Raw genomic sequence first — 72,089 nt, 5'->3', positions numbered from 1 at the left:
ACCTTCCCTGGGTGTTGGGGATTGAGTGAGATAAAGCCGATGAAGAGGAGGCCTCCCTGCACAGTAAATGATCATCATGTTTTCACCTGATCTTCATTATAGCCCTGGGGGCTGGATCAGCAGGTTAGTTCTAGGCCCACTTTATAGGAAATGGAGGCTCCTTGCAGAAAGTTACTGGCTATTAGTGACCAATGGTAAGATGATTCTCTGCTCCTCCCAGCCCGTTCTCCATGTTTCCCTGCCCTTCTCTGTGACCAGGAGGCCAATACTACTGGACTTCATCCTCCAGGCCCCTCAACCTCTGGCTTCCAAGTGGGGTCAGCCAAAATAAGGCATGGGCAGCAAGAGAGAAAAGGGGGGGTTGTGAGGCCCCCCTCTCTCCGAGGGGCTATAATTTTAGCAGTGACTGCATTCCTCTACCTGAGCCACAGCTCCTATCTGACCACTTTAATTTTTAAAAAACACTTGGATTTTCCCAGGTTTTATTAGAAATCTAGGATCCTGAGAAAGAGGGGAGGAAATGACAGATGTCTGCTAAGACCCCAGGACACTTTCCAAGGGCTAGTTTGCCCTGACCCTGTATCATGGCTACAGCTCTCATGCCCTTGACTTGCCCTTCAGCAAATGTTATGGCTTCTGGCTCTTGCTGATCCCAGGGTGTTTCTCATCCCCTACCCACACCTCCATAAATCTATAGATAATCCTTTCATGACACCCTCTCCAATTAACCCCTTTGAGGTACCATTCTCTTCCTTTCTGGGACTCGGACCTGAAGGGCTTAGCAACCAATAAGAGGGGGAGAAAATATAATCCTTATGGAGCAAATACCATTTTCCAGGCCCAGGACAAAGCTCTTTTCATTCATGACACTCAACGGGAAGGTTGTGAGGTGGGTATAATTATGAGTCCCATTTCACAGATTAACAAACTGAGGCTCCGTCATGATACATGGACCAAAATCCTTGTCAGTTAGAATTGACAGTCCCCATTCTCTCCCCTTCCCCACAAAGACTACACTGTCCTCTAGCCTGACTTGCCTTTATTGTAAATAACTGTTGGGACCACAGCCATCCAGCCTTGACCTGGGCATGTCAGGAAACCCGAAACACCCTGCCTGTGGCTAGGGTGTAGCATCTTTGTGGCCAATGAGCATTCCATGAATGGAAACAGCCTTTCCCTTCTGTGAGGAAAGGCAGGATTTCATATGAATGTGTGATGGCTGGCAGGGGGCCAAGAATAAGAGCAGGAAATGGGAGCCCGAGTGAGATAACTGCCATGAACATTAAGGGGAGGGGGCAGAAAAAACAGAGGACTTTCAATTTTGCAAAGCATTGGAGAGCTCGTTGGATTAAGGAATGGCCCTTGGAGAGAACTGGGGGATATTAGGAAAAGGGGGAGACAGCCTTGGCAGGCAGCAGAGACTAAGTGCTGGTGGAGCAATTAAAGGGTGGGGCGAGTGACTGGGAAACCACAGAATAATGCAAAACCCAAAAGCAGGCATCTGAAATGTGCAAAAGAAAAAAATAAATTATAAGGCAAAACATAACCGACCAGAGTTTGTGCTTAGTAGCCGAAAATACTCAAAACAACATCTTGGAATGAGAAACACATGGATTAAGAAGCAACTGTCATTCGATTTAGCAGCTTGAGAAATGTGACTGGTCCCCGTGGGGGTTTGGAGGAGGAACTAGTCAGAAAGAAAGAGTTCAGAATTCTAAATAAAGTTGCGGGGCTGAATGGGCCCACAGGGGTTGCCCCAGTACTTGACAATTACAAATAAAATCCAAAATACCAGATTTCACAAAGTCCTTTAGAATATACAAATTTTCTTCTCCCTACTCTACATCAATCTACAACTTACCCATTATAAAATACTGTCTAGCTATTTAGCACCTACATTCCAGACACTTTACATATATTATCCCTGATTCTCCCAACAACCCTACAAGTAGTAGTATTGTCCTCTTACACAGATTTGGAAACTGAGGCACAGAGTGTTTGAACAACTGGGCCCAGGTCACACAAGAGGTTGGTGAGAGGTTGAAGAAGGAAGGAAACCCAGATCACTCTTTCTCCCGGCACATTCCATCACCCCATGGAGAGTCTCAAAACCTAGGCTTTCTAGATGGCCCAAACCTCTGTTTTCAGAAGGAAAAATCAAGGAATGGAGAGGGGATAGAGGTGCCTATGGAAGTGGTGGCCCTAGAATCTGAGTGAAGATCTATGGGGTCTGGGGAGAGAAACCTTGAGATCACTGAACCCAACTCCTCTATTTTATGCCGACTTGATCCCTCCAAGATCTCGAAGCTGCGGCAGCAGGGAAGCACGTTTGTCAAGCACGGTAGCACATCCTCCCACTATTCATGTATTAATTCGTTCATTCAACAAACATTTTTAAGTGCCAAGAGCTATGTACTATGAAAATATTTTTCCAATAAGCAACTGGAAGGTGTTCGATTTGCATTTTCTTTTGATTTGATCTTTCTTTTTCACTTTAGCACATTTCCACTGAATTCACTGCATCAGGTCCTCAAATGCTACTCCAAAAAACTTTGTGCAATGAATAATCAGCAGACTGCTATCTTTAGAACATTTATGATCAAATAGCAGTCCCTGGTTTTTTCCAGTCGTGATTGTGTTTTCTGTTCAGTAACACTGACAGCTCTGAAAGCATGCATTTTTCTTTAGCAAATATGAATGGTAAAGGCCTCTTATATTCCCTTTTCTGAGCTGAGGAGGGTAATTGAAAGGGTGCTTTGTAAAAACTCTGAAAAACACACGAGTTTACCTAGAGTTTTATTAGAAATCTAGAAACTTGGGAAGGGGAAATAAAACCATGTGTGTTTGCCAAATCCCAAAACATTTTCCCCATTTGGTCAGATCAAGTGCCAAGTTCATGCTGGTCTACTCAGTAAAATGTTGCTGTGTAACAAATTACCCCTAAAACTTAGTGACTGAAAGCAATAAACACTTATCATTTTCCCTGATCCTGTGGGTCTGCTAGGTGGTTCACCTGGGCCTCTGGCCTGGCCTTGGATGAGCTAGGTTGCCACACTCACGTGTCTGGGACTTACCTGGGTTGAGTGGGGCCTCTCTCCTCTCAGGGGGCTGGCCTGGACTTCTCCACATACCAGTGAAAGTGCTCTCAACAGCAAGAGAAGGGCAAGGCTCAGTGGACAAGCACTTTTCAAGACTCTCGTATCACGTGTGTTCCTTGTTCCATTGGCCAAAGCCTGTCGTGAGGCCAAGCCAAATTCAAGGGGTGGAAAAACAGACTCCACTTCTTAAGTGGGTGGATCTATAAAAATACTATGGCCATTTTTTTTCATATTCCCTCAGCTGCTGGGAGTTTTGCTGGCTGAGGTCCCTCAACTATCAGTCCTCTCAGAAACAGCTCATGTTTTCCTGAAGAAAGCCACCTCACTCAAGGACGATCATCCTTCCCAGGGGCAGCAGCCTGCAGTGGTAACTGATCACTACAGGGATATAAAGTCTTAGCCCCTTGCCCAAACTTGAGACAGTCTGATGGGTCATCCCAGCTTCACAGCTTCCCCAGTGGTCAGCTGAGGCCTTTACTGAACCTGAATTTCAGTCGAACTCCTCTGTCTGGCCAGTCCTGCTGACTTCCCTTCCACCACGGGTGTCCATCCTGATCACATCCCCCAGAAGACCTATCAGAATCTAATCTCTGTCCCACTGGCTGCTCCTTGGGGACCCCAACCTGACAGATGATGCCAGGAGTAGTCTGAAAAAGCAGATGCTAAAATGGACTCTGAGGCTGTATCACCTGCCAGCCGACAGGCAATGAAAACCCGTTACTGTTGATACGCAGAACTAATTTAGCCCCTGACACAGATGGCAATGAAACTGGTAAAACTTCCACCAGTGGTGAAATGGAATGGGATACTGGTGGAAGAAACGGTCCTAGAGGGTGTGACATATCAGGCTTTTGCAAAAGATGGAGGAAATAGTCATTATAAGGGCAATAGAATTGAATGGCCATCACTGGAGAACAATGTATGCTTTGGAAAAAAGATAACAAAAGATTGTGAATGACTAACAGTAAATAAAATTTTAAAAATAAGCACAAAAGCACAAAGCCCTCCTTAGCCTCATATAAAGAAAATTCTTATCTCCTGCAACCAAAGACTAAATTCTCAACCAAAAAATGGAAGGAGTTGGGTTCCTGCTGCCTTTGTGAAGCAGAGCCACTGTTGTCAGCTCAGATGTTTACATGAGAGAGAAATCAATTTCTACCTAATTGAATATATCATTATTTGGGGTCTATTTCATATCTAGTCTAGGTTATACCCTGCTAAAGGCTGAATATTTATCCCCCAAAATTCATATGTTGAAGCCCAATCCCCAATGTGATGGTATTAGAAGGTGGGACTTTGGAGAGGTGGTTAGGCCATGAGGATGGAGGCCTCAGGAATGGGATTAGTGCCCTATAATAGAGGCCCCAGAGAGCTCCCTTCTTCCTTCCACCACATGAGGACACAATGAGAAGTCGGCAGCCTGCAACCCTCATTCTTAATGTTCCATCAGCAAGTACCAACTGGGAAGCTCTCCAGAACAAACATCCCAGTTTCTTTAAGAAATAAAGGGGAAAATAGAGATAGAGACAAAAATCTAGAGATTTTATCAACAAATCATAATATGGGACCTTATTTGGTTGCTGACTCAAAAACTGTTAATAAAAAACCTTTCAAATGTGTGAGACAACTGGAAATATAAACATTGGCTGGATTATTTGGTGATATTAAGAAATCATTGCTAATATATGTAGGTGAGTTAATAGGCTTGTGATTATGTTAAAAACAAACTTCTAATATTTCAGAGATGTACACCGAACTACTTACAGATGCAACGGTATGATCTGAAATTTGCTACAAAATAATACTGTGGGAGATTAGGTGGAAGTATAGATAAAACAAGTTTGGCCATGATTTAATCACCATTGAAGCCAGGTGACGGGTACATGAAGATTTATCATATGAGGCTGTATATTTTTGTGAATGTTTGAAATTTTCTACAATAAAAGTTAAAAGAAAAACATGTAGAGGGAACTGATTGGATGGGTGGGTGATAGCAGAGGGAGTTGATGATTCAGAGCCTTACGTTTAAATTAGGACAGGACCTCACGTAGTGGTTGGGGGCCCAGGAAGTAGGGAGGAAGTGGTAAAATAATCTGGGTTATTGAAGTACCATCCCAAGAACAAGGTGGGAATGTCATCAGAAAGACCTAGCAAGAGGTGGGGGGAAACCAGCATGGTAAACACATAGACACTTGCTGCTTATGACTGCCAGACTAATTTCCAGATCCCACCCACTGGCAGACACAGGGCACTCAATGTACTGCCAACACTGTGTAGATGGATTCCAGAACTGGGCAGGACTGAGCTTGCCAGTGAAGGTCCCCCATGCCTACAGCCAAGCTCGGCAGAAGGAAGGCAGACAGTAATACCTGCAGTGGCTTAAGCCTCTGGAGGGAACACTGAGACAATTTTAGGATTGAAATGGGAGTGCATAATAGAAAGGTTTGATTGCCTACCTTCCCTTTCTGGGAAAAGTTCTCAGCATCTATGTGGTTTAGGCTACCATGTTGGAACCACATGACCCGACCCCTCTGGTCACAGCTGACCGATCCAAGAATGAACACTTAACCCAAGGGGGAAAATAGCCATAGACTGAGCTTAGTCCATCATATTTCTCCTCAAGAATGCAAACTAGTAATCCAAGAAACCAAGATTGAGAACTGCAGGCCACACCATCCGATAGTAGAGGCATTGGATTTAGAAGGTCATTGCTGTGAACTGAATTTTTGCATTTCCCGCCCCCCCCAAAAAAAATTCATATGTTGAAACCTAATCCCCAATGTGATGGTGTTTGGAGGTGGGGCCTTTGGGAGGTGATTGGGTCATGAGGGTGGAGCCCTCATGAATGGGATTAGTGCCTGATAAAAGTAACCCCAGAGAGCTCCCTCACCTCCTTCCTCCATATGAGGAATCAGTGATGAGTTGGCAGTCTGCAATCTGGAAGAGGACTCTCACGGGAACCCAACCATGCTGGCGCCCTGATCTCAGACTTTCATCCTCCAAAACTGTGAGAAATAAACTCCTGTTGTTTATAAGCCACCCGGTCAGTGGTAATTTGATATAGCAGCCCCAACAGACTAAGTCATGTGTTCCCAAAATATGCATGTGGGTTTGGCTCCTACTTACCTGTGTGACTTGGGGTGAGTTGCCTGTTCTCAAACCTCAGTTCCCTCATGGATAATGGGGGGATAATAAAGGTAACTGTTTCAATGCGATTTTCAGGTTAAAATGAAAATACTTATGAAATACTTATACAGCAAAAGTTTAATAACTATGAGCTATTGTGATTCATACTAGCAGGGTTAATGCTACCCTAGGCTGTGGCTCTGTTTGTCCACGTGAGAGCAAAGGAAGCCAGTCACAAGAGACAACCACACTAACCTATGCTGAGCACTGCCCGACACCAGGTACTGTGCTAAGTACTTGACAAGCGATAACCTACTGAAACCTCTCAGCCACCAAGAGTCTGACAACGCTCACTTCACCAGCGAGGAAACAGGCACACACCGATTTGCCAAAAGTTTAGGAAGTGGCAATGGCGGGGATGAACATCCAGCTTCTGCTTCCTGAGCCTATGCCCTCAACCACTCTGAGACTCTTATGCAGATGAGGAAATGGGGCTCAAAGGAGATTATGCAGCCCCAAGAAACTGGAGGAGAAGGGAACCCCTGCACTGAGTGAAAGCCAGAGAGTGTGACTTGTGGCCTGAAAGTCTGGACCCGGGTCCTCTGAGGCCCAAGCACCTTAGTTTTCCAATGAAATAATGGTCATAGCCCTTGAGTGAGCCCCCCTCATTTTTTTTAAACTAAAGTCTACACTTTATTCAAATTTCCTTTGTTTTTAGGTAATGCCCTTTTTCTACTCCTGGATCCCATCCAGAATACCACATACTTTTAGTTGTCATGTGTCCTTAAGGCTCCTCTTGGCTGTGACAGTTTCTCAGACTTCTACTGATTTTGATGATTTTACAATTATGAGTACTAGCCAGGTATTTGTAGAATGCCCGTCCATTGGGATTTGTGTGGTGTGTTTCTCTTGGTTAAACTGCGCTTATTGGTGTGGGGAGGAAGATCACGGGATAAAGTGCTATTTCGTCACATCATATCAAGGCTACATGCTATCGGTGTGATTTATGACCATTGATGTTGACCTTGACATGGTGCTTTTTATTTATTATTTAATGCTGTTCTAAGTAAAGGAAAGTTGAAATTTTTAACTGTTAGCATAAATTATAGTCCATCTTTATATTGTACAAAGATGTACAATATAAAGAGCAAATATAAGAGCACTTCACTCATGCAGAATTACTAAAATTGCATAACTCAAATTGTGTAGCTCATACATGCACGTGTATTTATTTTTTCCCAGAACAGTGGAAATGCTGCACAAAGCTGACTCAACTGTTTTTATTTTACTTCTTGGTACGTGCACATGTGCACATTCTGCACATGTAGAATGGAACTGGAACTGTGGGGTTGTTCTATCTTTCCTTCTTTGTCATCATTTTCAACATAAGTGGTTGGCAACTACAAGGAAGTAACACATATCAGAAAGGATATGATTGGGTTTCTTGGTCATTTGTGTTTCTTGGAATGTGCCTATGGGTTGGAAGTTCCAAGTGGAACAAAAAGGGTGGCCTCTCCTGAGCCCCCGCTCATTTGAGTGAAGTGTTCTGTTCTTCGTTCTGACTAAAACAACAGGAATCTTGATGTGCTTCAGTCACCCACAGGAGAATCCTCTGTACTAATCTGCTGCTTAAGGGGTCCTGGTGCCAGGAAAAACATCGTGTCATGGGTTTAATCACTCAAATGTCTGGCTCTTCTAAGGGAAGTTCATTCCATCCCTACCCCATCTAACGGTTGCTCCTATATGGCATCCCGTTCACCAGAGTGAACCCTCCGCTCCCCGCACAGAGAGGGCCTTGACTGAGAGACAGGGGGAAGTACATGGCCAGAACAAGATGTAGTGTGGGGCCTTCTCTTTTGAGAACATATCCCCTCAGGCACGAGTCACAAAATAAACGGAGACAGGGCAAAACCACTAACAAGAGAAAAATTGGAAAGCCAAAACGTTGAAGAGAGTGCAAAAAGAGCTTTTTAAATGAGACCAGACTCAAAACTAAAGACTTTCTCCTCTACCCTGCCTGTTTTTCCACCCATCACCTCCAACCCTCAAATTCTGTAAAAAGCCATTTAAAAAAACTATAAATTTTTCCATCTGAGGCAAAAGTTGTTAAATGGAAAGAGAAAATGTGGCAGAGAATACCAGCTGTCAAACATCTGAAGCTGACGGGTAGACCTTGGCCATCTCCAATTTCATCAGAAGAGAAACTGCCAGCGCCACAGCCAGACCCGAGAATCAACAACTGGGAAACTATATAATTGCCCATAAAACTTGAAAAGCCAACAGGGACTTTAAAAGACAAAAGAAAAGTGGATGATCCTCTTTAAATAAGGCAATAGCTAAGAGTAATGAAGGCATGCTGGTTGCGTGTGGAGAGACAAACACAGCAACTCCAGAATCAGAGTGCTCTGGGGCCATATCTGGACACCGCCACCAAGCAGCTAGTGACCTTGAGCAAATCCTTAGCTTCTCAATGCCTCGGCCTCTTCATCTGCATAAGGAGGGTGATAAAGATAGATCCTGCCTCAAGGGGCTGTTGTGAAGATTCATGCACGGCGCCATAGTGGACACATGCCATAGGTGCCTATTACTCTTTATAATAAATGTAATTATAAAAAGAATGAAATAATGCCATCTGCAGCAACATGGGTGGACCTAGAGATTAGCATACTAAGTGAAGTAAGTCAGACAGAAAAAGACAAATATCATATGATATCACTTATATGTGGCATCTAAAAAAATGATACAAATGAACTTATTTACAAAACAGAAATAGACTCACAGACATAGAAAACAAACTTGTGGTTACCAAAGGAGGGAGGGATACATTAGGAGCTTGGGATTAACAGATACACACTACTATATATAAAATAGATAAACAACAAGGACCTATTATATAGCACAGGGAACTACAGTCAATATCTTGTAATAATCTATAAGGGAAAAGAATCTGAAAAAGAATATATATATATATATATAGAGAGAGAGAGAGAGAGAGAGAGTTTTTTATACATATATCTGAATCACTTTGCTATACACCTAAAACTAACACAACACTGTAAATCAACTATACTTCAATTTTAAAAAACGTAATTATACAATTTTTTGCAATTATTATGACATAAATATAAGTAAGGAAAACCAAAGTTGTCCCCAAAGCTTATGCAGCATATGTGACCATGGGAAACCTGAAAACAAAATGAGGGTAATTCCCAGGTCCCCAGTTTCCAGAATCATGGGCATCATGAAGGGGAAGGAGTGGGACTTCTGCTACAGCTCCCTTGGGTGCTGTGAGGCGCACCCCACAGCAAGGGTGCTGAATAGATGAAGAAAAGTGAAGGGGAATTAGGGCAGAGGGCAAGCGTTAGACCTGGTGGAGCACTGCCTCGGTGCCAGGCTCTGGACTGAGCGATACACACACACACACACACACAACCTCAATTAATCCTCGTGACTCCACGAGGAGTCAGGCACGACTGTCATTCCCATTTCACAGGAGACAAAGTCGAGAGTTAGAGACACCCCGTGATTTACTCAGGGTCACAGAGTGAGTACGTGAAGGAACCCGGATTTGAACCTGAGTCGGCTTCCTGACCAGCCTGCACTGTCTTCCTGTAACACACAGCCCCCTCCCTTCTCCTGGCCTCGGTTTTCCCCCCTCTGTAAAATGGACTTTGAACTGCAGGCCTTTGTAGCACTCACATTCCATGGTTCTCAAGATGGTGAAAATCTCTTTCAGCCAGGATCACCATTTTCCAGCCAAGGGAAAGAGGAGGTGGGCCCTTTCACAAGCACAACCTTGTCTCTCAGGTCATTACAAGTGAAACTGCATGGAGGATGATAATGTCGCCGGCACAGCACAGGGGCCTCACGAGGGGTCATGTCGATGTCACACACTCATCTCCGAGGCCTGGAGCTGAATGGGGAGGATGGGGGGGTCTCACCAGGAGGATGATGGCCTGTGTTGAGCGCACTGAGTCCTCAGTGCTGAGTCAGACCCTGAAACCCGTGAAGGAAGAGGAGAAAACCAAAATGGGAAGCGCCTGTGAAACAGCACGTAAAACACTGACCAGCTAAAATGAGTTTTGCCTCCTTAAATAGGATGATTGATTAGTCAAACTTTGAGTTATTTTTACCGAGACAGGACTGGCATGTGCAAGACAGGAGGCCGGGTCTCCAGGACGACCTGGGAATCTTCAGTCTACGGAGCTCAAAGAATAGAAATGCTGCCACCAGAGCCTTTTACGAAGCAAGAAGTGCTTCAATAAGGAAAACCTGGCCTCCAGCAGCCCGAGTAGCTAATACAGACGGGTTGGAGACTAGCCAATCAGCCTCCACGTTTGAAATTCCCCTGATCCTGTGAATTTCTCCCTGGACCCTGGATCCGGGAGGTAGATCGGTGAGCCTTGCCTCCTGTCTCTTCATCAGTCGATCTCACAACACAACTCCTTTTCTCAAAAGCTGGCTCTGTCATGTTGGCTTCTCTGAGTGTCAGGCAGTGAGCCCTTGCTGGGTAACACCTGGGTTCACCTGAAGCCGCAGCCTGTCCACAGTCAATGAGAACTGAGAGCCCCGAGGACCCCGAGCTGCTGGAACATGTTCCTACTGACTTCAAGATATGATAGTGATAAAGAAATTATGATGTTTGAATGAAGGAAAACATGAAAAGGCCTCCGTTTCCTAGATGGTGCTATCTACTAGCGCTTACGTACATCATCTCAGTTACTCTTCCCTGCTAGCCACGGGATGGGTACCATGATCTCTACTTCACAGATAGGGAAGCTAAAGCTCAGAGGGGTTAACCAACGTGCCTGAGGACACACAGGGAGCAGGGAGTCAAGCCAGGAAAGCAACCATGGCAGCCTGATCCATAGACCCTTGCTGTGCACCACACCAACTGGAAGAGGGGCATTCACGCTCTCAAAAGGCTGGGTAATGGCTAGAGGAGCTCAGCAGAGACACAGATAGGTGGGGTGCCCCTCAAAGCTTTAAAGGAGAATGCCCTGTGCTGCAGAGTGAGTGAAGGTATTGGCCACATCCAGTGGGAGTGGCTGGCATACCCAGGATGCAGAGCGCTACTGCAGGTGGAAATGATGGTATCCGGGATGTGCCAGGGACAGGGCTGGGACAGAGGAGAGCTGGCTGGGATATGTGAGACAAGGCCTCATATATGCACCTTCACACTCAGACACACACACACACACACACACACACACACACACACACACCCCAAGATGACGCAGCACATCAATGCTCCTCGATATGGACTTTCCCGAAGGAAGATAGAATTTGCTAAAAGACCTTTGCTGTTGTCATTGCAGTCATGCGTGTACTGATCAGTTTTTAAGTTCTTCCAGGTGGGACAACAATGCTTGGTGTCGGGTAACCTGCTAAACCCCCTGGGTGAGGGTTTGGGCCAGCAGGTAGCCTCTGCTGTGTTCCCCTCAGCTTTTCCAGATGCCATCCAGGCAGAAGGCTTCCTGGCATAGCAGGGGTGGCCTCCTGGTGCTGTGTCAAACAAACCAGCTTTAGGATCCCACTGGCCTGGGGTCAGTTCTCTTCCCTTGCACTGACTACATGACCTCAGACAAATCACTTCACCTGTCAGTGTCAGCTGCCCCGTCTACAGCACAGCAGTGGTGGTCCTCACCACACAGTTTTTTTTCTTTTTTGCGGTACGTGGTCCTCTCACTGTTGTGGCCTCACCCGTTACGGAGCACAGGCTCTGGATGCACAGGCTCAGCGGCCAAGGCTCACGGGCCCAGCCGCTCTGCGGCATGTGGGATCTTCCTGGACCAGGGCACGAACCCGTGTCCCCTGCATCGGCAGGTGGACTCTCAACCACTGCGCCACCAGGGAAGCCCCAAAGTTGCATAAACCATACAACATACGTTAAAAAGCAAAATGGTGGTGACCCCCCCTTTGCTACATGGTAGGATATGATACATTTGAGTCTTACTGTTCTTTTTAATCAATTTTATTGAGGGATAGTTAACATGCAATAAAATGAACCCATTTCAAGAGTATATTTCAGGGCTTCCCTGGTGGCGCAGTGGTTGAGAAACTGCCTGCCAGTGCAGGAGACACGGGTTCGAGCCCTGGTCTGGGAAGATCCCGCGTGCTGTGGAGCGACTGGCCCCGTGAGCCACAATTACTGAGCCTGCGCGTCTGGAGCCTGTGCTCCGCAACAAGAGAGGCCACAATAGTGAGAGGCCCGCACACCGTGATGAGGAGTGGCCCCCACTTGCCGCAACTGGAGAAACCCCTCGCACAGAAACGAAGACCCAACACAGCACAATTAATTAATTAATTAATTAATTAATTTAAAAAAAATTAAAAAAAAGAGTATATTTCAATGAGTTTCCTAGATAATTAAAATTAACTTTAATAATGGTGTTCTAGATTATAATCTTTAGCATTTACATGAGATCTAAACTTTCCCATCTTAAAAATAAGATCCCTGGGATTAACATGACCAGATATTTTTAAATATCATAAAGCTATAATAATCAAAACAGTCTGAGACATTGAAGCACTGTATTAGCTTGCTAGGGCTGCTATAACAAAGTACCACAAACGGGGAGAAATGTATTGTCTCACAGTCCTGGAAGCTAGAAGTCCAAAATCAAGGTGTTGGCAGGGCCATGCTCCCTCTGAGACATTCTGGGGAAGGATCCTCCCCTCTTACTGACTTCTGGTGGTTCACAGGTACTCTTTGGCATTCCTTGGCTTATAGGTACATCAAGCCAGTTCTTCTTCTTCGTATGACTGCCTTCCCTCTGTGAAGGGAGACATCTATCTCTGTGTCCAAACGTCCCCTTTTTATAAGGACGGAAATTATATTGGATTAAGGTCCACCCTAATGAACTCATGTTAACTTGATTACCTATGTAAAGACCCACTTTCCAAATAAGGCCACATTCTGAGGTCCTGGGGGTTAGGACTTCCACATGTCTCTTTCGTGGGATACAGTTCCACCCATAATAACCAGTAATAGCAGATGAAGTAGAACTTTACCAGAATTGACCCAAACACCAAAAAATTAGAATGTGATAAAGGTGCCATTTCAAACCTGTTGAGAAGATGGATTATTCAATACATGATGCTTGAACAACCAGGCATTCGTCCAGTTGTACCAACAACTAAGTTGTATACTTTGTACTGTGTACCTGATCACTTCCCAGTTCCTGGTTCTAGTCCCTGGGGAAGCCTCACTGGCCTTGGGTTCTAGGAAATACTCCATTATTCCTCCAGACAAATTCATGTTTTTACAAGGACTGGTTTGAGTTGGTTTCTGTAGCTTGCACACATTTCAGAGGCTGACGGCCTCCTAACTGGGCCTTCCTTCTCACAATGAAAAGTTTATGTCCTTCATTAAAACAAAAAACAAAAAACAAAAAAAAAACCTTTCCTCTCTGTCACCCTGCCTCCTTCCCAATTCCATCTGGCTTCTCGCCTCCACCTGGAAGTAGGCTATTTGAAGTCAGTTGGTTCCTTCTGCATCTTCCATCATTCCAGGCCTCCCAGGAGAAGTGGTCAGTCCGAGCAGAAGCTGTCCTTTGAGGGCCACTAGGAAGTCTGCAAAGCCAGCTAAGATCGCAACTATTTTAAAACCCAGACATCAAAGTATTTAGATGGGATCCAGAGTTTCCTGCCTCCCCAAGACCTCCTTCCAGAAGAGAATCAAACTGTCGAGGAGGAGGAAAAAACCACCTTAATTGGACCTCTGATTCCCAAAACTGCTATTGGACTTCTTACTACAGAAAGGAGCTCCTTGGTAGCTGGCTTATTAAAATATTTTTCTGAAAATAGGTGAGATGGAGGGCAGCCCTAAAACCAGACAAAGCACACTTCACGCCAGAGGCTTTCTCTCTGTGAGGTTTCCTCTTACAATGTCCGGTTTTGCTTTTCAAACAGCAGCAAGAGCCTCCATCTATTGAGCACTTACGATGTGTCTGGCATGTGTAAGACTCACATGATTATATTCTTGAATCCTCTCCATGGCCGCATAAGGTAGGTTCTATTTTTATTCCCACTTTACATATGAGGAAACTGAGGCTCAAGGAGGTGAAGTAAATTGCCCAAGCCCACATATTTAGGAAGTAAGGAGCACAAATTTGAACCCAGGGTTTGTCTGACTTGAGTCTGCTTTCAACCACTAATCTGAGAATCCTAAACCAAAACGTCTAAAGGCGCCAAGTGGGAGCAGAGAGGATGGTGTGGACCAGGGGTAAGACACGGGGAGTGGCAGGCAGAATGGGGAGCCAGAGGGCCCCCATCTGAGGAAGGCACCAACTGGCGGCAGCAGCCAGTCCTAGCCCTGTGGGAAAGTGGCCCAGTGTAGCCAGATTTTCCATTTTCCAAGAGAAGCTTGAAATCTGGATTTTATATGAAATCTCCCAACTTTTATGGGAACTGATTCAAATACTTTTAGAAAAAACATGGTGCAGCCTGGAAAACTGGCATCCGCAGTCCACTGTTAGGCAGCAACTCTTATTCCCCACTCCTCGTGTTTCCTGTGGGAAGAACTCTACCTGGACAACCCCCAATCCCCATCCTTCCCCTCTGATTGGTCAGCTTCCAGGAAGGAACTGGGCTTGCTCAGCTAATCTCCATCCTCCTCCTGAGCCAGCCTGCCCTGGGGTAAAGCTTCAAAGAAAGGCTGGGTGGGAAAGTCCATCTATTGAGGGATGCGGCACTCACAAACCCATTTCCTTGTGAGCAGAAAGTCATGTTCTCCAAACTGCTTTTGTGGTGTTTTAATTTCCTGTGGATGCCATAATGAAGTACTACAGGCTGGTACTTAACAGAAATGTAGTCTCTCACAGTTCTGGAGGCCAGAAATCCAAAACTAAGGTGTCAGCAGGGCCATACTTCCTCTGAAGATTTTAGGGAAGAATCTTTTCTTGCCCCTGCTAGCTTCTGGTGCCTCCTGGCAATCCTTGGCATTCTGTGGCTTACAACTGCATCACTCCCACCTCTGCCTTAGTCTTCATATGACATGCTCCCTTTGTGTCTTTGTTTTTCCTTCTTGTAAGACACCAGACGTGTTGAATTTAAGGCCCATTTAATCCAGTATGACCTCATCTTAACTAATTACATCTGCAAGGACCCTATTTCCAAATCAGGTCACATTCTGAGGTGCTGAGTGGACATGAATTTTGGAGGGGCATGCTATTCAACTCAACAGATTTTTTTTTAAGAGTGATATTTTAATCTCCACCTGTCTGATTCCTGTGTCTATCTCTACACTGGTTCCAACTGGGAGAGGAAGAAAAGACTGTTTTTTCTTTATCTCCTAAAAGTCCAGCTGTCGTATCTAACACAAATGTTGCCTATTTGCAATCTCTAAACCAGTGGTCCCCAACCTTTTTGGCACCAGGGACCGGTTTCGTGGAAGACAATTTTTCCACGCAATGGGGGGGGATGGGGGGATGGCTCAGGCGGTAATGTGAGCGATGGGGAGCGGCTGATGAAGCTTCGGCTGCTGCTCACCTCCTGCTGTGTGGCCCGGTTCCTAACAGGCCGCGGATCGGTACCAGTCCGTGGCCTGGGGGTTGGGGACCCCTGCTCTAAACCACACAGTAATGAGGTCATCTCTCCCCTGCATACTTCTTTCTTTTCTTCTCTGTTGTTTCCTTTTATCTCTTTCTTTATGCTTTTTAACCACTCTTTTGTTAGTTAAGTCTGTGACAAATATTACTATGCTGTAGTAGAAAGTCTTTGAGGTTGTACAAACCTAGACTCAAGCCCCACCTTGCCATCTACCAGCCCTTCGGGCCTGACTCCTTGTGGAGTCAGGGAAGGCTTCCTGGAAGAGGCGGCTGAAGACAGGCAGCAGTGGCAGGCCTTCTGGTATCCAGTCTCAACAGCATGAGCGTCCAGTTCCATGACCATCAGTGTGTGCACTGAGCGGCAGCTGCAGCGGTGGAATCTTCACTGGGGCAGCCCCCATGGGATGGCCTGGGTGTTGCTTCTGGCTGAAATAGCCTCAGAGCCTGACACTCTCTGCCTTCCTTCTTCTCCCTCATGCCAGATTCTTGCACTTCTAATATCCTTTCATTAATTCATTTTATGCTAAAATTAGTTAAGGCAGACTCTGCTGTTTCAACAAAAGCCCTGCCTGTTATAGTAAATAGTGTCAGGGGTTGTCACCAGCAGCGGACACTCGAGGACAAGGGCATTGAGGATGGATTTCTGGCTCGACTGGCTCTGAAGTTGGGAGATTACAGCTAAAACTGTAAGATGGGACTCTAGTAGTGCATGGCATTTCATGGGTAAATCCAGCAATTAAATTATCACCTGTGATCTCTGGAAACAAAATGTCCTTGAAAAGTGAAGCTTAAGCAGGGGGCCGGGGGTCACATGGCCACTATCCTGAGCAGTGCGATGGGCTTAAGGGATTCAAGGACTGTGGGTGGTAGAATGGATCATGGTCTGCACTTCTGCGTTCCTGTCTAAAAGGATTCCCCATCCTGGCAACAATAAGAAAGAAAGGATGGAGGGATGGAGGGCGGGAGGGAGGGAGGAAGGAAGAAAGGAAGGAAGGAAGGAGGAAAGAAAGAAAGGAAGGAGGAAAGAAAGGGGGAGAGAGAAAGAGAGAGAGAAAGAAAGGAAGGGGGGAGGGAGGAAAGGAGCGGGGAGTGAGGGAGAGGGAGAAGAAGGAAGGAAAGAAGGAAGGGACTTAGATTCTAAAGTCTTCAGGCTAAGTTGAAAGACCACGGATGAGACTTCACTCTATGCTGGGTAGAAAGCTGGACAGATTCAGTATGTACTTGCACAGCAACAGTGTTGGTAAGAACTGGCAGTTTTAGGTAACAGGCATTGCAGGGCAGCTGCCTGTTTCCCATGAAGCAGCCATGCTGTCATTATACCACTCATATTCAAAGTGAAATGGGCACCAAGCCCATCTTTCCCTGGAACGTCCTATGTGCTGGTCATTCCCTAGCACATTCTCTTAATACTCCCTCAGCTTTCTATGTGCTGTCCTCTAGTGCTCTATTTGTTTTAAAAAATATCAAGTTCCAAAATGTACTTCCTCCCACCTTCAATTATCTGCCTTCATTAATATTGGACTTGATTATTTAAATTGTCAGAAGTTCAATTTTTAAGTTTGCATGAGCAGCCCTTTGATCAAGAATCAAATGTGGGACTTCCCTGGTGGTCCATTGGCTAAGACTCCACGCTCCCAATGCCGGGGGCCCAGGTTTGATCCCTGGTCAGGGAACTAGATCCCACATGCCACAACTAAAGATCCCTCATGCTGCAACTAAAAAGATCCCGCAAGTGGCAGCAAAGATCCCACATGCCACAACTAAGACCTGGTGCAGCCAAATAAATAAATAAAATATTTTTTAAAAAAGAATCAAATGTAATGTCAGTTGTTGAATGTTCAAATGTTCACAGTACATATATTGAATTTCTTTACACAATACCTATTTTTTCTTTTTAAGATGCAATGTAAAAAAATTTGTCTGGAACTTCCCTGGTGGTGCAGTGGTTAAGAATCCACCTGCCAATGCAGAGGGCACGGGTTTGATCCCTGGTCCTGGAAGATCCCACATGCCACGGAGCAACTAAGCCTATCAGCCCGTGTGCCACAACTGCTGAGCCTGCGCTCTAGAGCCTGTGAGCCACAACTATTGAGCCCACACGCCACAACTACTGAAGCCCGAGCGCCCTAGGGCCCCTGTGCCACAACTACTGAGCCCACATGCTGTGACTACTGAAGGCCACGTACCTAGAGCCCGTGCTCCACAACAAGAGAAGCCACTGCAATGAGAAGCCCGCGCACCGTATATATACAAATAAATAAAACTTAAAAAAAATTTGTCTATGAGAAAATCCATATATTAGCTGTGTTCTCAACTTGATCTGTGTCCCCAGTTCTTTAATTTCTGTTGGTATTAGCAGCATGATGAATTTCGTAAAGGAGAATTGAGGGAGAGGCCAGTGCTTAGAATAATACGAGACATGAGGGGACTCAGTACATGTATTTTGAGTAGATGAATAAAGCGATGGGCAGCATAATGAGCTACATGAACAGCTTTGGGCACCATCCTGGTTCCCTCATTCACACTCCCCATTCTCAGACCTGGGAAAATATGTGGAGATCCCACTTACCTGCAGACAATCACAAACTAATATAAATACTACATCTGCCCTTTTATCCTTTCTTCCCCTCCCCTGAATTTCCCAGGGCAGTCAGCAGTGAAATAGGCTGACCTCACATCAGCCCCTGGAGAAATGAGAAGGAATTATGTCCTGACTTAAGAAAAGTGTCTAGAAGAATACGTATAAATAAACACAGTTTACTCTTTGATATAGTGTATGTTTCATTATGCAAGTAACTGGCATGTGTTACAAATGGGAGTAATCCAAACATAAATAACGACCCATGTGGTCCATGGCAAATGTCTTTGGCACAGATCCAGTCTTGTAATCCTCATAATGTTGATGACGTGACTGAACACTTACTCCAGTCAGGCCATCTTCAAATCACTTTACATATATTAACTCACTTGATTCTCACACCTCTGAGAAGTAGAAACTATTTTTCTCTGGGCCTTTGGTTTCCTTGTTTTGTAAAATGGAAATAACATTTGTTCCTATTATGATAGGATTATTGTGGAAATTCAATGAGTTAATGCATGGCATGTAGGAAACACTTGATACCTATTGCTTTTTGATATTTTATCGTAGTTACTTGTCTCCATTTTACAGATTAGGAAACTGAGACACAGAGAAGTTAAGTAAATTGCCCAAGATACATAGCTAGTAAGTGGCAAAGCCAGGATATAAACTCTTGGCCATTATGAAGAAACTGATGAATCCTCGTATCCATGAATATATTAAGGAAAGTAAGATAAGGATTACTTCCCACCAGCAATAAAGGGGAAAAAATTAAGCTGCTATTAGAAGTTGATTCCACCAGAGGGCAGTAAATGTATGCATTACATAGGCATGACCCTAGCCCATGGAGTTTGTCTTCTTTTTAAGACGTTAAACTCTGAAAGTTATTGCAGATTTTATGCCGATTGTTAAGGAAGAAGTCAATTCAAACTATTTTCCTATCACCTTAAAGTGTAGAAGATTGCTGTGAGGGTTAAATATAATATAGTTAAAAATGTCTTATAAACTGTCAAGATCTGGTAAACTGATGAAAGGACTTCATCCATCAATATTCACTTCATTTTTTATTCACGCCTGTGAGCCTAACACTGCACCAGTGCTAGGGGTCAGGGTGTACCAGGCATGAAGGTCACTGAACAGTGAGAGTCAAGGACCCTCCCCACCACTGCACTACCCCCCACTCACCCTTATTCTGTGTACACACACACACACACACACACACACACACACACACAGGATAATTCTGTATATAATTTTTATCTCTGCTTTCTGAAATATACTATGCATATTTCCCATTGAATTACATATTCTTCAAAAGCATGATTTTTCTGACTATGTAATAGTCCTGTGTAGCTGACTTATAATTTTTTTTTCTTTTTTTTTTTTGCAGTACGCGGGTCTCTCACTGTTGTGGCCTCTCCCATTTCGGAGCACAGGCTCCGGATGCGCAGGCTCAGCGGCCATGGCTCATGGGCCCACCCACTCCGTGGCATGTGGGATCTTCCCGGACCGGGGCACGAACCCGTGTCCCCTGCATCAGCAGGCTGACTCTCAACCACTGCGCCACCAGGAAAGCCCCAGCTGACTCATAATTTTTAAGTATTCCTTTATTGTTGAACACAGCAAAGGAAACAATCAAGTGAAGAGAAACTTATGAAATGGGTGAAAATATTTGCGAACCATATATCTTTCTGATAAGGGGTTAATATCCAAAAAATATAAACTCAACTCAAGAGCAAGAAAACAAATAACCCAATTAAAAAATGGGCAAAGAACCTGAATAGACATTTCTCAAAAGGAGACATACAAACAGCCAAGTACATGAAAAGTGTTCAACATGACTCATCATCAGGAAAATGTAAATCAAAACCACAATGAAGTATCACCTCACACCTCTTAGAATGGCCATCATCAAAAAGACAAACAGTAAGTCCTGGAGAGGATGTGGGGAAAAGGAAATCCTTGTACTCTGTTGATGGGAATGTAAATTGGTGCAGTCACTATGGAAAACAGTAAAGAGGTTCCTCAAAAAATTAAAAATAGAACTACCATAGGATCTAGCAATTCTCCTTCTGGGTATATAGCTGAAAGAAATGAAATCACTATCTCAAAGAGGTATCTGCACCCCCATAGTTACTGCAGTATTATTCACAATAGTCAAGACATGGAAACAATCTCGGTGTCTGTTGATGGAGGAATGAATAAAGAAATGTGGTGTACATATACAATACTACTCAGCCATAAAAAAGAAGGAAAGCCTGCCATTTGCAACAACATAGATGAACCTGGAGGACATTATGCTAAGTAAAATAAACCAAAGAGAAATACTGTCTGATCTCACTTGTAAGTGGAGTCTTACCAAAAAAAAAAATGAACTAATAAAAACAGAGAGTAGGGCTTCCCTGATGGCGCAGTGGTTGAGAATCCGCCTGTCAATGCAGGGGACACGGGTTCGAGCCCTGGTCTGGGAAGATCCCACATGCCGCAGAGCAACTAGGCCCGTGAGCCACAACTACTGAGCCTCCACGTCTGGAGCTTGTGCTCTGCAACAAGAGAGGCCGCAACAGTGAGAGGCCCATGCACCGCGATGAAGAGTGGCCCCCGCTCGCCACAACTCGAGAGAGCCCTCGCACAGAAACGAAGCCCCAACACAGCCAAAAATAAATATAAATAAATAAATAAAAATTAAAAAAAAAAACAGAGAGTAGAACAGTGGGTACCAGGGTCTGGGAGAGTGGGGGAAATGGGGCGATGTTGGTTAAAGGGTAAAAAGTTGCCATTAGGGAGGATGAATAAGTCTAGACATCTCATGTACAGCATGATGACTATAGTTAATAATACTGTATTGAATACCTGAAATACGTTACAAACGTAGATTTCAAGTGATCTCATAACACACAAAAAAATGTATGGGAGATAATGTGTTAGTTTGACAGTAGTAATCATTTCACTATGTATATCAAATCATGTTGAACACCATAAATATATCCAAATTTTATTTTAAAATACATTTTAAAAAATTAAAAAGCAAATTGTCTGTAATAGTCCTGATCTTCCTCCAAAATCCCCCTGCCCAACAGCCCTCTAACCTCTACTATGACTCTCCCATTTGCCATCTTCTTCCAGCCACACTGAGTTCTTTACTCTTCTTCAAATATTCCAGGCACACTTTTGCATGGGGCATTTTAACTTGCCAATTCTCCTTAAAATGTTCTTCTGCTGGAACCCACACGGGTAGTTACTTCTCCGTCAGTTCTTTGCCTTCAAATGTCATCTTTTTGGTGAGTAATCCCCTGATTGTCCTATTTAAGATTAAAATTGCAATACCCACCTTCCCAACTAGCTCCTTATTCCCCCTTCTCTGGTTTAGTTTTCCCCGTAGAACTTATTACTCTGACAACTACATATATAATATTTATTCACTTAGTGCACCTCCCCTCTGTAAAACCTAAAACACATGATATAAGGGACCTTTGTCTGATTTGTTCACCACTGCATCTCCAATACCTAAAACAATGCCAGGCCTAGAGTAGACACTCATAAAATAATAGTTTGATGAATGAATCAATGAGTGAATGAATTCTGTTAATAATCCTAGAGGAAAATTAGAATAGATTTTGTCCCAATCATTGAAAATTTCCAAGGCACAGAAAAGCCAAATGATTTAACAAAGGCCTTAAATCTGTTCCAAAGACACTACTGCTCTAGAGAAGACACCACAGTCTGTCCCTGTCTGAGAGTCACAAATTATCTTGCTTTCACACCAACCCAAGGCCATTTCTTCATAATATGTTCCTGGGACCCAATTCTAAGAAGAATGGAAAAGAATATACAAGGCACCTGCATTCTAGGGAGTCTGCAGTACTTTGCTATTAAATATTTAGAGGATAAGCAAAATAGGTAATCGAGTGCTAAATTATCTAAGTGTTACAGACTCTACTGGTGGAGAAAGAAGTTTGTCTTCATTTAAGGGATTGCTTTAGTGGAGAGAGAAGTGGGAGAGCAATGTGAAGCAATAGGATGGCTTCAACATTATCAAAAACCCAATTACTAAGCACCTGGTTATACCTGCTGCTAGGATAGGCATGGCCCTGCCCTATGGAATGTTTCTGACCTTCCTAACGGAATGTTTTGTTTGGAATATACACTTCTGTTTCTTCATTTTCCTTGACTCCCTGTGTTGGTTTCTATGCATTAGATTAAACAGCCAGCCACCTCTCCAGTCTGGAAGGAGTGTCTCATATAGGAGATGGACCTTATTGTTTGTCTAACAAACGTTTCTATAAATTGCACTGTGTCTGAAAACTCCAAGTCTTTTGTATTATGGATTAAATGGGAAAGGCCCACCTTCACAAAACACAACTGCAAGTATTGATCATGCTTCCTACACAGAGAGACTCACAAACCAGGAGTTGGAAGAGACCATAAGACAAAGCCTTCTGATGGCCCCCAGGTGACAGGTGAATGGGGAGACCCAGCGGGTAAACCTCACAATTGCTTCTCTCCACAGTGGTTTCGCACAGGCTTCAGGAGAAGCTCCAGCGCGGCCCATGATGCTCCCCGCAGCTCACCTTGCCCACCTCTGCGACCCCATTCCCACCTCCTCCCACCCACCCAGGATGAACTCCAAGCAGTTCCCAGACCACGCTGAGGGTCCTCAGGGCTCTGCGCCTTTGCACCTATGGTTCTCTGCCCAAACTTTTCTTCTTTTCCTGCCTATAGTTGGCTACCTGGTGCTCTCCCTTGTGGCTCTGCAGGGGACTGCTCTCTGGGGAGTCTCCTAAGCCATGAGTCTGACATGGGTGCCCCTACGCTGTGCTCTCAAAGTCATCATGGTCCCCTGGGCGTTGCTCTGTGTTTACTACAGGTTAACCAGTGTAACCCCACTATTCTAAAGAGCCCTGAATGCAGGGGGTGGGTCTTCCAGCAGTACCCTTGGTAACTAGTGTGCCCCAAGTGGGGCACAGCAAGAACTCAAGTGGTGACGATTGATAAACAACTAAAAATCAGAATGGGGTATCAGAACCCAATCTATGGAAAAGCACATCATTTTGTACTGCTGGGATTTATCATGTGCATTAAGTAAAAGTAATGGAAAGAAAATGTAAAATGAAATGTAAGAAAATGTAAACTATCTTCCTGGGAATGAGTTCCTTACATAGCTTTTCCCTCCTGAAATTCTTCACAACTTCAGGCATAGATATAACATGACTACATAAAGCTCTCATTTGCAAAACGGAACCTGTTTTCTCCTCCTCTTCAAGCTCTTCTCAATTCAAAAGCCCAGAGAGATAACTTCCCAATTGTACTAACGTAGCCCCTTCTATCATCCTGTTCCTCTCCCCAAAGCCTAGTCCAGATCACTTTTGAGAACTCAGTTCATCAAGCAGCCACTTTTCCATAAAATCCCAGAAGTTAGCTGTACTTGCCAAACCAGATTTCTACATTCCAGAGACTGAAACAGTTCTTCCAAAACTAAATTCTAGCAGTCTCCTTTAACCAAGTCTAGGAATAAATATCTCCTGACTTAGAAGGTTTCTTAAGAAAACCTTTTCTAATCAAAACAAACAATTTTATTAATCGGAAATTCTCTGAAACTCATCTCTCCAGTACACATACATTTCAATAACAATCTTACAAAGAACCAGAATATAGTTTGAAAAGCTATTAACTCTTAAATTTCAGGCATTTTAAAGGCTTCTCCAATCTCTCACTTTTCTTTTGAAAGCTCCTAATGTTAGTAATTATTCTTCTCTAAGACTTTCACTCAAGATCTTTGCAATACTTAATAAAAATTATAATCATTAACCTTAAGACCTAGGTAAGTGGGTGGTAGGTATTATTAACTGGTAAGAATCACAAGGTTCTAAATTTAAATAATGTCTAGTTGAAGGAAAATGGTAAGACTTGTCATAATATGGAAAACACTATTCATTTATAATTAAATTTGATGAAGTTTTAGGAATGTGTTTTAACTAACTTTTGAGTTGGATTTTTATTCTGCTTGCTATTAAAAGTCAACCTAAGAAGAAAAAAAAGGATGGGGTTTGTCAAGAACCAACATGAAAAAACTACCAATGGGCAAAGCTTGAACAATTTGAGCAATAAAATAATGACTATAGTGTTGGATTATAATCTAAAGAAATTAATATCTATGAGTCCATATGGATATAAATAAATGACTGAATAAAAAGTAAATTTGGGAGATAAGACAAATATTCCTTAGAGAAGAATTCCAAGTAACACATGTGAAGGAACAAGGGAAGTAGAAAATCAGCATTGGAACACCACAGTACGCGCTACAGGCAAGGTCCAAAGGTGAATGCTAAAATTAGTGGACAAATCTTTTTTTTTTTTTTTTTTGGCGGTACGCTGGCTTCTCACTGTTGTGGCCTCTCCCATTGCAGAGCACAGGCTCCGGACACGCAGACTCGGCAGCCATGGCTCACGGGCCCAGCCGCTCCGCAGCATGTGGGATCTTCCCGGACCGGGGCACGAACCCGTGTCCCCTGCATTGGCAGGCAGACTCCCAACCACTGCGCCACCAGGGAAGCCCATGGACAAATCTTTAGGGAGAAACAGGACATGTGCAGAGTCTCAAAGTATCTCCCCAAAAATAATTAATAATTACTGTGGTGCTTGGTTTTTCCCCTTTCCCTCTTGATTTGAAGTATAACTGACCTACAACATTTTGTTAATTCCAGGTGCACAACATAGTGACTTGGTATTTCTATACATTTCGAAATGATCACGAGTCTAGTTACCATCTGTCACCATACAAAGATGCTACATTAACATTGACTATATTCCCCACAATGTACATTTCATCCCTGTGACTCCTTTTTTTGTAACTGGAAGTTTGTACTTCTTAATCTCCTTCAGCGATTTCACTCCTCCCCCCAGCCCCTCCCCTCTGGCAAACAGCTGTTTATGTCTATGACTCTGTTCTTGTTTTGTTATGCTTGTTCATTTGTTTTGTTTTTTAGATTCCACATATAAGTGAAATCATACAGTATTTGTCTTTCTTTGTCTGACTTATTTCATTAAGCATAATACCCTCTAAGTCATCCATGTTGTCACAAATGGCAAGATTTTCATTCTTTTTTATGGCTGAATAATATTTCATTATATACATAATATATAATGCTTATATATAAAAGTGCACGCACACATACACACACACACATATATTAAAAATGCTTTTAACAAATTCCAGGGACTTCCCTGGTGGCGCAGTGGTTAAGAATCCACCTGCCAATGCAGGGGACACGGGTTCGAGCCCTGGTCCAGGACGATCCCACATGACACAGAGCAACTAAGTCTGTGCGCCACAACTACAGAGCCTGCCCCCTAGAGCCTGCAAGCCACAACTATTGAGCCCGTGTGCCACAACTACTGAAGCCCACTCGCCTAGAGCCCATGCTCTGCAACAAGAGAAGCCACCGCAATGAGAAGCCCGTGCAACGAAGAGTAGCTCCCACTCGCCACAACTAGAGAAAGCTGGCACGCAGCAACGAAGACCCAACGCAGCCAAAAATAAATAAATATTTTTTTAAATGGCTAAGATAGTAAATTAAAAAAAAAAAATTCCAGAAATTTCTTGATAATCTTTCCTCCAGGAGGTTGAGCTTCATTCCCCTCTCCTTTGAGTGTGGTCTAAACTTATGATTCACTTAGAAGGAACAGAGGATGGAAACAGTAAACAAGAAACCTTACAGTGGAGAAACTTGACAGACGCCCCTATCCAAGTGATCGTGGTTAATATCACCAATAACAAGTTATGTTGAAATCATGAGATATTATATGATGTGATGAGAGCGGCACTTCACCTCTGTGGTGAAAAAGAAAGACTGAGAAAAATGCCAGGAAGAGGCGACTCAGGAGACAGGATGACTAAATGCAGCAGAATGCAGTGCGATCTTGGGTTGGATCCCAGAACAGAAAAAGGACATTAATAGAAAAACTAATGGAATCCAATGAGAGGCTGCAGTTTAGTTTATAGCATTGTACCAAAGTTCAATTTCTCAGTTTTGACAAATGTGCTATGTTTTGTAAGATGTTATTTAACATTAGGGGAAGCTGGTCAGACATAGAAAGACAAAGAAGGACAAATATCATATGATATTGCTTATATGTGGAATCTAAAAAAAAATGGTACAAATGAACCTATTTACAAAACAGAAATAGAGTCACAGACGTAGAAAACGAACTTATGGATACCACAGGGGAAGAAGAGAGAGGGATAAATTGGGAAATTGGGAAATTGAGGTTGACATATACACACGACTATATATAAAATAGATAACTAATAAGAACCTGCTGTATAGCACAGGGAACTCTACTCAATACTCTGTAATGACCTATATGGGAATAGAATCTAAAAACGAGTGGATATATATGTATGTGTATAACTGGTTCACTTTGCCATACAGCAGAAACACAACATTGTAAATCAACTATACTCCAATAAAAATTAATTTTTTTTAAAATGAAGGGCATATAGGAATTCTCTGTACCATCCTTACACTCCTCTGTAAATCTAAAGTTATTTCAAAATTAAAAATTTTCAAGAAGTTAATCTGTTATCTCTAATGGGATAAACTGCTGATGTTTCACCTAAATTCCATATGGACATGTGGATATGGGACAGGAGTAGGTGTATCGTAATCATTTTTCAGTGACTCTAATCTTCAGCTTTATTTTTCAGATCAATTGGATGTCCCTCTAGAGGGGTGGGATAGGGAGGGTGGGAGGGAGATGCAAGAGGGAGGAGATATGGGGATGTATGTATATGTATAGCTGATTCACTTTGTTATACAGCAGAAACTAACACACCATTGTAAAGCAATTATACTCCAGTAAAGATATAAAAAAAAATTTTTGTGTCCCTATGATAGTTGTATGGACCAAATATATAAGATAATGCTTTTCTTCTTGTGAAAAATTTTGGGTTTTCATAGTAATCTATTTATACATTTTTATTTTTATACTGATGTATTATATCTATACATCACAATGTGTGACTTATTTGAAAGTGCTCTTTTGAAAAATAATGAAGAAATCCAGGTAAAGAGGGATAAAAATGTTTTAATTGTTGAAATACACTGGTAAATTGAGTGAGTTACATTTCAGTGCTAAGTGGATACACATGATCACTATCAAATTAAGAACTTTCCAAATATCCGACTAACATCAGTGACAAGTCCTTGAAAACAGTGTAGAATTAACATGATGAGATGCTCTGATCACACACAGGTAGAATGGGAGACTCAATGGCTACGAAGTATTTGTAGTTACATAAGCCTTTGACTAGAGAAAATAGGAAATTAATCAAAATGTACACACGGCATGCAAACCTCAACAGTTTAAGTATTCCCATGTAGTACATTGTTCTCAATAAAGAAATTCCTCTGATATTTAAATAAAGCTGAAAACCAAATAGTAAAAAAGGAAAGAGATAACAGTAAGAATCAATTTAACAATTTTACAGCTAAAAATTAACAGGAAGTAGAAATAGTGAAAGATAACAGCAAATATATTACTTTGGGTAATTCATCGATAGTGCCTTATTATTGTAAGTTATAAATAGATGAAGGATTTTGTTATATAAAAACTATCAAAAAAGTATCAGTGAAAAGACATGATCTTCATGAGCTGTGGGGATGGTCAGGGTGAGAACACAGCTGGGGCACAGCAGCCAGCTGGGCAAGAACCCTTTGTAAGCTTGTCTTCCGCAGGCGGACCAAATATAGTTCCATATATGTGTGTTGTTTAACCAATTCCTTTCTAGTACCACAACATTCAATATGTACCATGGTTTTAACTATAAACTAAGAATTTGGGGCGGGGGGGCGACTGCTTAGAATTTCCTTGGAAATGTCTGCGCACGTTACAAAATCCCACAAAGCAAAAATTCCATCCAGATCTTGAAGAGCAGGCTATGAAGGCAACAAACAAAAAAGGGAAAAGAGTTAGCAAGCGTGAAAAGGCACCACTTAGATAAAAACACATCAGCGTTAAGCCTGCAAATTATTTACTGATTTTCTTTTCAGTAAAACACACGTTCAACATCCGTCCAGTATTGATTTGAGACTGAATATGTGGCCAGCGCAGTGTGAAGCACTGATGACACTTATATGAAGAGACAAAGTCAGGTGGAGAGAGAGACTTCTAAACTTATAACAAAATACAACAGGAGGATGCCTGAACCAAGCTACACGGCAACATCACAAAGATACCAACTGCTCAGCCACAATCTATCTCTTCCTTGTTTGGTCAGACCCTCTTGGGAAGAGGGGAGAGCCATCCACTTCACCTCGAGCTCCCCCAGGGGATCTGATGCAGCGAGCCCATCCACTGGCATCTGAGAAGCATCACTGTGCTGGCAGCATCCCGTATACCTAAATGGGCATAACTTTCACGCTTGGGTCATCTAGGGAAGAAACTACACATTTGTATCGTGATATAAGTAACTTTGATTCTGAAATCATTCCTCAATTTGCTTCAAAAAGTAACCAAATCAACTTTGAAGTTGGGTCACTGAGTGAGTTTAGTGGCTTTATTTCTAGAGAGGTTTTATATGTTAGGTCCAAAAAAAAAGTGTCTCCAAACTTTTCCATAAAATGTCTCTTCTCATCAGGGTTTCTGCCCAATAATTTAAGCTCAGATGCCATGCGTCCAGATGGCTCACAGATAAGTACCACAATGGATGCTTAGCAATTGAGTAAATGGACAGCCTATCAACTTAGAAAACTTTTCAGATATTTCAAAAGAGGCAAATGGGTTGTTTAGCAATAGATGTAAAGAATGGTGGAAATTGAGAGGAGAGAGGGATGGCAGTAAAAGAGTTTTTATTTTTATATTGACAGCCACGAGCAGTAGGGAGATATTCTACCTAGCTGTCTAATGTTATGTGGGCTGATTAACCAGCAATAGTGCTCAACTGTTATCAGGAAATTTTAGATCCATATACAAAGCTGGACAATCATCTTGTCTAACTCTGTCATGTAACTAAAATTGGGTGAAGCTGGGAGAAGGTAAGGGATTCATCTAAGGTCCTGTGTTAACAGCAGAGCTACCGAGTCTCCAGACATCTATCTACACAGCACTTCTTCCCACTCTATTCAGATGCTTTTTGAAATACACCCTGTTTTCAGGAGGGTAAACACTAATATATGTTTACTTTCAACTAGATTATCTTTTCTGTTTGATGCAAATAGTAAAACTACTGCTGCATCAGGAAAACTAGCAGGGAACTTAGAAATCTACATGAGAGTTAGAACCCTGTTAAAAATACTGGAAATAGAAAATCTCCAGCAAGTCCCTAAAGAGAAGCTCAACACCCTAATGTGGCTATGGGCACTAGGGAATAATGCTCCATGATGCTGTAGCCTTGATGAGAGGGTCTTTGAAAAAGCAGCTGCCCAATATTGTTGTATTTCTTGTCCAGAAGAAACCAGTTACGGCTTCCATGTCCCTTTTCTCCAGTAGGAAAGCTTATTTGTCTCCACCTGTGAGCTTATTCTGCAACCCATCCACTCCCAGACACCAGCATCAGTACTGGCCCTCAGCCAGAAGCTGGTTCAATATCAAATCAGTCTTGCTTCTGATCTACCAATGGCTGGATTCTGGTTACAAAAAAGGATGATGGTACAGTGATGATGATACTGATGGTGATGATGACAATGACCATTATAGCAGAAGCTACCATTTACTTCACATTGAATCCTAACACGAGCCCTTCAATATGCATCAGGGGGAGAAACTTGCCCAGCTAGTTAAGTGAAAGAGGCTGAATTCAAATCCAGGGTTGTTTGACACCCAAAAGAGAATGGGCTGTCTCAGGAGACAGAGCATCCCTGATCACTGGACGTTCAAAAGAGGTGGGATGTCATTCAGCAAGACTGAAAGACAGTGGGGATCTGAGCACTGCATGCATTTTGGTCCAGGTAAACAGAAACTCTTTTCCTCAATGGAAATGCTGCTCAGTAACTTTTAGAGACTAGTACCCAGACAGTAGTTAATAAATGAAAGCTATTTTTCTTCTGTCCTTGTTCTTGTTTGTCTTATAATTCTAACTTCAAGCTCTTCACCAGGTCCACAGTGCTTCATCTTTTAAACTTGGTCTATGATTTTACTATTCCTTCCTGAAAAACTGCATCTTTGCACACTGACGATTGCCTATGTACTGGAGTTTTGGTACTGGTACATCTTCTCTCTGTATATCAACTACCCCTGACTATTGCCAAATATTTAATATTGATCCTAATCTAATTCCCAACCTCTCTAGTCTCTCCTTGTCTGTCACTTCCAAGGTCCTAGCCCCTCAAAGATTTTGGCAATGAAGAGTGAAACCCTGGTAGTCTAGGCAAACAGCTTGTTCTTATTAAATGAATTAAGTTACATTTGCAAAAATATTAATGAAAAAAAGTAACTGCAAAGAAAATTGATCTAATCATTAAAGACCTCTTTACAATAAAATATATTGGGTTCCATAGATTTAACCACAAGATGAGACCCCTCCTCATACTCAAGTTCGAGATTTCTTAGAAATATAGAGCATGAATATCTACAGTTCATTCATCCAGGCTAAATATATAGAATTATTTAGAAAAATATACAGTACCTCTTGATTATTGTCATGATATTACTTTCTTCTAATCTTAAAAAAGAGAAAATTAAGAAAGGTTAAATGTTCAGTTATAAAGAATATATTCTAGTTTCCTACAAAACTACAAATAGTTGTGACATATATGTATTTGCTAGTCTGAATCATCGAGTAGAGAAAAAACAATGAGGAACAAATAACCATAGTACGTTAAGAAATAATAAAGGCTTGTGTACAAATTAAATCAACTATTACATATATATAATTTTATCTGTACATATTAATAGTTCTTGAAAACCATATTATCAGACAACTGTACAGTGATTAGTAAATCAGCATTCTTCACCACGAGCCACACTTGAAAATTTACTTAAGGGACTTCCCTGGTGGCGGAGTGGTTAGGAATCTGCCTGCCAACGTAGGGGACACAGGTTTGAGCCCTGGTTCAGGAAGATCCCACATGCCACGGAGCAACCAAGCCCGTGGGCCACAACTACTGAGCTTGTGCTCTAGAGCCCAAGGGCCACAACTACTGAGCCCATATGCCACAACTACTGAAGCCCATGCACCTAGAGCCCGTGCTCCGCAACAAGAGAAGCCACCACAACGAGAAGCCCAAGCACCGCAATGAAGAGTAGCCCCTGCTCGCCACAACTAGAGAAAGCCCGTGCACAGCAAAGAGGACCCAACACAGCCAAAAATAAATAATATAAATAAAAATAAATTTTAAAAAAATTTTACTTAAGCAAGAAGCTATCTACAAGGCTGCAATCATACCTATTATCAAAAGCACTTCATTAGCCCTGCAATTACTAACTACTAAAATTCAGAAAAAGGAGCATCCACTTCATTTCATTATACAAAAGACAGTTAATTTTCTTCTAATCACCAGACTACTTATCAGTCACATTTATAATATATTATAGGAATGTAACTTTATGTTCTACCAAAACTCCATAAACTTACTGAAATGTTTGCTTTCATTTTCACGCTGATCATCACTGAAATTAACAAGAAATTTAAAATATCCATGGAGCATAACCACAAACAGAAGCTAAATTTTGCTCTGTAATTACTCTCATCATGTGGGTGGCAATTTCAACAAATGATTACAATGAGCAGATATGGTTTTTTTGGGTTTTATTTTTTAAGGCCGCACTAAGCGGCATGTGGAATCTTAGTTCCCCGACCAGGGGTCAAACCTATGCCCCCTGCAGTGGAAGCACAGAGTCTTAACCACTGGACTGCCAGGGAAGTCCCAGCTATGGCTCTTATACACAGTTCACTGCAAGTCAGTAATAAGTAGGGTGAGTCAGGCAAGCTGAAATATACATTTCATACGTTTTTCACAAAACAAAAAAAATAAACATGTAGAGAGAGTAAACATCACATGGTTTTACTTACTTTTTCGCACAGTCTTTGTTTGATTGGACACCATATTGACAGCTTCAGATGGTAGACCAACATACACCCCTCCATAGTTTCTTGATGAAAAGAAGCAGACATAGAAAAATCAGACCAAACTACATGGTTACTAAACATTTGCAGAAAATGATGAGAGCATGGGGTCCTTCAAACAATTATAGAATTATTAAAATAACTCATGACTTTTCAAAAGTAGAATTCAGAATATTATCGCCCTTGGAGAGATCATTGTTTTTCTATGTTAAAAAAAGAAGCTATATATAAAAAAAAGAAAGCTGTGTAGTAGAGTTTTTAGATATTTTACTTGCAATGAGAAAGAAGAGAAGTTGGGATTTTTAGAATTTAGTAGAGTAATAAATATCAGTAGCGTGACATGTTACAGTTAATCAGTCAACATTCATCAAGAATTCAGAGTGGTCAATGTGGTATGAGGTGCTATGGACACACAAAAACACTTTACCTGTAGGTAGGTATAAAGTGAGCAGGAAGAGAGAGAGATAAGGAGTAATGAGAATGGGGTGCTGCTAATCAGAGGATGGAAGGATGGAGAAGGCGGAAGGAAGGAGGAGATGTCATCCAATTTTAGAGAACAGCACATGCAAAGGCCACAAGATGGAAACTAGCACAAGCCGTGTGCACAGGACAAACCAAGCTTGTTTGGAAGAAGCAAAGATTATGGTCCCTGGGCAAGATATTTATCACACTGCATGCTCCTACCTGTATTCTCTGTGCCAAAAGTTTTCCTGGTGGAATCTGTATTACTGGCAATGTGCTACTGTGGTCGATTAAATGCATGAGTTAAATTAATTCATGTTAAATTAAATCCATGAGGTGGGACCAAAATCATTCAAATTAAAGGTAGCTTCAACAGCAAACATACCTCCTCTTGTCATCTTCTGTTATTGATTCTTCTGTTCTAAAAGGTCAAAAACATTTGCTATGAGCTGTTTGGTTACACAGTCAGAGACTTCATTTTTGGCTCTGAGAAAAGAGGGACTGACAAGTTAAAGCCAATTTTGTTTATTTCAAGTTCTTCCATCGAGTATTTCTGTAACACAGGATTCTCCCTTCACCTCAATCACTTATCCACTAAGAAATTGGCAGTTTTCTACTTACCAAAAAGCGCAAATCCATCAAGTGCCAACAAGTCCAATTGCTGAACAAGATCAAAAACTGAGGTAACCATAATGGAAAAGAATATAAAGAAAAGAATGTCCATATGTGTATAACTGAGTCACTTTGCTGTACAGCAGAGATAGGCACAAGACTGTAAATCAACTATACTTCAATTAAAAAATTTTTAACTAAAAAAACAGAAAACACTAATTCAAGGGGCAAAAAACAAAAACAAAAAACCTGAGGGCAGCCAAGACTGGAAAGAGCATATAACTTGGGTGTCAGGAAGCCTGGGTTCTTGTCTGGCTGTGCCACCCACTCCCTGTGTGACAGGCTGTGGGCAAGTTGCCGGCCTGTATCTCATCTGTAAAATAACGGGGTCGACCAGATGACGCCCAAGGTCCCTTCTAGTCCTAACACACTATGAGTTTGTGTCTCTTATGCCAGCTCAGCAGCACAATTCTAGGTATGAAAGATTTCCTTAGTGCAAAAAGAGTTAAAGTCAATTTAACTTTCTTTTATCTAAAACAACAACCGTTTTATACATGATCTACTGCAAAGAGAAGAGGGAAATGTTCAAAGGAAACTTCTAGAGGGAATCACTACTTTAAAATGCACAGTATCTTTCCTTGAATAAGAGGAATCCACATTCTACTAGAATTCCTTGGCATATTTTTAGGAGGATCAGGAAGCTTACCTTGAAATACTAGCTAGCATACATTAGTTATTTTTCTGAAGAAAAAAAAAAACAAGATTCAAATGTATCTCGCTGAACTCAACATGTAATTATAAGGGGCTTCAGTTAAGAAGAAAGCAGACTGAAAACATCTAAACAGCTTCACTGAGTCTTTTAATTGCAGGGGTTGTCATATCATGGTTTCACACATTTAAAAGCTGTGAATGTATATATGTACGTGAGATTTTGCTTCATTACAACAGCCCATAAATCCGAAGCCTATAGAGAAAGGAAGTGGAGATTTGGAAATTATCTGTTAAACACTGGCCATGCACACAGAAAATACTCCAATAGAGGGCAAAAACCACCCTGCAATCTAATTTGTCCAAATTGAGCCCATAACCCACTTTTAATTATCAACTTCATTTATCTCTTGCTAAAGTTGGATCGTTTTTTAATTCAAAGGTGTCAAAGTCATACTGTATTAGAACTGGTGCTATGCTTATTGAAGTGGTATAACACTTTCAGGTGCTGTTTACCAGTTTTAATTAAAATGGATTTATAACCTGTTAGTACAGATACTAGGGAAAATGATGGTGACAAACTCGTTCAAGATTATCAGAACTGTTTACTCTGGTTCTGAATAGTCAACATTATAATGAAATTGTTTGTGAAGCTGAAACTGGCATATTTGGACATATACAATGTCTCATTTTTTCTCACAGATATTCTTTTCATATCCAATGACATATCTGTGTATTTTAAATCTTTCCCCTTTTGCCTAATCCATCTTAAGGATATATTCAGTGTTTTAAAATATATTTAACTTCCCTAAATGTAAAAAAATAGTGAATTATTTTTAATCTATTATCTCTCATAAATTATTCAATGCCCTAAAACCCAACTGTGTTCTCCTTGATAAAATTAATCAACAATCTTACACATCTAATTTGCAGGAAATGATAATGTGGCTGTCATTTTTATTGGATAACAAATTAAGCTTCAGAGATATTACTAAATCTTTAAAAATACCATTTATAAAGACTTTTCAGATGTCCGTTCTTTTAAACCTTTAAGTAAGTTATAATGCCTGTCTTTGTCTACATGCTCCCTTCCTTCCACAAACAATTATTCTATGATACAAAGACTGGAGACTAAAGACTACATGGGTAAAAACAGCATCATCACTGAGTCCTTCCTTTGTGTCAGGTACAGGGCCAGACACTTCACATGCATCAGTGCTACTCCTCTCAACAGTTCTGAGAGTTTACACCCGAGGAAATAGGTTCAGAGAGCTAGGTAATTAACAAATATGCAAGACCAACATTGAAACCCCATCTATCTGACATGAAAAACATGCTCCACATTCTAATTCACCACTCTGCCTCTCAAACAGGAAGATGTGAAAGTCAAAAACACTTCCAGTGACAAACCAACATGTTGGTTTCCCCTAGAGTGGGCACTGCCTCTGTATCACTCTTGCAAAAGCTTTGAGCCTCACCCCTGTCTCACAACCTGCTTGTGTAACTGCACCAGGCACTTTGCTCGTAGGATTCTACTGTTTCCTTTCATCCTCATCGCAATCCTGCAAGATGGGTATTAGCCACATTTAAAGATGAAAAACTGAGGCTCTGAAAGGTGGAGCAGCATGACCAATGTTACAAGCCCAGGTAATAGAGCCAGAATTCAAAACCAAGGTTGTGTGATTCTAGCTCCTGCTTCAAAAACTGTGAGCCCATGCTAATTTGTATCAGACAAACACCCCCATCTCCCAAGCTGGATCTCTCTGATTTTTACCATCCCACTTATAAGAAGGGAAACAAGATGGCAGAAGAGTCTTAGTCAATGTTTGAATAGCATTAGACCTAAACCTCTATGCTGCCAGGGACAATCAATCTTTGCAGAACTTGTTGAATGGCTACATAAATCATTTTTACTCCAATAGAAAACCTCTCCAGATCAGCAGTTACATTAGACTCTATTCATCTGGACAACCAGTTTCAAATTGAGGTTAAATCAGAAAACCATGGTTGGTCTAAACCAAATCTCCTTGCGACAGAGAGGTCCAAGCCACTGTGTTTAGCTGCCTGAGAGCCAAGTGCTGCCCTGTCCCGTCCAGGAAGACAGCATCCTCCCAGCAGGGTGATGTGGTCCTGCCCCGACTGAACAGGCTGTAGCATTTGAAGAAGAAATGGTTCATCAAGCAGCAATAAAGATTCCCGGTAAAAGGAAAGCCCAGAGATGTTAAGCCACAGGCCCTGAAAAGCAGGCGAAATTGTCTCATGATTACTAGTAACTCCAGATGGGCATCCAAAAAATATACCTTCTGGTGTGGGGACCAACTTCTCCTGAAAGGGTGGTTCTTGTCAATAAAAAGTGGACATTATCTCGGGACAGTTCAAAACTGGGGTGATAAATTAATCTGACAGCTAAGCAACTTAGCAAGAAACTTCAGTCTTTAGGATTCTAATCCCTGGGGAGATTTTCAAGTTTTGAGTAATGGCCTGGCTGTCCGAACACCTGGGCTGCCCCACCTGTACACCAATTTAAAGAATCACTGTAATTGTTTCCCCTCACAAAACATATTTTGAAAGATTTTGTTATCAACTGGCCTTACTATCTCACTTGCTGATAATTTTCTTAGACACACAAGTGCCAAAGGAAGCCTCTGATGTGCATGGGATGGTTCCCACAGGGTGTTTGTGTAATTCGAATCCAAGGCAAATAAATCTTATATTTTGCTAATGTAGAGCCTGTGCAGCCTCGTTGTAGGCACATGCAGATTTCCGTTCAGTTTCTAAAGTAACGAAAATAGCCTGTGGTCCTTCTTCGAGGCTGCCAATCCAGAGCATCGAGCTAGGAATTGCACTCGGGCCAGATCACCCCCCACCATGGAGCCCTTGGATGAGCCACTGTTTTTCATGAGGGACTTGATTATTTTTCTTTTCTGGTCACTACAGCTTTAGTGGAAGGGCAGTGGCTATTGTGCAGCCTGCAGCTGTGACTGCTGACGGATCACAAGATTTGTTCCTAAAGCAGGGAAGGAAGTGGGGAGGAAGCGCAGGACAGAAAGCCACACGGACTCGGCCTTGGCGAGAACAGCAGCCGCTGACAGAGTCTGGAGGGCCCTCGGTCACGGACATCATGGCCCTATTTTCTGCTGGTACTAAAGATAAAGAATGAGATGACTTCACCCTGGAGTCTTCCCTTAGAAAACAGAGACTGAAGATTGAATTAGTCCATGCTGGAAACGACAAAGTGAAAAGGAGGCCGATTCACAGTAGATGAGCTGGAAGAGGCCAGACCGCACCGCTCGGGAGTTAACTGGTCCAAATATCTCCACAAACTCAGCCTACCCGTACACTTGCTCCTTTAGACAAGAAGCAAGTGGACATACCTCAACCAGGAGAAATCTCCTAGTGTAGCAATCCACTTCTAAATAATAGTTCTGAAGCACAGTGCAGAAGTCAATGCCCAGGTGCCTACAGGCAGAGGCACTGAAAATGGGAAGTGTGAATGAAGGGACTCAGGGACGAGAACACCCTTGAATCTACCATAAATAGGGAAGAAACCTTGAGAATAAGGCTCTACCAAGGGAACCAAAACATGGGGTTATAGGAGGCAAGGGACCAGATACCATCAATCAAATCACCTAAAAACAAAAAGTGAAAGGTACTTTTCACCAGTTTCCCTCCCCCCTTCCCCCGCTCCGGTCCCAATTTCACCACCATGGAGGCTGATGTCAATAAGGGGAAGGAAAACCAGCACAAATTACCAAGGGGTCGACAACTGGAAACAACTACGTGGCCTATCAACACAAAATCTGCTCTGGCCAGGGAAACTGTGCTGGACTCACCCTCCCCACATTCTGCAACGCAGGGGCGAGGACTCTGAGAAACATCCTCCTTTGCCACCCGGCTCCCTCTTAGGTTCTACCAAATGGGATGCTCAAGAGACATAAGATGCAAAAAGAGGGGAAAGGGCTGCTCCTTCTAGCTCTGTGTGCTGCTCCAGCCTACAGCACCCCAGCAGCTGGTTCCAGTTTCCAGGACAGGCCCTGTTAACACTCCTTTTCGGGTCACTACAGCTCAAGTGGGTGGGCAGTGGCTACTATGTGGCCTCCAGCTGTGCTTACTGCTGGATTACACCATTCAGCTGTGATTACACCAGCCTGGCAGTGCCCTCTCTCCAGAAGTCAGTGTCCCAGCCCCAGAGAACCGGTCCTTTTCCAGGTCCTAGATTCCAACAACCCCAACTTCCTTCCTTTGTCACTCCTGCCCTAGAAACGGTAGCCATTTCCTCTTATAACTCTCCCTATGATCTCAGCCTTCCTTTCTTACATCCTCAGTCCTCCATGACCTGTTTAACCAATTCCTAATAGTAATTTCTCTCTGCTAAAATATTTAATGTGGTTTCCTTTACCCTGACTGGACACAAACTGACACATTACTTGGTAGCAAGAGTGGGGTTTATCTCCCAGCCCTGCATTGAACGTGTCTCACTAAAGGATTTAAAGTACCTGTTATTTCCTGTTTATCAGGCCCAATTACTATGTCATCAGTGTATTGGACCAGTATGACGTGCTGTGGGACATCAGTAACATCAAGATACTGCAGAATAGAGGATGAACGGCAAGACTGTGATGGTATACTGTTGGCCTCGCCAGGTAAAAGCAAACTGCTTCTATTATCCTCGCAAACTGGTTCAGAGGTAAAGTATTCGCCAAAGGTTGCAAAACAGGAGCTAGGGGCTATGTTGAGTGTTTTCAATAAAGATACCACACTTTGAACAGCAGCTGAAATTGGAATCACCATTTCATCAAATTTACAAGAATCCAAAGTCACTCTCTAAAATAAATCTGCCTTCCACATGGGCCAAAGAGGCAAGTTAAAAGGAGACATGAGAAGAGTCTTCATTTTTTCAAGTCTTTGGTGAGGGCACCAATTTCTGCAGCTCCACCAGGAATGCAGTATTCCTTTTTGTATATTATTCTGGTATAGAAGGGAAATTCCATAGGCTTCTACTTGACCCTTCCTACCAAGATAGCCCTTCCTTCACAGGTCAGAGAGCCAATGTGGGGATTCTTCCAGTTGCCAAATACATCTACTCTGATTATGAACTCACAAGCTGAGGAAATAACCAGAGTATGGGATCTGCAGACTACTGGACTCACTGCAATTTTTAGGTTAGCCAAAATTCCATTTTTTTACCTGACTATAAGCCCACACATGGACTGATCACCCATAATGGCATTTTGGGTCCTCAGGTGTTAACAGCGACTCAGAGCCAGTGCCTAGAAATCTCTAAAAGGTCCAGGTACTTCCTTTTGTTCTGGACACAGTTGCTCTAGTAAATGAACACAAATCCTTTGGGGAAGATGTGAAAAAATATCTACCGTACATACATGTGGCCATGTTTGAAATTCCCTCAAGGGAATGTGGCCTTAATTACGCTGAGTCTGACTTGGGTCTGGAAACTGGGTTAAGAGGCTATGCCTTTCCATTGTGATGACTCAGCTTAGCTTTCTGGCTCACAGACCAGAAGCCTTTCTCTTATAAAATATACAGAGGGAGAAAATGAACCCTTAGATGGCCATCCTTCTCATCTATCCCTAGGGAGATTGTGACCAACTAGCTCTTATCAAAATTCCTTCCAGGATGAAACATTCTGCCTCTTCATCCCTGCTGTCTGTTATGGTGAGTGTGCCCACCTTGTCTTAGGTGGTTCAGTTCTTGGCCTCTGCTTCTCTGGGATCCCATCACACCCAAGGAAACAAAGAACCCATCTCAAGGGCAGCATCTCCCAACTGTCACAGCCATGTTATAGAGGACAATCATCTTGGATACTCCCTTCACTTCTCAATTTGCTCAGTCTCCTAGGGAAGGGGGTCTCCTCTGCAGTGGGGAGCAGCTCACACCTGAGAAATTCACACCAGCTTTCCTATCTCTTCAAGCCTTTGGATTCCTTCCTCTCCATCACGCCAGAGAAGTTCTGACATACTCCAGCATAAGCTCCTACAGTTTAGTTTCATCAACCAAGTTGACTAAACTGTTAAGAGTCCTAGCCATGCACCTAAATTAAATCTGGACTCTCTGTTAAATACAACAATATCAATAAATTCAGTCTCAGCATACACTGCTTCTCCTTGGTCTCACACCCTTAGAAGCCATTTCCATACATATTCCTGAGGATTCTGGTAGAAGAAAATGCACAAGCCTGCAATTACTTTGCAGTATAAGCTCTCTCCGCCCAGGTCAGACATTGTGCTTGTCCCGTGGGAGCATCCTGAGGTCTGATTCTATTTGTGGGTCCCGTAGCAATAAGCGGTGGTTGCAGTAGGTCCTGAGGAGGACAAGCACCCCCTGACAAGGCAATCACCCAGGCAAGGGGACCCAATTCCATGCCTCTTACCCAGCTGGTCTACCCCATTCTCAAAGGCTCTGCCAGGAAAACAGAAAGTTTCTGGCTGGCAAAGATGGGGAGAGAAAGTCAGCTCTTCTTCATTAGCTTCACCTCAATTTTAATTTAGCCCCGTCTAGTGCTCTTGAGAGAGGAAATGGGACATAGACGAGGCTACAACAGCTGTCTCTAATCTAACCAGGGACTAATGGCCACAGACTACTCCCTGCAATGTGTAACTGAATCTAAAACAGCTAACAGAGAAAGCCCGCCCACTTAACACAGTCTTAATGCCTTAATATCATGACAAATGCAACAAGATGAGAAAGTCACAGCCCCCCTTGATTTCTGGTGTCCCCAACTAAGTGAAGAGGAAGGGGGGGTGGAGTGTAAAGAGGCAGGTAGGCTGGCTTTTTTTATTCAGTGGTGTAAGCAACCACCCATTTGAATAATTTTAAGGGTCTGGAAAGGCTAAGATTTAAATATAGTTTAATTTTACCTGTTGGCTGAAGTTACAAATTCAAGTTCTCTATTATCCATCATGTATGCCTCAGTGTCAATGAAGGGAGAGGCACGTGAAAGAAGGGGCCGGGCCCCAGGGGAGGGGCTGGAACTAAGAGCTGGGGTTCGGGTATAAACAGGGTCCATTTCACAGTTGTGCCCAGGACACATTTTAGAAGGAAGACTTACTTCTCGGGTCCAAAGAGTAAAGGAGTGAAGAGGTACTAAGAGACCTAGATTAAGTTTAGCAAGTAGTTCCTCCATTTTTAAATCCTCCTGAGCCACTACTCTACAGAATAAACTTGTACAATAAACTTGTTTTTTTCCAGAGGGAGCATGACCAAAAGCCTCTTGGTAAATTGCTTTCTCTGGTCTCAAGACAGTGTCTTATTTCTGAAATTTTCACCATCTGAAAATCTGTGGAAAGTGATGTCACATTTAGAAAGAAAATGTAATAGTGCCATATTGTTTAATCAAAAGGTTACATCACATCTTTTGAAAAAAAACTTTTAAACAGCAAGAACATTTCCTAAGAACCATGGAGCATATGTTAACAATTTGGGACCAGGTTTAAAAAATACACTGGGCATTTAATTACCATTGGGTCTCTCTTTGTTAACAAAGATTTAGCTTCTTTTATCAAAGGACAGGTGTTGGAGGAGAAAAATGTGTCAAAGTTAAAGCCACCCATTGAGTCTCATGATAATCTCCTAGAGTGAGATCACATGCTCCCAGTCTCTGACTCAGATTTTCGGCCACTGCATTCATAAAAATGTTTGCAGAGCCAAGTGTGATTGAGGGTAGACCACCAGTCCATCATTTCCCCCCACTTCGGGGATTGCTGAAAAGCTAAATCCTCAGTTGATAGTTTAAAAATGACACATCTTGTTATAAAGCAGAAACTAACACACCATTGTAAAGCAATTATACTCCAATAAAGATGTTAAAAAAAAATGACACACCTTTGCAGAGCGATATAGTGTTTAGTGATCCCTATCTTACCAAAGTTGCCCCAATTTGGGGCGATGTCAGAAAAAGAAAAAAAAAAAAAAGGCAACCGTTGGTTTCAAAACTGCTTTCTTATATCTCAGAGTTTCCACCAAATACTTCTAGCCTACTTCCTGTGAAGCCAGCATGGTACTCTCCTCACACTTCTCAGATTGAGTATCTATACTGATCCAGATTCTCTAGGTCACTGCACACCCATCTGCTTCCTACTAGCTTTGCAGACCTTCTCCTAAATGAACCAGAGACACTGAATTTCTCTCTAACCATAAAGCTCCGACTTCTTTTAAGTCAAGGTTCCAGAAGGTGAGACACTTCCAAACCAGCTCCACGTCTGTGGTTGCTCTTCGGGGCTGGCTGGCTTTCCTCTGCCTGTCCTTTCTTCATTAATGTATTTTGTGCATATACCCATTTAAAACTAATTACCCACACAAAACACATAAACCTTTCAATCAATTTATACCGCTATGGTTACCATTCTATCAATAATGATCACTTCAATGAAGCGAGACCTTATTCAGAGCTACTATAGTAAATATAAACCACTACTTTTTTCTTCCTCAGTAGCACATGGTAATCAAGATATTTTCATCACAATATTTGCTTAGTTTCTGGGTTGTATAAAATAGCTGTCCCAAGTGACCTACAAAAAAGGTTTCAAAGGTAATATAATGGAACCACGGCATGGATACATTATGTGCATGCTCTAGAACAAACACAGATGATAAACATCAGGCAGCCACTAGCCACACCAATCAATATCTCCTCACGCATGGTGGCTACAGGTGCCTTAAAATTCAGAACGTTCTCACTGCCCTAGACTTCCAGAATGACATAGTTCTGTGGCAAAGAAGGGATTTATTTTTTACTTATTCATCAACAAAAATGTTCTAAATATAGAGCTATTCTTATTAGCGATGATCTAAAAAGCAGAAAAACAGGCTGCAGCCTTTTCCTTTTCCATATTTGCAGTGTCACTACAGAGGCCAAACTTATTTTGATTTGTAAACGGTACAATTTCAATATGGAAAGCTCAGGTGATCATGCGTGTAGCTCCAATGATCTATTTTTAGTTACCATTCATGATCATCTTTTGGAATAAGCTTATTAATTGACAATGTTTACTTCCATTGACACCACCATCCTCCAGATAAAGTGGAATCATTTAATTTTCTCTATAATATGTTTTTATGATGACCTCTCCTTTTCACGGAGGTTCCAATCGATTCTACCAAGCATTTAATTACATATGATATTGGACAGAATTAACATTTTATCATTGACTGTTAGGGCCTATATGTAATCTTATTCATGTCTTCACAATTTCAAAACTTCTTAGGACAGTTAGCTTTAAGTCTCTCTCCTTGGATGGGCCCCTTTCTTTCTTCCAGATTCTTACTACCGGAGAACGTGAGTGACATTTGCTCTTTGTATGGGGTAATGGATCAAGAATTAAATTGCAATTTCCCTACCCCTCTTCTGTTCTCCTTCTAAGAAGCACACAGTGCTGGATTACTTCAACATTGGCTGTAGAAGTATCCTTTGCTACAAAGCAGGCAGGAGTGTTCTCTCCCCTTTAAGAAACCTTGCTCTTCCCAGATGTATCACTTTTCTCAAAACCTTGGGAATAAGCAGCTTGTTTTCCCTCGTCCCAGGGTCTCCAAACAGGGCAGAGCCAGAATGCTCCCAACCTCGCCAAAGCACTCTCTCAGATGGGGCCAATTTCATTTTCACTCAAACACTCTCCTCTTTGGCATCAGCCCTGCCATAACAGCCCCGGACGCACTAAACATTTTGGCCCTGACTCAAAGGTTTTCTTCCTAACCATCATTACCTTGGACAATATTAAATCCCATGAAAACCACCTAAACGACCTCTTGCTTCACACTTTGCTGACTTCCTCTATCCCAGCCACGTTTACTGCTGCTCTAAGAACTTAATCCCAGGGGTGCTCCATGGAGCTTAGTCCCTGCAATTATTTCACCTCTGATATTTTAGAGTAGACAATCCCACTCCTTAGGGAAAAAAAAAATCCTTCTTTCTCCCCTCCCCACAATTCCCAAGAAGCCTCCAGTCCATCCATGCTCCCAGCTCTCCCCATTCATCAGCCCCTTAGGGCTTCCCCTCCCCCCCTCTCTAGCATGTGCCTTGCAGTCAAGCATTTCAACCACACTTGCTGGTCACCACCAACCCCTCTCTATCCCTGAATGAACCCACTCAATTGCTTCTCTGCCTGCTTTTATTCCACTGGGTCCCACCAAGGAAAATCTGACCATGTACTGATGGGCAACCAATGGGAATGTGAGATTTCTAACCACAGCAAGGCCCTCAATGCACTGGGTCTTCTGTCATCAGGGATTCATAACAGAGGCACTGCCAAATCTTTTCAACAACCCTTAAACCACCTAATAATTCTAGCTACCTTTTACGGGCGGGGGGCAGGGGGGCAGGATGGGGGAGCAGGATAGCAACACATAATACCAAGTATTATCCTAGGAACTGAATATACTGTACTAATAACCATCATAACCATTAAGCAGTTACTTAACCTCTCTGTGTCCCATCTCCTCATTTGTAAAATGAAAGAGCACTACTGTCTTCATCAGACTGTTGGGGAACTGAATGAGATAATGTACTTAAAGTGCTGGAAATCACTCTATGGTATGCAGTTCTCAATAAAGATGAGCCATTAAAATTGAGAATGATGAGGATAATGATGAAGACGGTTACCCTGAACAGTTATTATTATCCCAATTTTACGGAGAAGAAGATTAAGACACAATATCACACAGCTAGTAAAGGATGGAGAGCAGTTTAAACACAGGTCTGTCTGCTTCCAAAATGCATGCTTTTTCAATGCTACTTCCACCCCAGAAGACGGGTAGAATTTTTCAATGCTACCTCACTTCAGAAGACAGCCTTGCCTGCCATGTCACAGAGGAGAAACAAGGCTGTCAGATACCCTCAGGCTTGTAATTAGGAGAGGGCTCAGCTGACACGGGTGTATATGACACGAGAAATTTATAAAGAATTCCAAGGAAACTCAAGATTAGAGATACATAATTTCATGTTTTAAAAAAGACAGAGCTTCAGCATGTTTTTGTTGTTGTTGCTGTTTTAAAGATTTTTTTTTGATGTGGACCATTTTTAAAGTCTTTATTGAATTTGTTACCATATTGCTTCTGATTTATATTTTGGGTTTTTTGGCCTCGGGGCATGCGGGATCTCAGCTCCCCGACCAGGGATTGAACCCTCACCCCCTGCCTTGGAAGGCAAAGTCTCAACCACTGGACTGCCAGGGAAGTCCCTTCAGCGTGTTTTATGATAACTCGTTCCAAGATATTTTTCTCTATAGCTGTTACCTTCCATAACAATAAAATTACTTTGTCCAGAAAAAAATCTTAATGAAATATCACTTTACAAGTTTTAAGTGAAAGAAGTATTTGAATAACCTTGTTTAAATTGAGTGCCCATGAGCTTTTATGTTCAACAGCAGACATTAAATCTGAGTCAACTTGTTATTCAACATATATTTGGAAAATTCATATATATAGAATATATGTATTCTTAAAAATCAAGAGATTTTTTTGAAATAACATGGAAGGTGACCTACATGGAGAAGTTGCTTCTCTTCTGCCTGCCCAGTTATAATTCTCTCCCATTCTGGTAACAGCATCACCACTCTCCCACTGTTTAGCCATATGGTTAGGTGAGGTTAATGACACCGATTGGCTGCAGCAGTGGGCACGTGACACAGGCCTGGCCAATGAGAGCCCACGTTCCCCTGGCCCACTGACTGGTTCAGGGAGAGGCACCTGACCCCACGTCCTAGCCAGTGAAAGCCTAGCCCTAGGACTTTTGATCAATCTACGGGGAAAGAGAAGCTCTTTTTCTACAGGAATTATTAAGCTGATGAGATAGAAACTGGCCATCTCCATCACCACTGGGGGAAAGCTGCCTTAGCATGGAGCTAAACACAGGAAAGGAGAGATGAGAGTTTCTTCCTGTCATTCAATCACCTGGATCCAGCTGTGACTAAGGCCTAACCCCTGGAAGTTTTCCGTTACACATGCCAATAAATTCCTTTATGTTTGTTTGTTTAGGCCAGTTTAAACTGGGCTTCTGCCATTTCCAACCAAAAATATCCCAACATGGCCTATTTGTGCCAAATAGCTAAGATAATTCGCTGAAATAAAATAAAAGCATGGCTAGGGGTAAGATGGGAATAAAGACACAGACCTACTAGAGAATGGACTTGAGGATATGGGGAGGGGGAAGGGTAAGCTGTGACAAAGTGAGAGAGTGGCATGGACATATATACACTACCAAATGTAAAATAGATAGCTGGTGGGAAGCAGCCGCATAGCACAGGGAGATCAGCTCGTGCTTTGTGACCACCTAGACAGTTGGGAAGGGGAGGGTGGGAGGGAGGGAGACGCAAGAGGGAGGAGATATGGGGATATATGTATATGTGTAACTGATTCACTTTGTTATAAAGCAGAAACTAACACACCATTGTAAAGCAATTATACTCCAATAAAGATGTTAAAAAAAATAAAAAATAAAAGCATGGTTGATTCGCAGGTTTGTGAAAATAGCCAAATGTCATCACATTGAATTCACTTCTGTTTTGTTCTGCATGTTAGTGTACTGTGATTTATTTTTGAAAAGAGAGAGAGAGAAAAAAGAAAGTCTCACTCCCTGATATACATGTGGGTCTGTCTTATGATGATTAAATTTCTATATATCTTCACCCATGCTTTCCTCCTTATCTCAAGTTGCTAAGGGGACCCTTCTATGTTTTTAATCCTTCTTGCATGTCCTACGATCTATGTACATTGATTACTCCCTCAGTCACACAGATAACACCTCCCCAAACTACCCTCAGCTCTTCGTACTCAACTTGCTTCTACCCTTTTGCCTATGGGCACACCTACCTCTCCTCCATATAAAAAATAAACAGAAAAAGAAAAACAGACCTCAATATACAAAATCATCCATACACATAACTAGGCGGAAATAATCACAAAGAAACGGAAGAAAACAGTGTAAAATATTAATGATGATTGTCTCTGGTGGGAGGATAATAGCTGATTTTTTCTTTTTTTAAAAAAAATGTCTTTCCATACTTTCTGAACTTCCTTAGTATTCCTTTTATAACAAATATATTTCTTGGGACTTCCCTGGTGGTCCAGTGGTTAAGACTCTGTGCTTCCACTGCAGGGGGCACGGGTTTCAATCCCTGGTTGGAGAACTAAGATCCCACAAGCCACACGGTGTGGCCAAAAAAAAAAAAAGAAATGTATTTCTTAAAATATGCTTCCTCTTTAAGCTACTAACATCCTTCTATCCCTTACTGCCTTTTTGTTGTAAAACAAAAGACCAGGCATCACCTCCTCACTCCTAAGTTCGCTTTCACCCTGACTCCATCAGAGAACTCACATCACCCAACTGAAACCACAGTCCCCCAAGTGACCAGTGTGGCTATCATTCTACATGCACTGGCTTCTCTTCTCCCTTTAGCTCATGTGATCTCTTTGGATCATCAGCCATCCCTTCCCTTGGCTCAAGTTTGAAACCACAGGGTCATCCTCGCCTCACATTTTCCTTTCCTTTCCTTCCCCATTCAGTCATTCAACAGGTCTTATCAATTGTATTTCCAGGTGCACCTTGAACACACCACCTCTGCTCCTTTCCGGTGTCCTGTCTGCTGTCTAACCCTCTCGTGGCCTCGGCGCCATTAATCCCCTGTGCCTCCACCCCTCCCCCATCTCACATATCCCACTGCCTTGGGAGTCATCACCCTAAAGCTCAAACACAGTCACGTAATTCCCCACCTTAAAATTCTGAATGGCTCTTGAATGCATATAAAAATCAAGTACAATGACCCGCCTGGCACCAAAGGCACCCCCGAAGCCGGCTCCAGCCCACCAGCCTCATCTTCCACCTCTGCTGAGCCTACACCACAGGCTCAGGGCAGACTGGTTGACTTCCCAGAAGAGCTGGGGCTCTCTGTACCCATGTGCCTCTTTTCGTGCTCTTTCTCCTGCCCTGGGTTGCCATTCTTCTCCTTCCTACACAAATTCTTGCTCACCCTTCAAGACCCAGACAAGCATTAAATTTTGACTATTTTAATAATTAACACTTAAAATCACACTGTATTTTGGTCCCCAGTAGCCACTGACCTACTTCAGGGCAGAAATATCATTTTATTTGTTATTAAATCCTGGCTTCTTGCCTGTAGAAAACAGGCAAATAAACAGGTAAGTGGAGATATAGTAAAAATCCCAAACCTTCCCTAGAGAACTGATTTTTATTATATATTAAGGGAGTAATCATAACGTTTCTGACTTCTAAAAAACAATCATAATTTCCCCCAAAAGACTTTTATGTGGTCTGTACATTATGGTGGTTGCCCTATTTGAAGTTCTGTACTCTTAGCATCCATTACGTGAGTTTGGCCACTTCTTTTGCCTTGAAATCAGTGTCTTCAGATTTAAAACAAAAAGAAAAAATTTAAATCTTCATAATATAAGTTTAAATTGTCTTAATTTCTTAGCTCCTTTCATGGCACCCCCTAGTTTCATAGCACCCCCCCTAATGTTACAGTCAAGATTTATAGATCTATAGCTTCTGATTTTTTCTTAAAAAAGGGTTTGAGTATACCTTTTGTGCAAGGAAAAATAATACTATAATATTCTTCAATTTTTTCCAATTAAATTTACCTTTTTTTTTTTTTTTTTTTTGCGGTACGCGGGCCTCTCACTGTTGTGGCCTCTCCCATTGCGGAGCACAGGCTCTGGACGCGCAGGCTCAGCAGCCATGGCTCACGGGCCCAGCCGCTCCACGGCATGTGGGATCTTCCCAGACTGGGGCACGAACCCATGTCCCCTGCATCGGCAGGCGGACTCTCAACCACTGCACCACCAGGGAAGCCCCTACCATATTTATTTTTTAAAGGGTCATTTACTGAGTAAAATTACATCTTTTTATTTATAGAACCTATGAGGTACACAAAGTCACAGAAAGTTTAAATTCTAGAGAATTCAGGATTTTAGAAAGTAGTTAAATGGCATCTCATGTCCTGGAGTAGTTAATGTTGACAAAATGTCCACAAAGGTATCACTAAATCTTCTTAGAAATTTCCATGCTTCTGAAAGAAAGAGGAAGTCATGAAATCAATCTCTCCTTAAAGAGAAATGATGGAATTCATTTGTTAAACACTATGTCCACAGCACGATACTATTAACTAGAGGGGACTTCTCTTAATTCCCAAGGGAGAAAAGACAAGGAGATAAATAACATTATAAGCCCAATATGACATACCGTAAGACAGGTCCAAGCTGCTGTTAAAAGTTCAGAAGAGGAAGACATATTCAGTAGAGAGATCCAGGAAGTTCTTCTCGTAAAGGATAAGATATAAACCCAGGAGAATAGAGATAGAATTTTCACAGACAGAATTGGGGAAAATGCCATTCCAGGCAGAGGAAACAGCAAAAAAAAAAAAAACAAGGAGCCAAGACAGAAAACAGGCGGTCAGTTTGAGATGCTGAGAGTGGTCTCAGAGCAGGACTTCAGCTCACCTCTGGGTCCTTAGCCTCATTCACTTTCTAACTGCAGGGTTTCCTTCCCCCTAAAGGCTGAAACCTAAAGGGGCTTCCTATTCCCAAAGGATTCTGGGCTCAATCCTGTGGGCAGTGGAGACTAATCAGATGTTGGGAGTGGAGGGCCTAAAAGGGCAGGGGATTAATCTGGCAACAACATATAGAAAGGGGAGGGAGAGACTGAAGAGAGACCCAGATACTGCAATAACAGGAACAGGTAAGGATGCTGAACACATTGTTGCTAAACGTTTTGGTAATAAACTCAACCACTGCAACCAGGACACTGAAGCATTCTATACTGCCTCCTTTGTACTGAAAGTCCCATATAAAAAGCTTATTTAATTCCCCCCAAAATTTACAACCCTATTCTAATCTTCTCCAGATTCCTTTTTACAGTTAAAAAAAAAAAAAGGCTGACTCTGCTTTTGACGAAAGCTTTTAAGGCCCACCACTCCATTTGCCCCAGCTGTGAAAGCCTTTAAGAAAGCTGGGGGCTTCCCTGGTGGCGCAGTGGTTGAGAGTCCGCCTGCCGATGCAGGGGACATGGGTTCGTGCCCCGGTCCGGGAAGATCCCACATGCCGTGGAGCGGCTGGGCCCGTGAGCCATGGCCGCTGAGCCTGCGCGTCCGGAGCCTGTGCTCCGCAACGGGAGAGGCCACAACAGTGAGAGGCCCGCGTACCGCAAAAAAAAAAAAAAAAAAAAAAAGAAAGCTGGGAACTCATACATGTGTGCTGGCGGGGAAGATACAGCCAGGCACTCCTCTGCCCATGCGCAGGAGCCCTCACCCCAGCCCCACTCCCAATAAAAACCAAAGCTGCTCACCCCTTCCTTCACTCAGACTGAATGGACCAGTTCGGGAGCCACCCAGCTCTCCCCAGAGAGCCTCATTATGTGAGCAATACATCTTTTCCTACCCTCTTGGTGTGTGTGTGGCACCACTGGTCCTGACATCCAAACCAACTGGGGTGGCTTGGGCCGAGGTTGATTCCACAATCCATGGAGTGACCGCAAACACTCTCTTTGTTGTTGTCGTTCTTGGGGTTCTCCATCCCCACCTTCTCCCTCCCCCAATCCCAATGTCCAGCTCCCTAATGGCACTTTATTTTTTTTTCCAGAACTGCTAATTTTTATTTTTATTTATTTTTTTCACTGAAGTATAGTTGATTTACAATGTTGTGTTAGTTTGTAGTATACAGCAAAGTGATTCAGTTATATATTTTTTTCATATTCTTTTCCATTATAGTTTATTACAGAATATTGAATACAGTTTCCTATGCCACAAACACTCTTAAATAGTGAACTACTGCAATGTCCTTACTATACCTAGATTTGAGGTAGGAAGATGCAAAGAAGGGGCATGATGGAAACACTGAAAGGGTCCTGTAGTCTGAAGTTCAACTCAATATTGACTACTTTGAATGGTCATATACATTCACTCAAACGTCTAATTATCGACTTTAAAACGATTCAGTGTGCATTTGGTAAATGCTTGGCTCCAGGCCCTCCTCACGGGCTAAACTCTAAGATGTTGCATAGTCATAGGAGCTAGGTGCTTAATTCTCCCATAATCACTTGCTTGCAATTAGAAGAAATCTCTACACAAGCTGGTAGAGAAACAGAGTTAAACATTTCCCTTTCTTAAAGTTCTGAGTTAAAATGCTAGGGCAACTGAAATGCTAAAATGAAAAGTCACAAATAAACCCATTCTTCAAACAGCCCTTTAGTTATAAACCAAATGATAATCTTAATTTTTGCTCAGTACAGAAAGTACTTCCATGTCTTTTCAGCCAAACCTACATATCTAAAGGTCATAACCATGAAAACAGTGTCTTCCTCAGAAAGAGTTTAGAAAATCATAATATTAAGTACTTACACATCTTTAGCTGCTCCTGCAGGGCCTAGAAAAAAAGAAAAAGATAGCTTTCCATTATCTTGATAGTATTGCTACAAAAATCTTAAGCCCAATACCCAACTAAAATAATATTTTATAAGAGATGAGTTGAGAATATGATTTTTTGAAAGATCATCTTAAAAAAAGAAAAGGAGAGTAGGAAAATCATAAAATCCAAATCTTCGGTTTAGAATTTATTCTGCCCATTTTTAACAATTCCTATAAATTATAAGGTGTTGTTTCTGAAAGGGATTTTACAGACCGCCCAAACTAATCTGCTCATTTTATAGATGAGCAGATTAGGAAACTGACAGATTTGAGAAATATTTCCTTTTCTAAGCTAGTACCTACATGGAACTGTTATAACTCACATTATGTACTAATCATAAAGTAAAGCAAAGTCACAAGACAAAATGGAGGTGATGTCCTAAATGAATTAGCGATACTAAAGGATGCCAGCCCAGCTCCAAAAGGAATAACATATATTTCTAACTCTGCTTCTATTTGCTACTGAACCCTCTCATTTCTCCTTCTCACTCACGTGCCAAAAACAACCCATCTCTTTTGGACCCCAGTCCTATCACTTAACACAGATTGTCTGCCCATAGCACAGTTCCATCTGCACTTCCTTCCCCTAATATCCTTACCTGAACAATACAGAACTTGGTTCCAACTTTACAAGCCAAATGGCATTAAGTATACTTTAATCTCTTAAAACCTCACTTCCCTCTTGTGTCAAATGAGGAAAATAAGAATACCTTTCTCAAAGGTTATTGTGAAGTTCTTTAAAAGATGTATATCCCTATCAAAATACTAATGACATTTTTCAAAGAAATAGAACAAATAATCCTAAAATTTTTATGGAACCACAAGAGACCCTGAATCGTCAAAGCAATCTTGAGAAAGAACAAATCTGGAGGCATCATGCTCCCTGATTTCAAACTATATGACAAAGCTATAGTAATCAAAACAGTATGGTACTGGCAAAAAACAGGTACACAGATCAATGGAACAGACTAGAGAAACCAAAAATAAACCCATGCATACATGGTCAATTAATTTACAACAAATGAGGCAAGAATATACAATAGGGAAAGGACAGTCTCTTCAATAAATGGTATCAGGAAAACTGGACAGTCATATGCAAAAGAATGAAACTAAACTATTATCTTACATCATACGCAAAAATTAACACAAAATGGATTAAAGACTTAAATGTAAGATCTGATACCATAAAAACTCCTGGAGGAAAACACAGGTGGTAAGCTACTTGACACCAGTCTTGGAAATTAATGCTTGGATCTGATTCCAAAAGCAAACGCAACAGAAGCAAAAGTAAACAAGTGGGACTACATCAAATTTTAAAACTTCTGCACAGCAAAGGAAACCATCAACAAAATGAAAAGACAACCTACTGAATGGGAAAAAATATTTCTAAATCACATATCTGATTGGGGTTAATATTCTAAATATATAAAGAACTCATGAAACTCAATAGCAAAAAAGAGAGAGAGAGAAACCAACCTGATTTTAAAATGCACAAACATCTGAATAGACATTTTCCAAAGAAGATATACAGATGGTCAACAGGCACATGAAAAGATGCTCAATATCACTAATCATCAGAGAAATGTAAATAAAAACCACAAGATATCACCTCACACCTGTTAGAATGGCTACTATCAAAAAGACAACAAATAACAAGTATTGGTAAGTGATCTGGAAAAAAGGGGACACCAGTGCACACTGTTGGTGGGAATGTAAATTGGTGCAGCCACTACAGAAAACAGTATGGAAGTTGCTCAAAAACTTAAAATAGAACTCATATGATCCAGCAATTCTACTCCTGGGTATTTATCCAAAGAAAACAAAAACACTAATTCAAAAAGATATATACACCCCTATGTTCATTGCAGCATTATCCACAATAGCCAAGATTGAAAACAAGTGTCCATTGCTGGATAAATGGATAAAGGAGATGTGAGATATATAGAGATATACCTATATATATGAGGCTAGAATAATAGAATTTTACTCAGCCATAATAAAAAGAAGGATATCTTGCCATTTGCGAAAACATGGACGGACCTTGAGAGAATTATGCTAAGCAAAATAAGTCAGAGAAAGACACATACCATGTGGTTTCACTTATATGTGGAATCTAAAAAACAAAACAAAACAAAACAAAAATCAAAGATACAGAGAAAGGAATGGTGGTTGCCAGAGGGGAGGTGGGTTAGGGAATGGGCAAAACAAGTGACAGGGGTCAAGAGATACAAACTTCCAGCTCTAAAATAAATAAGTCATGGGGATGTCATGTACAGCACAGTGACTATAGTCAATAATACTGTAGAGCATACTTGAAAGTTGCCAAGACAGTAAATCCTAAAAGTTAACTATGCATGGTGACAGATAGTAACTAGACTTATTGTGGTGATGATCTCACTGTGTATACCAATATGGAATCATTTCATTGTACACCTGAAACCAGTACAATGTTATATGTCAATGACACCTCAGTAAAAAAAATTTAATAAATTTTAAAAATTATAAAAAGATGTAAACAGCACAAAGTCTGGCACATAAAAATAGCTAAGTTGTTATTATTAGCAGTCACATTTTCCTTAATATCTCAATTTCCATATCTATGAAATGGGAATTAAATTAACTTCTGTGAAAATAAAGGAAAATGTGCTACAAAATAAACAAATAAGTCTGCAAAAAAGTTATTGCCAAAATTGTAAAAACTATACCCCAGTGATATTAATCTAGGATCTATAATTCTGCAAATTCAAAGCAGAGCATAAAGGTAATCAAGACTATGTCTCAAATAAATTCTTTTAAGGCTTTGACCAAACCTGAACTTTGTAACAAACTTGAGTCTTTACTCAGGGAAGAGTAACATTTCTGTTCCACAATTCTCATTAAAATTATATAAATAAAAACTGCTTTGGAATCTGAGATCATAAAACCAAAAAAAAAAAAATCCTAAAATTTTAAAAACCTTAACATAAGAACAGTGGAGTGTTTTGATAGGTAAAAATAAAGGATTAGTGCCACCAAAAACCCATAAAAATTAACGTTTTATTTCAGAGTCAAAACAAGCATGAGAATCTGGAAGAAAGTCTAAAAAGAAAATAAATATCCTCATTTTCTTATTTTCATTTTCATGGAAAAGGACAGGGAATGATTGGGGGGTTGCTGCACTCAGGGGAAGGGAGAACCGGAGGTGTTGGGAACTGATTCTGTAATGTCTTACAGAGAGAAGAAAGCGATCATGATGGGTCATGAGTGCTGGGCCTTTAGAGATGAAGGGCCATCGAGCACAATCCACGGGGAGGGCACAGCAGACAGAAGCCGCCCCACTGTGTCTCAGGGAATGGCAGCAGGGTGGTAGGGAAAGAACAGAGTGGAACTGGAAGGCAGAAGACCCAAGTAAAATTCCTGCTCCAGTATTTGTTTGACAGTCACTAGTTCACCCAGCTTCAGTTTCTAATACTGGGCCGACAAAGGCAGCTGAGAAGACAAAGTACAATAAATGGCTGTGAAATTCGCTTCAAAACAGCCAAAACAGCGTTGCCTCCTCAGTACCTATTTTAATCAGCCACCAGCAACCCTGCATCCACTTCACCTTGACTGCACCTTGAGGCTCCAGGCACCCTTACGGCCTCTTCCCTGCTGGGTTCACCATCTAACATCCCAGCAGGCTCAAGGCAGATGCCAGGTACTACCTTCCAGAAGGAAGTCAGCAGGCCATTTCTTCTGTTCTTAAATGTCCCTCATTTAAAGGGCACCGTCTATTTAATAACTGCAAAGTGAAGGAGGCCAAGAAGTCAAAAACACTAAATCCAGTATATACATATGATTGTAATGTACACTCCATCTTTATAAAAGGGAAGATGTGCATCTTCTTAGGAGCAAGGTAGCAGGGGGTTAATGATAAGCTTATAATCAGGGCAGGGAGAACACGACTCCCAACACACAGCTTCACAGAGAAAAAGGAAAAACAAAGACGACTGTAATTGTTGAAACCGTCAGCAAAACTATCAGAATATCTAAGCATATAAACTGTGAAATATCTCTTTGTTCTGCAAAAGTATAAAATCATAAAATTATTAGAAATAGAAGAAAAATTCTGATTACCCTCAGTGCAACATTTTAACCACACTTCACCTATGTATTGATTATAATTAACCAGACGGAGAGTTCTTCTCTAGATAATTCATGCAAAAGATCCTTTGACTACAACTATTCAGATAGTGCCAAAATCCCATTTGCTTTAAGTTATGTTTATGGTTCATGTGATTCATCATTTATTGAACAAATATTTATAGTGGTGTAGCTATTTCTTTCAAGCCGTCTGGGATAGAACATTTGTTCCCGTTAGTACCACTTCATTTCCTGCCAAAATGACTCTTTACTATTTGAACATAGCCGTGGTACCTTAATATAAGGGAGGCAAGGTAAAAATGTTTCTTGTGGGATAAAAGCACCACAAAATATATAGACCATTAGAATTTTTGTCAGTCAAAAGATTTAATGGGGCTTCCCTGGTGGCGCAGTGGTTGGGAGTCCACCTGCCGATGCAGGGGACACGGGTTCGTACCCCGGTCTGGGAAGATCCCACATGCCGCGGAGCGGCTGGGCCCGTGAGCCATGGCCACTGAGCCTGCGCATCCGGAGCCTGTGCTCCGCAACGGGAGAGGCCACAATAGTGAGAGGCCCGTGTACCGCAAAAAAAAAAAAAAAAAAAAGATTTAATGACTATTTTCCTAAATTGTAGTACTGATAATTATAATTTTAAATATCTTCCTAAAAAGTAGAAGGGGGGAAGGTCTGCTCTCAGAAAAGTATCATATACAGTTCCAGTGACAAAAATTGTAAATGGTTAGGGTATGTAAAGAAGAATATTTCCTTCTGAATGTAACTGTTTCTTTAACACTTAAAGATTATTGCTTGTTCACAGTATCACTTCATTCACCGTGATTATGTATACCGTTCGTTTTTTTTTTTTTTTTGGCCGCTCCACATGGCACGTGGGATTCACCGACCAGGGATCGAATCTGTGCTCCCTGCAGTGGGAGCGTGGAGTCTTAACCATTGGACCGCCAGGGAAGTCTATACCTTTTATCAATACTTTCGTCAAAAGATTTTAAAATTGTATTCATGATTCTCCAAGTCAAAAGCCTCAGTCACTTTAAAATGCATAGCAAATGCAATTTATTTTAAACATTTAAAAAACTTAATCTGATATTGAGCAGTCATAGAAAGATATTTGATCTTTGTTCCCCATTCCTGGCACAGAGCTTCTAGAACCCTTGGAATTTCCTGAGAGATAGGGGTGATAGGAGCCTATTTCACTCCAATGAGGAGACTCTTGGCAGCCCCTAGACAGCTTCAGGACGGGAGCTGGTCGCCAGAAAAGGCAAGGCTTGATTAGAAGCTTGGAACTTTCAGCCCCATTCCCTGTCCTCCTGGGAAAAGAGAGGGGCTGGAGATTCAGTTAATCAGCAATGGCCAATGATTTGAACAGTCATGCCTATGTAGTGAAACCTCCATAAAAACCCCTATAAGGACAGGGTTCAGAGAGCTTCTGAGTTGAACACATCCATGTGCCAGGAGGGGGCAGCCTCCAACTCCATGGAGACGGAGACCCCTGCCCCTGAGACCCTTAACATGTCCTCTGTACTTCTTCATCTGGCTGTTCGTTTGTGTCCTTTATAAGAAACTGGTATCTTTAAACCAGTAAGGAAAGTGCCTTCCTGAACTCTGTGAGGCATTCTAGCAAATTGTCAAATCTGAGGAGGGGGGCTGTGAGAACCCCCAAATTTGCTGCCAAGTCAGATGGCAATGCAAGTAAGCTGGGGACCTGATCCTTGCTACTGGCATCTGAGGTGAGACCATCTCGGGGGACTGAGCCCTCAAACCTGTGGTGACAGACACTAACTCCGGGTAGAAGCATCCGAATTGAACTGGATGGTAGGACAGCCCAGTTGGTGTCCGAGAACTGGAGAAGTGGAGAGCATATGGAGGGAATAAACCTCTCAGATATTCTTCATGTTTTATAAAAATCGAGTACCCCCTGCACAACCTTGAAATGCTTTATGAATCACACCAAGATTAAATTGTGCTGTATTTGCTTCAGCAAATAATTATTTACACTCCAGGTATAGTTTGTAAACTATATTTTCTTATTTTATCGCATTCCCAGAACAAGTGCAGAAAAAGCCTTGTGTATTAGTTCCACAGGGCTGCTGTAACAAATCACCACTAGTTGGGTGGCTTAAATAACAGAAATACTTGCTCTCAGAATTCTGGAGGCCAGAAGTACAAAATCAAGGTGTCAGGAGTTCCCAGCTCCCTACAGAGGCTCCAGGGGAGAATCCGTTCTAGGCCTCTTAGCATCTGGTGGCAGTGGGCCCTCCTTGGCATTCTTTGGCTTGTGGCCACATAGTGCGTTTTCTGTTCTACACCTGTCCTCACACCACCTTCTCTCTGTATCTCCGTCTTCTCCTCGTCTGTCTCTTATAAGGAAACTTATCACTGGATTTAGGGCCTACCCAGACAATCTAGGATGATGTCCTCATCTCAAAATTCTTCATTTAATTATACCTGCAAAGACCCTTTTTCCAAACAAGATACCATTCACACATTCCAGGGATTAGGACGTGAACATATCTTTTTAGAGGTCACCATTCAACCCACTACACCTCCTCATCCCTGGCCTCCTCCACCTCTCCAAAATCAGAAATTCCCTTTTGAAAAGAAATACATAGCAAAATTAATCTTGGGGGAGAATTAAGTTTAATATGACATATCATACATTCTGCAAACACAGACAAAATTTTATTCCTTGTGCATGAGAAAGCCAGCTGCAAGATACTACATCAGTTCAGTGATATTAAGTAGATATTTATAACATCTTGGTTTCTATAGACAGACGTTCCTTTGCAATCTAATCAGTCTTATAAGTTAAAAAGATTGAGCTGTACTGCTCAGTATGTTTTCAATATTGTTCAGAGTCATACATTTATTGTTATGAGTTTCCTTACATGTGCCAAATTCTAATACAAAGAAAATATTTATCTCTTTTAAAAGGTCACATACATCTGTACATTAGAGAATATAGTCTATTAATGCCTTTTTCATCACTGTTCTCTATGCACTTTATAGCTTTCATGTAACATACTGGAAATATTCACAAGTAAATGAATTGCTAAATTACATATTAAATCATGTCTCCTTGTTCAGACTGAGTAGTGATCATTTAAACACACACACCAAAAAATAAAATTATGTATATGAAGAATTTCTAAAAGGTACTAAAGATTTACAAATCACTCTTCTTTCAGCATAAATCATCAGAAATATAAATGATTATGGCTCTCATGGGAAATAATAAAAATATGCAGAAACATTTTACTCTTTATTTGTTTTATAAAAGAAAAATGTCCCTCTGAGAACTGTATAAACATAACTACAGAAAAATAAACAGAGTTCCCTCTAATTCTGACAGCTTGCTACGTCTCCTCTGACCCATAATAGTTCTAAAACTATGTCATAGTCTCAATTTGGCCCAAAGAAGGAGAACAACAGCTCTTTAGTTCATCTAAAGCAGTGTTTATTTTTTAATAAGCCAATAAGAGATACAGATTCATAAGTCATTTCTTCAGTAATGGAGAAAAAAATTCAGGTCAACGTGTCCTAGAAATATAATTTTTTTAAAGTATAGTTGCCTTACAATATTATATTTCAGGTGTAGAAGAACATAGGATTCAATATTTTTATAGATTATGCACCAAACTTATTAAAATATTATTGACTATATTCCTTGTGCTATACCTTACATCCCTGTGACTTACTTATTTTATAATTGGTAGTTTGTACCTCTTAATCCCCTCCATCTATTTCACCCGTAACTCCACCGCCAACCCCTGGCAGCCACTAGTTTGTTTTCTGTATCTGTGAATCTGTTTCTGTTTTGTTATAGTTATTCATTTGTTTCATTTTTTAGATTCAACATGTAAGTGACAACATAGAGTATTTGTCATTTTCTGTCTGACTTATTTTACTTAGCATAATACCCTCTAGGTCCATCCATGTTACTGCAAATAAAATTATGTTAATGAACGTGGAAGCTCTTACAGAAAATCTCTTTGCTTACAGGTTGTCCTTGCTGAGTAGCTATGCTTTCAGCAGGTAAAAATTAATAAATAAAGGTAGCCGTATAAGTACAGACATAAAGTAACACATTGACAGTTAGCTGCTATAATTTAAGCCATGTCTAGATTGAGCTGTAAATGGCTCACGGCAGAACTTGGGTCATTCACTTGGGTCACCTGCATGAACCATTCACATGGTTGCAACATCGATTCTGGGGAGTTGGAACAAGTGAACCTCCTGATTCTGCTGCATCAGTGGTAACTGTCTGAGCAGAGGCGTTTCCACACCCCTCATCATTCACATCACGTCAAACGCGGTACACCCAAGAGTATATGGATCGCCTGCATCCTCTTACCTTCCTTTAGAGGAAGTACCATCTCCCAGTCGCCCAGGCTTTAACAGTTTGGGTTCATTTTTCCTTCTCCCTTCCCCTTCCTCCCTCACATGCAGCCCATCCTCCGCCTAGCTGGCTTCCAGGGGTCCCTGACATCAATACCTCCATCACTCACCGACGGCCCTCTCACTTCACTCACTCCTGACAACAGCGTTAAATTATGTCACTCTACATGCTCGCTCTTTCCTTCTATACCAGTCATGAATGTCTTTCCCTATATTAATAATAAATAGAATACTGAGTACTTACATGAGGCACTGCTCTAAGCACTTTACATATATTAACTCATTTAATCTTGAGTAGGTTCTATAACTACTCTCCCATTTTACAGCTGAGGAAACTAAGGTACAGACAGTTTAAGCAAGTGGCCCAAGGTCATGCAGCTGATAAATGATGAAAGCAGGATTCAAACTAGGATTTTTTGGCTCAGTGCCTCCTCTCAATGCTGAGGCCTTCCTGCCTCTCTGTCCTCCTCACCCCCATCCTAACTGTTCTTACTTCCAACATCCCGCAACCAACATGAACTACTAACCCTGTCAGGCCAGACTTCTCACTGCCCTGAAATGCACCGAACCCATTTCTGTCCCTATGTTTTCATACTGCTCTAAAAATGCCCTCCCTTCCGTTTTCTGCTTATTCAAATCCTACCTATTCTTCAAAGTCAAATCGAGTCCCACCTCCTCCAAGCAGGCTTCCCTGATTGCTTAAGGTTTTATTTCGTTCCCTCCAGTGTTACATCAGTCACAGGGTACATGATGAAAATTTAAGACTCAATTTTACACCTTCTTTGTTTCCCCAATATAGTTATTCATTCAACAAAAGAAAAAATTTTAAGACCCTAAAAATTCCATTGAAAGTTTGGATATTGGTCTAGAGGCTGAGTCCAGCTGTGAACAAGATGTGCGAGGCTCTCATGAGGCCTACCTTTGGGGAAGGGGAACAAAAAAGACAATAAATAAATTAACAAAATATCAGCTCTCCAGCAAAGAGTGTTTCAAACAGATAGAAAACAAGAATGAGTTCAGCATAAAGAACAGAAAGAAGGATGGTGGGGCTGGGACCTAAGTGACTTGGGGGGAAGTAGCACAAGATATTAATGACTTCTTTGATGATATCAGCAAAATTTTGTATTATTTCCACCCCCACCCCCCCATGGCCTGGACTAATGCTGAGCACAGTGGAAGAATTTTTTTTTTTTTTTTTTTTTTTTTTTTTTTGCGGTATGTGAGCCTCTCACTGTTGTGGCCTCTCCTGTTGCGGAGCACAGGCTCTGGACGCACAGGCCCAGCGGCCATGGCTCACGGGCCCAGCCGCTCCGCGGCATGTGGGATCTTCCCAGACCGGGGCACGAACCCGTTTCCCCTGCATCGGCAGGCGGACTCTCAACCACTGCGCCACCAGGGAAGCCCCGGAAGAATTTTTATACTACCAAACCATTTACAGATGTAGATTAAGGCCGGACCATACAGCTACAGCAAAAGAAGAGAACGCAATTACCTATCTAATTGAGGATAAGGAGATAACTAACCTAAGTAATTGGACCCAAAAGAATTAGAGTAACTCCCTGGGTACACTGATAAAATAGGATAAAGAATTGTTAAATTCCTCCTCCATGCCTTCTCAGACTATTAGTATATAAATAACAGAAGAACCATTATAGAAACATTCTAGTAGTAAGCTATGGTCAGATAGCTGCCAGTTACACATCTCTGGTAGAAAACCTACAACTCACCAATTCAGTCAACTACCATGAGCAGAACACTTCTGAAATGACTGCCCTGCAAAAAGCTTCTACAGCCTGCAAAATAGCCTGCATCGAAATAGGCTCTTGTAGATATTTGGAACCGTCCAAACTTTGAAGGGATTTTCTGGTTCACATAAAATAGGATTTTCTGGTTTACATTACAGACTTGCTCAACAATCTACATATATGACTGTATACAGGATACGACTGACCTGTTGTGGATCATCAGTTCAAATGCAAGGGTGTTCATGTCTCAGCCTAATTAGAGAATACATTCAAGGAAAAACAAAGGGATAGAGAATCTGATTGCTGAGTGAGAGAGTGGTGGGGACGGAGAGCAGAGAAAAACACACAGAAAGCAAAAGCTCCCTGCCCTATAGCAAATGCAACTCCTTAAAAATGGACTCTTTATAAGTCAGAAAGAGAAAGATAAATACCATACGATATCACTTATATGTGGAATCTAAAATATGACACAAATGAACCTACCTATGAAACAGAAACAGACTCACAGACATAGAGAATAGACTTGTGGTTGCCAAGGGGGAGGGAGGGTGAGAGAGGGATGGAGTGGGCGTTTGGGGTTAGCAGATGCAAACTATTATATATAGGATGGATAAATAACAAGGTCTTACTGTATAGCACAAAGAACTATATTCAATATCCTGAGATAAACCATAATGGAAAAGAATATAAAAAAGTATATATATGTATAACTGAATCACTTTGCTGTACAGCAGAAATTAACAAAATGTTATAAATCTGCTATACTTCAATTTTTAAAAATGGACTCTTTAACCCAGATGTTTCTCTACAGTTTAGTGTCTAGACTCTACACTGTGCAGGAAAAATGTACTGAATCTTCAATGAATGGAAAATACAAGAAGTCCTTGTATAATTCTAGGCTGGGAAAAATCAAATTCCTACATTGAGAGGGTGATCTTATTAAAACATTAGAATGGAGAGAGCGCTTGTGTAAGCAGAATGGTTCTCATTATCCCATCTACACTGAAGCACTGATAGCTTGACTCCTCCCCAAAGGCTTCTCTGATTAAACTAGCATCTTATTCAACATCTCCTGGGCATTTGGACGTTCAATGTATATTCTACTACACTTTGCTTTGCAACTGTTCTCAAATGGTTAACCTTCCTACCTAGATAATCAGCTTCTTAAGAGGGGGAAAGTTTGATTTCATTCTACAATCATCCCTTGCTGGCTGCCCCTACCTTTGCCCTAAAATTTCCTAAAAGAGTACAAAGCTTTGCACATAGAGGTGGACTCTGTACAAGCTTAGAGTTAGAAATCTACTATAAAGGAAATCTAACCTGAATTATCTAGGGGCTGAATGATCTGATTCCTTCCGGCCATTTGACCATTGTACTGCATTTTAGTTTTTCCACATGTTGGACATACAGAATCAAATTTACTCAAGTACACCACTAAATACCAATTTGTCATAGAAACCAATTTCACCAGACAAAAGCCAAGAAAAGCAGTTGTCCAAATAGCTCAGGGAAAAGAGAAACAATTATCTGGTTTTACCTGAATTACTTAGGTAGTAAAAACAGGGCTTACAATGGAGATTTCAGGTTGGGGGCATTATTATAAAGTGCAAATGCATCCTCTGAAAGTAGATTTGCCATGTTCTTATAGAAAAATATTCAGGGAAAACCATTTCACCTTCAACGTGGTATTTTCTACTACTATATAATAATTACAGTACAAAAAAGTAAAATGAAATGCCCACAGTAACACAGCCAGTACAGCGCCCATGTCAAGCCTGAGCCTCACTCTCCAGACTCACGTTCACCACCTGGCCACCATCTTTCTCTGAACTTTTTTCTTAACCTTCCATCTCTCCTCCTTTCGGAAACAGAAGTCCTACCACCAGCTGATGGAAAATTTCAAAATAACAATGAACAAATCCCGAAGCGAGCCAGCTGGACTCACTAGCAGAGAAGTGTTTGGGGGATGACTTCTCAGAGACAAGGGCAGAGCCATCAAAGAAGTGATGCAACAACTCCCAACTCAATGTTTTCTCCTCCCTCATGTTTTACAGTCTGCCCTCAGTATCTTGCTCTGCTCTGAACATACAGTAATTTTTAGCAAAGAACGAGCTTGAGGAGAGAACAGCACGCTCTTACAGGAGCTGTCCTTCGTGAACAAAAGTGAGGCTACTCATCAAGAAGACATGCACTTGGAGTGGTTTTTTTCAATATAACTGTATTTCCCTTTACATAATAAGGGATGTGCTCCTGGGGGTGGGGGGAAGGTCAACAAAATATTTGTAAAGAGGATTATATTTTCTCTATTTCTTACCTTACCATTGCAGAGCTCCCTTATCATCATTCTGGTTTAGCAGTGGAACTCCTCCCTCTATCCCCAAACCTGACAAGCAGTTCATTAATAAACAAAAATGTAAATGAAGTAAACTAGCTCCACTTTAAAGGAAATCTGTTACAAATCCTTCCTATGATTTCCTTTTTTGTGTATTGTGGTTAATGGTTCTTAACCTTTTTAAAAGTAGGGTGGGGCTTCCCTGGTGGCGCAGTGGTTGGGAGTCCGCCTGCCGATGCAGGGGACACGGGTTCGTGCCCCGGTCCAGGAGGATCCCACATGCCGCGGAGCGGCTGGGCCCATAGGCCATGGCCGCTAGGCCTGCGCGTCCGGAGCCTGTGCTCCGCAACGGGAGAGGCCACAACAGTGAGAGGCCCATGTACAGGAAAAAAAAAAAAAAAAAAAGTAGGGTGAACATGCAGTGGAAGTCATAGGGCCACAGTGCATGTTAGATTGAGAGATATACACTTGACCCTTGAACAGCGCAGGGGTTAGGGGCCTCAACCCTCCACAGAATTGAAAATCCGAGTACAACTTATGGTCAGCCCTCTATATCCACAGTTCCACGTCCTCGGATTCAAACAACCAAAGAGCGTCTAGTACTATAGTATTTACTATTGAAAAATATCCGTGTATAAGTGGACCTGTACAGGTCAACCTCATGTTGTTCGAGAGTCAATTGTAATTCCTGGTGCAGGATATGGCCTTGACACTGTTCCAGGTTTCCACGCAGAGCTCTCTGGCCACTCTCAAGTTAGAATCCTGTCCTTGCCTTAAGGCACTAACTAAGCTAACTAACCTACATCACTATTACAGGAATTGAAAAATGTGTTCCCCAGTGGCTCTCTGCCTATCACAAGACTGAGAATTTAATTCGCGATGGTAAAGGTTACCTGCAAGAGATAAACTTTTCAATGAATTATTACCTGGGTTCATTCAAAGCTCTAGGACTAGAATCCCACATATTTTAGCACCGTTTCTTAAAATATTCCATTTGTGTGGTCACTGACAGCCAAAGAGGAATAACAAACTTGGCCAATTAAATGAGCAGATTTCCATATCTGATCCCATACGTGAACATCAAAATAAACTTTAAATAAATGAAAAAGGCTTAAATTTTAAACTACATCTTCCAGGAGGCCTGGGTTAAGGGAAGTGACAGACCCAAGGTCACAAAGTCATTGACAGGGCATCCACGCCCGCCTAGGAAATACTGCAGCATCAGAGCGCTGTTCCCATTTGCTGGCTAGGATGGAATGTGGCATCTGATTGATCTCAACTGGATGAGATATGAGTTCTTTATCCAAAAGACAGCAAAATAGGTCAGCAGATATTACTCAAAACAGATCCAGACTCGTAAGTCAGTAGACACTAGCTGGGTCAAAGAGAACTGTTGAGTTTTGGAATAAGTCACTCGATACAAAGCCTGGCTGACTACGGAAATCTGTAGAAGACTTCCCCTGCCAATCAACAAAATGAAGAGGTGTAAACATAACTTTCAATATTTTTTATTTTTTAAATGAAAAATATACGAACAGATCACTGCTAATATTAAAGCTCTGTCACACATATTCTAAAGCATCCTCAATACTGCAGGTTCTCAGAGAAATCGTACAAGCAGCCCAGCGGGTCTTAAGCATCAAGACAGACTCGGATGAATTTTTAGAGCCCTGTCTGCAGTTCTTACCAACGCACTAGCACCCCCCTCCCCGCAAAAAAGTACTGAATTGTTCTGCTGCACTTTTCCAGGTGCAGCCTCTGGCTTCCGAGGGGCTGGGGGCGAGGCCTGCGGGAGCGACTGCGAGACGAGGGGGAGCGGACGCCGGCCACGAGTAGGAACCCTCTCTCCCAGGAGGGTTCCGGGTCTACGCGCTGCAGGGGAGCCCCGCCGCCAGGACTCCCCGCGCTCCCTCCGCAGGATCGCTCTGCAGGCTCGCCTCGTCCCGGCGCGACCGCCCCCCGCACAGGGGGGACATGCCCTGCTTTCGGTCTTTCCAAAACCGGACGGTCGGCTCCTCTCCCGAAAATGGGGACGGGGAGAGGGGGCTGCTCGCCCTCCCTGCCCGAGGTCCCTGCATCCTTCCTTCTCGCCGCCTCTCTCCTGGCCTCTCCCGCAGAGGCGGCCCGCCCTGCAGAGCTCCCCACAGCCCCCGAGTCGCCGTCACCGCGCCCCCAGCCGCCCGCCGCGCTCACCTTGGCCCGCGCCCGCGCTGGTGGCGGTGGAGTTCCCGCAGCCCATCGCGCCGCCGTCCGGGGAAGCCGCGCTCGGAAGCTGGCAGCCGCAGATCCTGGGGGCGGAGACGGAGGCGGAGGGCGTAGCGCCCCTAGCGGGAGGCCGGCAAAAAACGCGCTGGGCGGAGGGGCGCGCGGGGACAGGCCCCTCCAGCTACCGCCGGGCGCAAACCTGGGCGCCGCAGGCTTGGGCGGGCCGGGACGGAAACCACCGGGCAACCCTCGCCCCCGCCCCGCCCGGCTCTGGGACCCAGCAGGACCCACCCGTCACCTGGGCAACCGCGGCGCCGGCCAATCCGCAGCCTCCTGCGGGCTCCCCGGCTGGGCATTGGTCGTCCTTAAGAGGGGGCGGGAGTTTAAAGTAGGTTGGGGCGAGGGCGGGGCCGAGAGGCGCGGCCGGTGCGGGCTGGAGGGTGAGGCTGGACGGCAGAGGTTGCCCACCTGCCTGCCTTCCACATCCTCTTTGCCTTTTCTTCCTTTTTGCCACTCCCCTCCCTGCTCCAGGATGTGGGGAGGAGAGGAAGTGTCAGGGAACAGCTGTTTTGAGCACAGTGGGCGCCCAAAATATGTTACAGACTGAAGCCAACACCGAAATCCATTTCTGCTCTAACAGAAAACCAATGCAGCTCTGTTCCCCCATCCACAGTTACAACATAAGTCTTCCCATGTTGTTCATATTAACCTACTCGACTTTAAAATGAATATCTGCCACAATTGTGATGACCTGGATCCAGAACCTTGAGGCAGGAGATAGATGGGCCCCAGGCTGAGCAGCTGGAATCTGTCCCCTGTGGACAGATACTCCAAGATAAAGATAATGGCAGGAGCAAAGATGAGCTGAGTCCTGTTGGGATAGAAGATAAAGAGACCACATATTTCTCTCTTTTTTTTTTTGAATTTTATTTTATATTTTTTTTATACAGCAGGTTCTTATTAGTTATCCATTTTATACATATTAGTGTATAAATGTCGACCCCAATCTCCCAATTCATCACACCACCACCACCACCCCCTGCCACTTTCCCCCCTTGGTGTCCATACGTTTGTTCTCTACATCTGTGTCTCAATTTCTGCCCTGCAAACCGGTTCATCTCTACCATTTTTCTAGGTTCCACATATATGCGTTAATATATGATATTTGTTTTTCTCTTTCTCACTTACCTCACTCTGTATGACAGTCTCTAGATCCATCCACGTCTCAACAAATGAACCAATTTCGTTCCTTTTTATGGCTGAGTCATATTCCATTGTATATATGTACCACATCTTTGTCCATTCGTCTGTTGATGGACATTTAGGTTGCTTCCATGACCTGGCTATTGTAAATAGTGCTGCAATGAACATTAGGGTGCATGTGTCTTTTTGAATTATGGTTTTCTCTGGGTATATGCCCAGTAGTGGGATTCCTGGATCATATGGTAATTCTATTTTTAGTTTTTTAAGGAACCTCCATACTGTTCTCCATAGTTGCTGTATCAGTTTACATTCCCACCAACAGTGCAAGAGGGTTCCCTTTTCTCCACACCCTCTCCAGCATTTGTTGCTTGTAGATTTTCTGATGAAGCCCATTCTAACTGGTGTGAGGTGATACCTCATTGTAGTTTTGATTTGCATTTCTCTAATACTTAGTGATGTTGAGCAGATTTTCATGTGCTTCTTGGCCATCTGTGTGTCTTCTTTGGAGAAATGTCTATTTAGGTCTTCTTCCCATTGTTGGATTGGGTTGTTTTTTCTTTTAATATTGAGCTGCATGAGCTGTTTATATATTTTGGAGATTAATCCTTTGTCCGTTGATTCGTTTGCAAATATTTTCTACCATTCTGAGGGTTGTCTTTTCGTCTTGTTTATGGTTTCCTTTGCTGTGCAAAAGCTTTTAAGTTTCATTAGGTCCCATTTGTTTATTTTTGGTTTTTTTTTTTTTTTTTTTTTTTTTTTTGCGGTATGCGGGCCTCTCACTGTTGTGGCCTCTCCCGTTGCGGAGCACAGGCTCCGGATGCGCAGGCCCAGCGGCCATGGCTCACGGGCCCAGCCGCTCCGCGGCATATGGGATCCTCCCAGACCGGGGCACGAACCCGTATCCCCTGCATCGGCAGGCGGACTCTCAACCACTGCGCCACCAGGGAGGCCCTATTTTTGTTTTTATTTCCATTACTCTAGGAAGTGGATCAAAAAAGATCTTGCTGTGATTTATGTCAAAGAGTGTTCTTCCTATGTTTTCCTCTAAGAGTTTTATAGTGTCCGGTGTTACGTTTAGGTCTCTAATCCATCTTGAATTTATTTTTGTGTATGGTGTTAGGGAGTGTTCTAATTTCATTCTTCTACATGTAGCTGTCCAGTTCTCCCAGCACCACTTATTGAAGAGACTGTCTTTTCTCCATTGTATATCCTTGCCCACTCTGTCATAGATTAGTTGATGATAGGTCCGTGGGTTTATCTCTGGGCTTTCTATCTTGTTCCATTGATCTATATTTCTGTTTTTGGGTCAGTACCATATTATCTTGATTACTGTAGCTTTGTAGTATAGTCTGAAGTCAGGGAGTCTGATTCCTCCAGCTCTGTTTTTTTCCCTCAAGACTGCTTTTGCTATCCGAGGTCTTTTGTGTCTCAATACAAATTTTAAGATTTTTTTGTTCTAGTTCTGTAAAAAATGCCATTGGTAGTTCGATAGGGATTGCACTGAATCTGTAGATTGCTTTGGGTAGTATAGTCATTTCCACAATATTGATTCTTCCAATCCAAGAACATGGTATATCTCTCCATCTGTTTGTATCATCTTTAATTCCTTTCATCAGTGTCTTATAGTTTTCAGCATACAGGTCTTTTGTCTCCCTAGGTAGGTTTATTCCTAGGTATTTTATTCTTTTTGTTGCAGTGGTAAATGGGAGTGTTTCCTTAATTTCTCTTTCAGATTTTTCATCATGAGTGTATAGGAATGCAAGAGATTTCTGTGCATTAATTTTTATCCTGCTACTTTCCCAAATTCATTGATTAGCTCTAGTAGTTTTCTGGTAGAGTCTTTAGGATTCTCTATGTATAGTATCATGTCATCTGCAAACAGTGACAGTTTTACTTCTTCTTTTCCAATTTGTATTCATTTTATTTCTTTTTCTTCTCTGATTGCTATGGCTAGGACTTCCAAAACTATGTTGATAATAGTGGTGAGAGTGGACACCCTTGTCTTGTTCCTGATCTTACAGGAAATGCTTTCAGTTTTTCACCATTGAGAATGATGTTTGCTGTGGGTTTCTTGTATACGGCCTTTATTATGTTGAGTTAGGTTCCCTCTGTGCCCAGTTTCTGGAGAGTTTTTATCATAAATGGGTGTTGAATTTTGTCAAAAGCTTTTTCTGCATCTATTAAGATGATCATATGGTTTTTATTCTTCAATTTGTTAATATGGTGTATCACATTGATTGATTTGCATATATTGAAGAACCCTTACATCCTGGGATAAATCCCACTTGATCATGGTGTATGATCCTTTTAATGTGTATCTGGATTCTGTTTGCTAGTATTGTGTTGAGGATTTTTGCATCTATATTCATCAGTGATACTGGTCTGTAATTTTCTTTTTTTGTAGTATCTTTGTCTGGTTTTGGTATCAGGGTGATGGTGGCCTGGTAGAATGAGTTTGGGAGTGTTCCTTCCTCTGCAATTTTTTGGGACAGTTTGAGAAGGATGGGTGTTAGCTCTTCTCTAAATGTTTGATGGAATTCACCTGTGAAGCCATCTGGTCCTGGACTTTTGTTTGTTGGAAGATTTTTAAGCACAGTTTCAATTTCAGTGCTTGTGATTGGTCTGTTCATATTTTCTATTTCTTCCTGATTCAGTCTTGGAAAGTTATACCTCCCCTAAGAATCTGTCCATTTCTTCCAGGTTGTCCATTTTATTGGCATAGAGTTGCTTGTAATAGTCTCTTAGGATGCTTTGTATTTCTGCAGTGCCTGTTGTAACTTCTCCTTTTTCATTTCTAATTTTATTGATTTGAGTCCTCTCCCTCTTTTTCTTGATGAGTCTGGCTAATGGTTTATCAATTTTGTTTGTCTTCTCAAAGAACCAGCTTTTAGTTTTATTGATCTTTGCTGTTGTTTTCTTTGTTTCTATTTCATTTATTTCTGCTCTGGTCTTTATGATTTCTATCCTTCTGCTAACTTTGGGTTTTGTTTGTTCTTCTTTCTCTAGTTCCTTTAGGTGTTAGGTTAGATTGTTTATTTGAGATTTTTCTTATTTCTTGAGGTAGGCTTGTATTGCTATAAACTTCCCTCTAGAACTGCTTTTGCTGCATCCCACAGGTTTTGGATGGTCGTGTTTTCATTGTCATTTGTCTCTAGGTATTTTTTGATTTCCTCTTTGATTTCTTCAGTGATCTCTTGGTTATTTGGTAATGTATTGTTTAGTCTCCATGTGTTTGTGATTTTTATAGCGTTGTGGTCAGAAAAGATGCATGATATGATTTCAATATTCTTAAATTTACTGAGGATTGATATGTGATCTATCCTGGAGAATGTTCCATGTGCGCTTGAGAAGAAAGTGTAATCTGCTGTTTTTGGATGGAATGTCCTATAAATATCAATTAAATCTATCTGGTCCATTGTGTCATTTAATGCTTGTGTTTCCTTATTAGTTTTCTGTTTGGATGATCTGTCCATTGGTGTAAGTAAGGTGTTAAAGTCCCCCACTATTATTGTGTTACTGATGATTTCCTCTTTTATAGCTGTTAGCAGTTGCCTTATGTATTGAGGAGCTCCTATGTTGGGTGCATATATATTTATAATTGTTATATCTTCTTCTTGGATTGATCCCTTGATCATTATGTAGTGTCCTTCCTTGTCTCTTGTAACATTTTTTATTTTAAAGTCTATTTTATCTGATATGAGTATTGCTACTCCAGCTTTCTTTTGATTTCCATTTGCATGGAATATCTTTTTCCATCCCCTCACTTTCAGTCTGTTTGTGTCCCTAGGTCTGAAGTGGGTCTCTTGCGGACAGTATATATATGGGTCTTGTTTTTGTATCCATTCAGCAAGCCTGTGTCTTTTGGTTGGAGCATTCAATCCATTCACTTTTAAGGTAATTAATGATATGTATGTTCCTATGACCATTTTCTTAATTGTTTTGGGTTTGTTTTTGTAGGTCCTTTTCTTCTCTTGTGTTTCCCACTTAGAGAAGTCCCTTTAGCATTTGTTGTAGAGCTGGTTTGGTGATGCTGAATTCTCTTAGCTTTTGCTTGTCTCTGAAGCTTTTGATTTCTCCATTGAACCTGAATGAGATTCTTGCCGGGTAATCTTGGTTGTAGTTTCTTCCCTTTCATCACTTTAAATATGTCATGCCACTCCCTTCTAGTTTGCAGAGTTTCTTCTGAGAAATCAGTTGTCAGCCTTCTGAGAGTCCCCTTGTATGTTATTTGTTGTTTTTCCGTGCTGCTTTCAATAATTTTTCTTTGTCTTTAATTTTTGCCAATTTGATTACTATGTGTCTAGGTGTGTTTCTCCTTACGTTTATCCTGTATGGGACTCTCTGTGCTTCCTGGACTTGGGTGGCTATTTCCTTTCCCATGTTAGGGAAGTTTTCTACTAGAATCTCTTCAAATATTTTCTCAGGTCCTTTCTCTCTCTCTTCTCCTTCTGGGACCCGTATAAT

General features: G+C 41.9%; 1 protein-coding gene across 1 annotated transcript; it reads right to left on the bottom strand.

The window, feature by feature from the left end:
- Positions 1–27,430: 27,430 nt before the first annotated feature.
- Positions 27,431–66,689, bottom strand: LOC309812208 (overexpressed in colon carcinoma 1 protein). Its single transcript, XM_082635839.1, has 6 exons — positions 66,411–66,689; positions 51,561–51,585; positions 33,266–33,301; positions 32,365–32,444; positions 30,979–31,014; positions 27,431–28,291 (listed from the first exon to the last, which is right to left on the bottom strand). Exons 1-5 carry the CDS (start codon positions 66,454–66,456, stop codon positions 31,010–31,012), a joined length of 192 nt encoding a protein of 63 aa, XP_082491965.1. The 5' UTR covers positions 66,457–66,689; the 3' UTR covers positions 27,431–28,291; positions 30,979–31,009.
- Between the last annotated feature and the right edge of the window lie 5,400 nt (positions 66,690–72,089).

This window comes from Mesoplodon mirus (genome assembly GCF_964341445.2).
Source record: "Mesoplodon mirus genome assembly, chromosome: 11".
Lineage (NCBI taxonomy): Eukaryota > Metazoa > Chordata > Mammalia > Artiodactyla > Ziphiidae > Mesoplodon > Mesoplodon mirus.
Note: the sequence above shows the minus strand (reverse complement) of the source record. Positions and strands in the feature narration are given on the sequence as shown.

What these genes read in the sequence shown, in the direction of transcription:
- LOC309812208 (XM_082635839.1), bottom strand. Translation starts at nt 66,456, where the DNA reads ATGGGCTGCGGGAACTCCACCGCCACCAGCGCGGGCGCGGGCCAAG. An exon ending in CAGCGCGGGCGCGGGCCAAG is followed by an intron (nt 51,586 to 66,410) that starts GTGAGCGCGGCG and finishes CTTTTTTTCTAG; the next exon opens with GCCCTGCAGGAGCAGCTAAA. An exon ending in ACAGAAGATGACAAGAGGAG is followed by an intron (nt 32,445 to 33,265) that starts GTATGTTTGCTG and finishes CTTTTCATCAAG; the next exon opens with AAACTATGGAGGGGTGTATG.